At 32.5% G+C, this 72,089-nt stretch overlaps 1 protein-coding gene across 2 annotated transcripts; it reads right to left on the bottom strand.

Moving 5' to 3' along the window:
• Window positions 1–13,163: 13,163 nt before the first annotated feature.
• On the bottom strand, window positions 13,164–51,042 carry LOC134706462 (calcitonin gene-related peptide type 1 receptor-like). Of its 2 annotated transcripts, none has more exons than XM_063565425.1 (14): window positions 50,820–51,042; window positions 37,412–37,486; window positions 26,099–26,181; window positions 24,255–24,696; window positions 22,606–22,697; window positions 22,295–22,386; window positions 21,271–21,424; window positions 20,705–20,855; window positions 20,457–20,517; window positions 19,670–19,736; window positions 17,211–17,293; window positions 15,691–15,826; window positions 14,781–14,822; window positions 13,164–13,554 (listed from the first exon to the last, which is right to left on the bottom strand). In XM_063565425.1, the coding sequence occupies exons 3-14, from the start codon at window positions 26,150–26,152 to the stop codon at window positions 13,273–13,275; spliced, it is 1,656 nt and encodes a 551-aa protein (XP_063421495.1). In that variant the 5' UTR covers window positions 26,153–26,181; window positions 37,412–37,486; window positions 50,820–51,042; the 3' UTR covers window positions 13,164–13,272. The 2 variants fall into 2 exon arrangements, with proteins under 2 accessions (XP_063421495.1, XP_063421494.1); XM_063565424.1 differs by lacking the exon at window positions 50,820–51,042 and adding an exon at window positions 49,183–49,392.
• Between the last annotated feature and the right edge of the window lie 21,047 nt (window positions 51,043–72,089).

Consider the following 72,089-nt stretch of genomic DNA (forward strand, 5'->3'; position numbering starts at 1 on the left):
TAAGTCAAGGATGTGCTTCTGAAACCTAGTATCATGTTTTTATTCTCTTTGGCGATGTCAATCTTTTGCAGTTTTGGTTATAATTCTCTTAAGCGATTTCGATCTTTGGCAGTTTCAGTTGCTAGTGTCTTAGTAATGAATATTCGTGCAATTTGTGCTTGTAACTTCTATAGGCTTGTTGGGTTGTTATATCGTTAGGCAAGTTCGATCTTGAGCGGATTTGTTTGTAACTTCCTTCGGCAATGTCACTCTTATGATTTTGACACTTCGATGCTCTTCAACTTTATACTGGTATGACTTTTAACTTTTTGATTCTGAGCCTCACTGATGAGTCTAAAATGAAGAGTAAATGCGCGTCTGACGTATCAATAGTACGCCTTGTACATTTGATAACTATTTACACTACTGGGTCTATGCGACTGCTAGTGGACGTTTCGTCCTCGAGGGTACCAACATCCCAGTAGTGAGCACTTTGGTGTTGACATGAATATCATTATATGGTCATTTTTTACTATTGACTGTTTGTAAAAGTATGAAATATTCGAAATACTAAGAATGGAGTTAATACTCGTAGACATAGATTATTGTAGCCGTAGTTGGCACAACAATTGGGACTTTTGAGTCCTCAATGCTCGTCATACTTGTTTGGCTTTTTAACTCTTTTGGTCTGAGATTCATTTATGAGTCTTATGTAGACAAAACGAGCGTCTAGCGTTTTGAATTATAAGCCTAGTACATTTGATAACTATTTTGTCATTTTAGGTTGTATCTCCCTTAAGCGATGTCCAGCTTGGTCAGTTCGGCAACCCCCGTAGACGATGATGAAGGGAAGATCAAATGAATATAAAATAATACGATCTATACACATGAAGGTAACAAAGTATAAATAGATAGTTCCATAAGAAACAGAGCGAATAGCTTAAACTCAAAACAACAACAATAATATCATTCTACGCGAATACAAGAGGATTGCCACTTCATACATTTTTACATTAAAACAAATATTTGTTGAAAACTTTTTAAATAAGTTTTGTAAGAATATGGAAGTTTAATTAAAGCTTTACTTTTTTGCAGTTTTAATGGATTACTTTCGTATTAATTTTTCTACAAAACTTTGAAATTTTTTGTTGAGTTTAAGCAATGTCAAGGGATCTTATTGGAAACAAAAGATTAACGAGACAGTTAACTTGAAATAAAAAATAAAAAAAATGAAATGCATCCATAGAAATCGTCTTTTCATTAATATATCTGTCACTTGTTCAGAAAAGACACGAACAGAATCATTTAAACTGCTAAGAGTTTTGTCAATAAGCATGCAAAAAATAAAAAAAAAGATTTTGAAATCAAAACTTTGCATGCACGGGGATATTCTCACTAAATCAATCTTAAGTATTTCAAAGTATGATAAATATGTTCAATTTAAATAAGAAAACAAAACAGATGATTTATACCCGGACTTCCGTACTTTAGGAGGGATAATAAATTGTCTTACAGTAAACAACATATAGCTTTGGTCGTCCGATTTGTCATCTTCTTTTACAAAGCCGTAATGTATAAAACAAAATGTTCAAAACATCAATTTGATTCTTAACTATAGATGACTTCTGGTGTTTAGTTTTTTAGAAATGTAGTAAGTTTTACATGTTTCATTCGGAGAAAGCTTCATTTTTTTTATTTAACATTTTTCTCACAATTTATGAGATTTCGACGTTGCAGGAAGAAAAAAAGAAAAAAAAGAACTGCAAGTTGGCTTGGAGAATAATGTTGCACGTATTTCGATATATTCTAGATTTGGTACAGATATTTTATGCATTCTTCCAGTATCGTGTGATTAAAAAATCGCTAAAGTTTCCAGTGTTTGAGATGGATATTATTTGCAGTTTCAGAAAGTGTTTTCGCGTAATAGTTTTCTTTTCTGTTGTAGGATTTCAGTCTAATTTTATTTGATCCCATATATCCGTTCAATTGAAATATCTATAAAATAACAACTAAATAAAACTTTTATATTGTAACAATAGGAACATTTGGTACGATCGCCATTGAGATTTCCACCAGAGTTCAAATAAAGGGTTAATGCCAGCTAAACCTATGATTTGTCAGAATAAATAAAGAGATAACATACGTCGAGATTGAACACTTTGTTTTTTCAACATTTTTCGAATGCTAGTTAAAATAAACAAGGATAATTATTTTCGGCTTAGTGTAAAGCCTCGTCCTGAAGAAAATTTCCACTAAACAAATCTCTAAAAAGAACGGCCTATGTTTACAGTACATTTGTATGCATTTTTTTTAAAAGGTCATAATAATTAACAATAGACGTTAAAACAGTCATATTTAAAAGCTGTACGAGTCGAAAATATTAACCAATAATACTTTTGACAGCAACTGTAACCTAAACAGTTGCAGTTTAACCGGTAATTAAAACAGACAACATATTTGTTTAATTTAGGACAAACATCGTGATTTACATAAAACAAGTTATTATAAATTATTGTAGATATATGTCTGGAGCTACGACGACAATGATTATAAATAACTAAATTATGGAACAGCAAGAAGACAGTTTGTTCCCAGAGGACATAGTCAGACGTGCAAAGCTATTACAAAAAGTAATAATTTAATTTAGCTGTTAGGAAGTACTTTTTTTAAGAGAATTTCCGAACTCTATAAATAAAAATTGTATACACATTGGTGATATCTCGCTGCTTTTTAAACTGGTGTCATTTCATATCATGTTAGAAAAATACATTCAAATTTCTCACGTACTAAATGTTGATATAACTAACATAAAAATAACAGAAGCTCTAGGAAATAATCCAAATCAGCATATGAAAACATTTATTTAACTTTTTAAACTTGCTACCTGGAGAGTTAATCTAAAAGAGATGCGGAAGATACCAAAGAGATAATGACACTCATCGGTCGAAAACCAACTGATATTGCCACGGCACAACAAGAAAAAGAAACAGTTACTAATTATTCAACATGGACGAAACAATAAATTTGTTTAGTTCACATTTCTATTAACCGAATTGAAAAGGTAGCCAGAGAGTATGTTGATATGAACAGCTGACTATACAGTATGGACTTTGCCCATTGTTGAAGGCCGTAAGGTGACCTATAGTTGTTAATGTGTTTGTCATTTTGGTCTCTTGTGGACAGTTGTCTCATTGGCAATCATACCACATCTTCTGTTTAATACTCTATTTCGCTTTTTAGAGATAAATAATGATTTTTCTATAATAACATGGTGTATTGTTGTGTATTGTGCAAAACCAATATGAATGTTTGGTTCTCAATGCTCCTCAAATTCGTACTTTTGTAGATGAAAAACGCGTGTGGCCCAAAAAAAAATCAAAATTTCAAACCTGGTTTCTATGATGAAATAATTTGTATAATATAATAGGGGGGTTTGGAAGAGGTGAAACGCTTTTGACATAAGACTGTGAGAACCTAAGAAATTCCCTTCTCTCCAATGACAAACAGTCCTACCACTTTCTGATTTCTTTTATCGGACAATAACTGGTGGAATTATATAATGGTTTACAACATAAAAATTAAAATACAATGTAAAGATTACTCCTTAAATTGACCTCTACTGGTCAGCTATAACCTTAATATATGCATAGATACATATGTTCGTGTAAACAAAATATTTAGAAATTTCAGCAAGATTTCAAATGATCATATTTTGCTGGTTTCCTAATTAGCATCATGCCATAGTCATTTCATTGTTCTTCCTGATACAGAAGTTTTCTATCCGAATTATCTCTCCATAAGCCACTTCATCCTCCTCTATAATGGTAATAAATTTAGTAAGGTAATTAAAAAGATTTTTTTTTTCATAAATTACATGGGATTAAATAGTTAATACTGCACATTATCTCAATATAAAAAAAAAAGATGTCGTATGATTGTCAATGAGACAATGAATAAAAACATTTTTCAAATAGGACTATATGTGACCCGCCATAACGTAGTTACTTTCAACGATACGTCAAAATCTGTATGGAGACATACAAGTTTATTTTCTAAGATAAAATTTAAGTGTGAATTAAAACTAACTAAAGATTGGAGAGACTGCAACTACTTTTTTTTTAATTTAATGATTTTTTTAACTACCACACATATGACGTCTTCATAGGCTTTTTGACTCGTTTAAAAAAATTATATCACTAACATGTATCTAAGTATGGAGGGCATTCAAACAAGTCGAATATAGTAATCAAATTGCACAGCGAAGAAGGGCATACAAACCATATTTTGTTTTTCTTACAAATGTTTACTGTATAAAACTAACAGTAAAATACAACTTCTCTCTGTAAACTGTTTTACAGATAAAAAGTGGACCTATTAGAAATTAATTATTTATATTGAAAAATATTCGAACATTTAATAAATTTAGAAGTTGCCATTTTAAAACGGATTAATATCTACATATATACTAACAATAATTGACTACCTATAAATGCAAGCTACAAATGTCATTTGAATATTTAATATAAAATCGTTGATCTGAAAAAAAGATCAAGCACCGGCTTATAGATCAACTGGTATATACACACAATTGGGAAATGATTGTTTATTATCATCATAGTATTGCTATTTAATAAATGTTAAAACGAAAATATGACGCACACTATACTAAATTAATAACGTATTATTACGATATAAAGAGAGCAACGATATAACTAGATGAAACAGTAATATGTGGTGTTAGTTCTTTATTATTCTGTGTTAAAAATTAAAGCCAAATAGTATCATGACCAACTTCCAACGGAGCTGGTTTATGGTATTCGTGCTCACGGTAATTTAGCACCAAATTTATCAAATTTTGGAAATCTTTATAAATAATTGTCTTAAAATATTTCAATAGGTTTCATAATTTATATGGTAAATAAACACACTGCAGTTATTCATTATAGATAAATAAAAAAATATATTGTACCCTTACATCTAATTACAGCGCTACTAATTTGACTTCCTTCACCTGCCTTGGGTACATTAACCTCACGAAAAGAAGTTCGTTCAACGTGGTCTATAGAACAATATTCAAATGTAAAACTCAATGTTCATATTAAAACTCTACACGAATGATAATTTTCGAATAAACTTTATCTTTTTGATATGATGTATCTCATGTATAAACTTTTTATAGTTTATAACATTCAGAATTCATTTTGAATATCACACTTTTTATTCAAATCTGTATATTTTTGAAATGTGTGGTTATTTTTATTCTATGACTTGCAGTTATACTTGGACGACTACTTACTTTTAGTTGTGTTTTGATTGACATTTTTCCCTCGAAGAACATGATATAATTTATTGGTTGAAAATTGGGCTTTGACTAGCTGTGAAAATCATTCATTAAATGTAAATACTCTCTGACCGACAAGTGTGTTTTTCGTTATTTGTTTTTGTGCTTACATTTTTTATAATCATTTTGTCTTAAACCAATAGTCTGTAATACAATAGATTGCGTTGGCTACTATTTGTTTTTCGTGCATTGTTGTAGTATGCCCATGGTCGTTGGTTTTCACCATTGATTGTTTTCAGTTTTCATCTTCCCGGGATCTTATAAAGCTTGATATACATCATGAATGACCTCAGATCATACCATATCTCAATTTATATAATGGTTCAGTAGGGTTTGTACCGACATGTTCTTAAAATTTGCTAAAATAAAAGAACAGTTTTACGCTAACAATAACTAATTTAAAATATTAAAAAATACATTTGTTTAACGTTTAAACTTGCTTTTGTTGTTACCCTTGTGTCTTTCAAACAGGGAGCGAAAGATACCAGAAAGACAGTTTAACAATCTTTAAAAGAATACAAAATGAATTATAAATAACTTTACTAGACTAAGTGCTTCTTGTATGACACACCACTGACACCAGTGTACTTTTATAATTTTGTGGAATTGAGGGCATGACCTGTAAAAAGAACAGATAATTCATCAAATCCCATTATATATGCAATATATTTGTACGTTTATGACTGTTGGGAAAACGTTTTCATTGTAACACATTTCTGTCAATAATTTAAGCTGAAGTCCATATACATTGTTCCTGCAGAAATGAAATACAATTTAACAACATGGTATCAATCATTTTTTTCGGAAAGTTCTTTCGGAGGAAAAGCAAATGAAATCCAATTACTCCGTTTAGTAGATTCTGCTTATGAACAAATCTTATGATAAATGAAATATTCTCTTTTGGGATTATAGTTAGCATGTCCTCCATTACAAGACAAACGTGCTTTGGAAATTAATGATTCGTAAACACATGTTTTACTATGGTACCTTGGTATTCAAACATAGTTTATATAGTCTCCATCTTCGGACAATGTGGTCTCTAGTGGATAGTAGTTTTATCTGCAATCATATCACATCTCCTATACATATATATATATATATATATATATATATAAAGAAGTATGCTTTAAGTTGAGATATTGTTCTTGTTACATTATTGCTCTAAACATTTTTATTAAATGAATTGTTTGAATCCCAACCATTTTCTACATAAGAAAATGCCTGTACCAAGTAAGGAATATGAAAGTTGTTGTCTATTCGTTTTAAATGTTTGATCTTTTGATTTTGACATTTGATGAGGGAGTTTCCGTTTTGAATATTCCTCTTAGTTGTGATTTTACTTGTGAATATGCAGCGCCATTGTATGCTTGTGTGTTCATTAGTAAAAATAGTAAAGGGATATTAGGTATCAAATTCATGTTAAACAACACTATATGAACAAAAAAGAAATAGACAGAAAAGGCACGTGCATTTGTATAATGACGATTTTTCTAGGCCTGATTGATTTCATGAAGTAGATTAATGTTTCAAACAATAAATCAAAATCGTGTTATTTTTTGTCTAGATACTAGATAATGCTTCTAAATGAATTATCATTGATATGGTCATATTTATAATGTATCTGTTTACAAAACTTTTGTTTTTTTTAAAAACTAAGGCTTTTATACCTCAGGAATAGATAACCTTAGCTGTTTTTGACCCAACTTTTATGAATTTTGGTTCTAAATGCATTTCAATTTCGTACTTTATTTGTCTTTTTTACCTTTTTTTGATTCGAGCGTCACTGATAAGTTTTTTGTATGCGAAATGCACGTCTGTTGTTAATATTAAATTTTATACTGGTATATTTGATGAGTGTTTTTATTGCTTTATTTAGTTAATTTTTTAATTACATTATCATCTGAAAATCTTTTACAGCGGTTAAGTGAATATTCTACCCTGACGTTTGCGTGAACTAAACTTGCATGCTAAGTATGACCGATAACACAAATGATAATAAACATGTATCGCCTCACACTAAGTTTTGTTTAAAGATAGTTTAGGCTTTCAACTGTTTTAAAAGTATCGTTATCTTGAAATGTTTCATAGTAAAACAATGCATATGGCAACATTTCGAACAGACATATATCACGCCTATATTCCGGTTGTTATGAAAGGATAAGTACAAAAACCTATTGATATGCTTTCTCAAACTCCCCGGCAGTTCCAGCTCCGATCCGCATACTACTATACACTAATCACTGCTTTCGGTTTAATTCGTAGTCCGATCTTTCAGCTGTTTAAAGAAAGAAACCTCACACTTTTAACGGTCATCCTAATATACGTCACCCGTAATGGTTGTCTGTGAGCTCAGAAGCCTTCTAGATTTGTAATATAACTAGGCTTCCTGTCAGCATAAACTCGCAAGGTTTGTGAAAACACGCAATGTTTGGTTTGTGAAAACACGCAATGTTTGGTTTGTAAGGAAATGTTGCACACCAAAACATTCACATGTTTGTTGGAGAATAATAACAAAATGTAGTTTCTCTGTGTGTTTTTTTGTTCTGTTCCTAATTCAAGACATTAAAAAGCCATTGAAACAGAGAATTATTTCAAGATCATGAGCGTTGCATTTTTTAAATTTCAGTTTTCGTTCATAAAGTGAATTAAATCAACAAAATGCAATTCATTTTAGACGAACTAAATTGACGTACTTTCTTAAAAGGTTAGATAATTAGATAATAACGTAGACGAACAAAATTGGATTAAAAATGAAACGACAATCAGTTAACTACATTACCGAATTGTTAGATATTTCTTAAGCAATCTTGTTATTATCAATTTAAACGTGTACACACATATGGTATATAAAAAAGTATAAGAATTACTACTCTGTGATTGCTGAAAATACACCACAAATAAATCGTAAAGCAGGCATAGGCATATAAACAAAAACCAAAAAAAATTCTTCACAATGATTCCCCATGCCCCGTCAAACTAAAATTAGAGGAATTAAACAATAACTTACAAAACTGGTCAAATAAATGTTGATTTATAAGGTTTAGCTAGGTTTAAACAATGTTTAACCAACCATTTTTCTTCGGAAGATCCTGTATCAAGTCGGGAATATGACAGATAATTCGTAGATCGATAAAGTTGAATATTGGTTTTGTCAGTTTTTATGGACTTCTCTTTTTTGAATTTATCTTTAAAAGCGGTATTTTTGTATTTAAGTGCACCTAGATATTGAAACATTTTTTTTTGACAAACCGATAGGTTATTACCAATCATAGATATACTGTAGTTTTCCATTGTTAAAGAATGAGATGACTAGGTCATACATTTCTGCAATTCGGAATAATCTTAAGCAAATTGTTTTCTGCTTTAGAAAAGAGATTAATGGTACAAAAATGGGAGAAAAATAGAAACCACAATGATCTGTTAAGCAGATGACCAGACAAACAGCACTTCGCTGTTCTAGAAGGGTCAGCATTTGATTCCATATGAGTATCATTGTCATCAATAAAGGAGATAAACCGACAAACAACACTGCGCTGTTTTAGAAGGGTCAGCATTTTAACCCATATAAGTATCATTGTCATCAATAAAATGTAAAACAATTTAAACGAGAAAACTAACGTCCTAATTTATGTAAAAATTGAACAAAAACAACAAATATGCAACACATAAACAAACAACAACCACTGAATTACTGTCTCCTGACTTGGGACAGACACATGCATACAGAATGTGGCGGGTTTAAACATATCTTTTTAAGTTACATTGTATATCTTTTTGTATGCGATCGATAAATTTAATTTTTCTAATAATAATGTTGAGAAGTTTGAAATGAAAACAACGTTTTATGTGATAAATTCAAGAATGGATATCATACACAATCATTGAATATAAAACTTCACTTCTACTTTAGAAATAACACACAAGAAATATATGAAAGACAAATCCTCGATTGTTTGATTATGGACTTACCGAATTGATTTTCCTCTAAGTTCAGTATTTTTGTGATTTTACTTTTTGTTAATGCACACAGACTTGCGCACGTATCATCAACCGACACAGATTTCTAGAGTGTTTTGATCGATTGTATCGTTTTTTAGCTGTATGCCTTAAAATGGTAGGAATTTAAGAATCAGGCACTTTAAATAATACTTATTTTCCAAGGCATTTTAAAAATGACTGAGATTATTTAATCGAATGAAAAAAAAACACAACCACAATTGAAATCTTTTAACAAAAGAGCAGTTTTGTTTATTATAATTACTAATTGTTAAAGCTTGCCCAAATTAAGAGTTATTCCAAATTCACACAAGCACATAACTCGACAAATATTAGTTATGTCTGAAAATGTTTGGATGCTAGAACTGTTACACAATATTTGTCCTATATTCTTCGAATATATTCATTGGTGTAAAATCTGTTTTAGGCAATTTGACCACATTTGGAGAAACCTGGATCATGATTAATTTATATGCTCCCAGAATTGAATTGTATGAATTTTAATTATGTATGCATTATAATAAAAATTACCTGTTGATTTTTACACAATCACATTTTTTTCTATAAATAAAAAGAACTGAACGCTACTAACTTTTTCCATCGTATATTTCAAAACAAAAACTAGTTAAACATTGGACATTTCAGACTGCATATAACACATCATACTATGATATGCATTGAAAAAATTAGGAACATGTTTTACTGAAAGATTGATTTTCCCCCTTTTCTGAACTATTTTGACAGCCTGACGGTCTACAATTAGCTGGTTGTGATAAGTCTTTAACTTAATCCAAAATAACTTGATTGATGGTTTTAATATTTTTCTTCTATAAAGGCAAATTATACCATGTATACAGAAGTACAATTGAACTTTTACAATTACCGTAAAGAATATTACTATGCCTTTAATTATCAGATTTTTATAAGAATTCACAACAAGACATATACTGACAAATCTAGACAAATTAGTGAAAAAAACTACATGGAAAAAAGACGATGTGGTATAATTGCCAATGATACAACTCTCCACAAGAGACCAAATGATACAGATATTAACAACTATAGGTCACCGTAAGGTCTTCAACAAAGAGCAAAGCTATCACCCATTCATGCTAAATTCACATGCTAAGTGAAATCAAATCTTAAAAAGAATTATGATGTGTCGTATATTTATGTAGATGTATGGTTTGAGGTGGAACTTACACTATATGGAGATAACTCTGTTCAATCAGTTAAACGTTTTTTTTTAAATACTTGTGTTGTTAAGGGAACATTGAGCTTCTCAATGATCAAAATTAGTGTTTATCAAACTGCTACATAACCATGATTGTAATTTTTCTGATAAAATGGTTGGTTCGAATGTTTTGAATTTCTTATATTTTTCTCAAAGGGTCAAAGTAAATAATTTCATGAAAATTGAACGAACCAAATTAAATATTAAAGGTATTGGGTACCACCTATAATGTATTTAAACAAAGTTGAGTAGTCAACCGAGAACCAGCTTATCTTTGAATTAAACTCAAAATTGTTTATAAAACTTATAAAAAAAACATCTTTAATGATGTCGTCAATGTTTTGTCTATTAAATGACGTTGTTTTTTTCTATATAATGTTTTGTTCATATAATATAGAGTTATTGCAAAAATGTAGCATATCCCTTTTTTTATTTTCTTAGGATTTTTGTCATGGTCACCAATGTACAATATACACATCAACTGTTGCATTACTTTATGATTCTTACGTTACACCAAAACCTACGTACAACTCTTTTCTTACCTCGGGCTTTGCTCGTTTCATTTTATTTCCTTTCCACAGATGTTGCAAAATACAGCCATAACATATTGTTATAGCTGTCATTGGAATAAAAAACGTTGTCATGACAACTGCTAATGTAGTAGTCTTAATCCATTCTGGCCCGGGCCACTTGGGGACACAGTCTAAAATGCCCTCATTTCCTGGACGCTCGACTACTGTTGGAAACAGGAAAAATGGTAGTGATATGCTGATTGACACTAAAAATTTAAGCAAAAGGAAACTATTGTTATAAGAAGAACTGCGATAATGTACACAAAGATATGTACTCTTTTCAATTTTCTTGACCAAAGTATCCTTGCAACGGAAAGTCACCAATTTTAAAAATAGCAAAATCATAAACTCAAACACATCAAACGTATACATAACAGTTGTCATATATCTGACTTGGTACATACATTTTTACATGTAGAAAATGGTGGATTAAAGTTGGGTTTATTTCTAGCTAAACCTTTCACTTGTATGACAGTAAATTAGAATCAATGAATAAATGTATATTTTTTAAATTATTAATTTTTTGTTATGTCCAACCTTCCTGATTCCATTAAATAGGTCGTTATAATTGTTTATCTATTCAAAGAATGTATCTCATCTGCAATCATATCACATATTTTTTTCGAGTAGAACTTTATATTGCACGAGCTTAAGAGTGCAATATATGTTCTATGAGGGACAATATTCCCAAATATTCATGCAATTACCCTTTAATTGTATAGCAATATAATACTTGAAAGTAAAAATTGGTTTAAACTAAGAGTTTGTCGTTGATGACGTCATGAAATTTCCAATTTTTGTGCAAAGGCTTCTATAATTACCATCACATGCACAACTGACAGGTCGTACTAAGGAGATGGCCGCCATATTAACTTTTAAATCCATAAATGTTCTATAAATCCAACAGAAATCAAAATAAAATAGCACCTACCTCCAAAAGTTCATTTAAATGAGGTATTATCCGAATTTGAAGCGTATACGTAATGAAATAATCTTTCCCTTTATTTTTCTAATTTGTATGACGTCGTGGTTGTCATGACGTAAATTCGCCAAATAGTTCATGAAATTTCGCGGAATTTTATCTTAATCTTATTTTTATATATTTTTCGATGCATTAGTGCATTTATTTTATTTATTTTTTGTTATAAATGCATTTGAGTAGAGACAACTGTTATACATTTGTTTTTTAATCTCAATTTGCTGAATCCCAGTATCCTCCAAGAATGTGTATCGCGCATGAAAAGATTTCGAAAGTAGTTTCGGAAACATGGTTTATCGAAGTGTAAACCAAGAGAAAATGTCGAATAGACCAATACAATTCAAGTATTCATAGATATGCAAATCATATAAGAATTATATTGCTATACAATAATAATCATTATAGTATGTGAAGCCAACTTCGAACACGTTATGTTGGTTTTTTTTTTTTTTACAAATTTTGTATGTTGATTCAGACAACAATGTGAGATTACAATAATGTAGCATGAAAACACCTTCCTTCCCAACTCAAGTTAGTAACTGCTACTATACGTAACTGTCTTAAAACTATTTACCACAGTCTTACTCCATTATACCCGTACGCATATTTCTTTTCACAGTAGATACAAAAATGAAAGTCTCATTATAAGTCTTGTTCGTGTTATTATTGTAATCCTGGATTCAAATAGACCATTTTCATATTACCGACTATTTACACCAGAGTTTACAATTTTGCGACTGGTTACCTACTCTGTTGTAGGACTTTCTAGTACTCGGTCATGTATGAGCAACATAAAAAAGTAAAATCAAGCATAATCGGTACATTTTTGGGGGAAATTTTTCTGTTTTCTGTATTATTTACGTTTCCAAATAATCTGAAAATAAAAACTTTTCCTTGAAATTGATCTATTATATGTATGAATTTTACTTCTTTTAATTGTTTTAAATTGACCTAGTACAATATGAACAGAAAGCGTTACCTGTCGAATTATAAAGTCCGCTATCGGTAATATGCACATAGTCTAAATAAATTTTAAAAATTAGATTATGTCATTAAAAATATTTAATAAAACATTTATTGTGTGTACAAATTCCTTATTATGTTAAATACTCTTGACAAACAACAATCATAAAAGGCACTAAATTTACAGTAAAAAAAGACATGAATCATTCTAAGTATCATTGTTACTAAGAAGGACTCTGTTACATGAATTGTCTAAACTGTCATCCTTGAAATTTTCAGAAGGAATTTGTTCATTGGCTTCCCGACTTAAATGATCTACACCATTTTCCTCCACTTTATCACATAATGATCTATGAACACATTGAAAGTCACCCTCTGCCCTCGAAGTCAGAGTCATATTAACTGACGTAGAGTTAAATTTACTTCTCGAATGTGAAATACCACGATCCCTTATTCGTCGGCGCCAAGTCCGGCGTAGGTGTGAAAATACCTGCAATCAAGATATCAAGAATAGAAAAATGTTTGAAAACAAGATAACATACTTCTATGAATGTATCCTTATGATATAAATACGAAACCAGTTTTTGTTAAATGGTACTTTCGAAACGACAAAAATGCTATAATGTTTGAGAAAAGAAACAAGAAATGTTTTCTTCTGAAAAGAAATACAAATGAATATTCTCGGTATACACTATAGCATGATATGTATTTTTGATAATAAAAACATATTTTTTTCAACTACAATATGCTTGATTCATAACGTTTGACGTCTGCTGCTATTACAAGAATGTTCAAATTAACATCCATATGAATTCAGTGTGAAAGTAAAAGCAAATATTAATTGGAAGACATTGAAAACAAAGCAATTTTATGAGTTAGTCATTCTTATAAATCTGCATGGTAACATACCTCTATTAACGATGTATGTAATAGTTTTGAATAAATTTTTGTTATTAATAGGAAACAACAATGAGAAAATAACAGTTTATTGATCATTTTTATATTTGGTCAATACATAATAAGAATCATGCATACTGGCTTTTCAATGCAATAAATTCTCAAATAACAAAAAGTTGTCACAATATGACAAAAGAAACCATTAACGATGTTTCATGTAGGTTTACGACATGGCTAATCAAGTCTTTCAATATCTCGGACAACATAGCAAGTTGCTGTTTAAATCAAAAGAAATAATTGCAGAGCAAAGGATAGATAGACCATTAACAATGCATTTATTTCAATGTTCGTCTTTAAATTTGTGATCGTTTAGGTTTTTTAGTTTTTTTGTTACACTTTAGTGTTACAATTGTTTTGTTGTTTTCCTCAGTTTTAATTTGTAACCAGGGTTTGTTTTCTCTCAATCGATTTATAACTTTCGAACAGTGGTATACTACTGTTGCCTTTATTTACATTTTATGAATCATTTGATTTGTCTTCAAGGTTTTACAGAATAAATAATACTTAAACTGATTGATATGAAAGGAAAAAGAGAGTATATCAAGGAAGAAATAAAGACAGTAACCTGTCCATTTTTGCTGTAGTCGCGTGGTGCAGAACACTGTTACGTATACTTATGATCAGCTGTTGCTTTATTCTATTTGTCTGTATATCATATTTTTTCACACATTATATTAAAAGAACACCGTATTTTTTTTTGTTTCAACGTGTTATCTTGTTATTATTGTTTTATTTAAAAAAAATATATTGTTTACTTACTTCATTGTTTAGGAAACAGAAAATCAATGCAACAAGAAATCCCTTTAAAAAGAAAAGATTCTCCATAATAATATAAAATGTACATTTTTGTCACAAAGTGTCATACATGTTTAGTTTTAACTCCAGCGGACGTCGTCCCAGTAGTACTATTAGCTGATATGTTTTGTTGTACGCGAAAATCAACAGACATTGTAAGTTGAATTATGCAAGGGCTTGACAAAATATAAACATTTAATAGTAAATCAATATTCAAACGTTCAAGAATTACGCCAAATATTTATGGGAAATTTGGATATAACTATTCATGAAGACTAAAACAACACATATAATAAGAATTACAGGTCTCTGTGCGGTAATGTATAGTATTTGTTAATTTGGTAATAAACTGTGATTAATATCGAATGTTCTAAAAATATATTAATACTTCTTGATAAAATAACCTTCTTTCAAAAGTGCTTAACATGTTTATATTTGGACATTTCATATGAGTATTAGATCAACTTGAATTTTTCAAACTAAAAAATTATAATTTGAGTCTTTAAAGGCTATGACAATACCGTATGAAGTACAGCAGATGCTTATAGAAGTTCGTTTTTGTTCTCACCCAAATGATGATTTTTTTATCGTACATGCTTTAACAAAAGAACGAATATCTATACATAACATTAGGGACGTCATAAAAAAATCAATGAAGGATAAAAAACTTAATCAAATAGTTTAGTGGTGGGGTCAAAATTGCTGCAAGTTTTGTTTAAATGACCTCGATTTTATATATATCCTTATTGGTCAATAAATTTTTCCCAAATTAAGTTAAGGGGGTAGGGGGGGGGTCAGTGAAAAAACTATATGAAATAGTTTTTTTTATCCTACATTGAACTTTTGATGTCGTCCCTAATATAAATCTTCTTACCTGTAGATTGTTAATGACGATAGAAAATCGTTCGTACTGTAAACCACCTGGTTCAGTGATTGGCACTCTATATATAGTCACGACCAACTGTATACCAAACAAAGGTATTAACACAAACATTGCCTTTAAAGCTTTTCTGAAAATAAAGTAAGAATCGTACTCTATATAAAGTAACGACCAATTGTATACCTAACAATGGTATTACCACAAAAATTGCCTTTAAAACTTTTCTAAAAGCAAAAATAGAATTTACTACACATAAAGTCAAGACCATCTGTATTCCAAACTAAGGTTTTGATAAAAAAAAAAAACATCGCCTCTAACGATTTCATGTAAGTACAGTAAGAATTAGACTATATATATAAAAGTCATGATCAACTGTATTCGAAACAAAGATATTAATTAACTCAATCATCGCATTTAAAGCTTTTCTAAAAATAAAAGAAGAATGTACTCTTTATAAAGTCACAACAAATTATGACCAAACAAAGTTATTAACCAAACATCGCATTTAAAGATTGTATAAAAAAAACGAATTTTCATTTTATAATGTAATGACCAGCAGTATTCAAAAGAAATATTTTAACACTAACATATCGTTTAAAGCTTTCCTAAAAGTATAAGTCAGATAAATAACGAAGTATGCTTGAAAATTATTTCGTAATAAAGAGGATTACTAAATGAGAAACTATAATAAGATTAACGGTACCAATTTTCTCGCACCAGATGCGCATTTCGACAATACAGTCTCTTCAGTGATGCTCGTGGTCAAAATATTTGAAATCCAAAGCTTAAAGAAAAGATGAAGAGCTATAATCCAAAAGGTCCAAAAGTATAGCCAAATCCGTGAAAGGAATCAGAGCTTTGCATGATGTGTACCTGTATGTTTGCGCATTGTTTTATCTTAATTATTCTACAGATTATATTTAGAAAAGAGAGATTAAAATTCAGGGGGTATGACAAGTTTTCCAATGAGACAACTATCCATTAGAGTTCCAATGAAGTGGATGCAAGCATGTTTAGATTGTCGTAAGGCACCCACACATCGTATACTGCAAGTAACCAATTAACATATTCAATCTTCAGCAACCTTTACACAATATCTGTTTCGATACCAATATTTACAGTAAATATTTCAAAATATAGAAAAGTTAAACCAACCAATGAGCTGGGAACATATACTAGATTAATGAATTATTAATTCGTTAATGAGTCATATATAAATATACTGAAAGTCTAGATTTGGAGCTTTGACATCACACAAATAACGAAAATAGTTTTGAAACATCATAACTTTCAATGATATTCAGTTTGACTGAACTATTCTAAATTTATAAATTATATAGGCACGTGTTTAATGGCTCATAAATAATGTTTGTTTTAATTATTCCTCTTAATAGCATAAGGATGATAACTTCAAAAATATGTATAATCGATGAAAAGTTTTAGATTAATTACTGTATAGTGTTTAAGTACATTCTCATTTGCACAGCAGTTTATACTCATAAATAGCTACCCACCTGAAATTACTGGGTTCATTGGGGTGGGACTGCATCTGTGTGAGCAGTATCCGAAGAATGTTACAAAGAAATATTAGATTCACCTGTTCGAAATATAAGAACATTATGATTATTAAAAGATACTCTTCAAAAATCGATCAATAAACATTCATGTTAACGAAGAATCTTTTAACTTTCTCTGTACTTTGTATTTAAATAAGTTAAAATTAAATTAAATGAAACCGTGATGACAATTATAGTAACATGTATATATTTAGGGGCCAGCTGAAGGACACCTCCAGGTGCGGGAATTTCTCGTTACATTGAAGACCTGTTGGTGACCTTCCACTGTTGTTTTTTCTATGGTCGGGTTGTTGTCTCTTTGATACATTTCCCATTTCCATTCTCAATTTTATATATGTAATTTTTAAAGTAATTTTTCATTGTGAATGTTGTCTTACTATGTTGAGTTTTACATGTGACGTCACATTTTTTTTAATTACGTTGACCCCTGGACTGATTCGGGTGTGTCTATTCTGTGTTAAACTTAGCATTATGTATTCGGGTTTAGTTTTTTGTAATTAGTTAATACTTCAGTTTCATTATGTATATCTCTTTCATATTCATTTGTTAAAATTTACTGTTTGCAATAGCATGATTTTTTCTATACAATAAGGATGTTCTTATCCCGGGCATAAAAACAATGCCGTATTTGGCAAAACCTTTTCAACTTTTGATCTTCAGTGCTGTACAACTTTGTACCTTTTTCACTTTCGATCTTTTATATCTGGGCGTTATGTATTCGGGTTTAGTTTTCTGTAATTAGTTAATACTTCAGTTTCTTTATGTATATCTCTTTCATATTCATTTGATTAAATTGACTGTTTGCAATAGCATGAATTGTTCTATATAATAAGAATGTTCTTATCCCGGGCATAAAAACAATGCCGTATTTGGCGAAACCGTTTCAACCTTTGATCTTCAGTGCTGTACAACTTTGTACTTTTTTTCACTTTCGATCTTTTATATCTGGGCGTCACTGGTGAGTCTTGTGTGGACAAGGCGCGTTTTGGGCGTATTGAACTTTAAACCTGATGCTTTTTGTTATCTATTAATCATGTTTTTCTTTGTCTAATATGTTCTCCTATTTATTTGTATTGTAGTCCTGTAATATTATGTTTTCATTTCAATGTTATATTTAATTTTGCCATTAAAGTGCGAGGTTTCGCATGCCACAAAACCAGGTTCAACCCACCACTTTTATTCCCCTTTAAAAGTGTCCTGTACCAAGTCAGGAAGATGGCCATTGTTATATTATTGTTCGTTTCTGTGTGTGTTGCATTTTAACGTTGAGTCGTTTGTGTTTTCTCTTATTTTTAAGATATTGAGATAAGACGTGGCACGGTGCTTGTCTATCCCAAATTCATGTATTTGGTTTTCATGTTATATTTGTTATTATCGTGGTGTTTTGTCTGATGCTTGGTCCGTTTCTGAGTGTGTTTCGTTTCGGTGTTGTGTCGTTGTTCTCCTCTTATATTTAATGCGTTTTTAGTTTGTTACCCTGATTTTGTTTTTTGTCCATGGATTTAGGAGTTTTGAACAGCAGTATACTACTGTTGCCTTTATTTACAAAGTTCTCATGTAAAAGGCACTGATATGCCATAATGAGCTGGTCGACCATTGTGGAGTATCTGTGTCATAATTGACCACGAATTTTCTCAGATTGCCGTCACACAATTTACGTTCCCTTCTCTTCTCATCAATTTGATCGTCATCTAAATTTCATTTAAGCTCAGTAGCGTAACGGGTGCACTAGTGGAGAAAGAACTGCACACCTTTCTATGTTGCTCAATCTACAGTTTTCTTTGTAGTGTTTTGTGCTCGTGTTTGTCTTTTCGTCTCCGTTCATATTGTTTTATCAGAGGTATGCCATTTGTCCGTCCTTTTCGATCTCTTGTCACTTAGTTACACTTTTTTCGATTTTCAAATTCTATGCTTGCAAAATTAGATCGGGCTGATATCAAGTATGACATTTTGACTTTACGAAAGCCATTAGCTGGACCGACATAATGACATACTTGTGTTTGCATGATAGTTATCAAAGGTACCCGGATTATATTTTAATACGCTCAGATCAAAATAGTTATAAAGCCAAAAAAATACAAAGTTGAAGAGCACTGCAGACCCAAAATTTCAAAAAGTTGTGCCAAATACGGCTACGGTTAACTATTCCTGGGATAAAAAAAAAGTAATAAATATGATCCGCTGATGTACTTATTTCGTCTGCATGACGTGTGTTTTTGACGTTTTAAACATTTATGTGGTATGTCACTTGTTCATGAATATAGGATAACGTCTTTAATCCGGATGAAAACTGTAGTGTTTGATACACTCACAGGCACAATTTACCAATGGGGCCTAACCATATATTTATTATAGAACTTCAAAATTGTATAGCAAAAATTAAAATCGATACTTACAACTAAAAATATAAGATTTGGTACATCAAATATCCATTCAAAATGTCCGTAGCTAGTTGACCAACAACTGAAATAAAACACAAACAAACCAATTTAAATGTTTAAGTTGTTTTTTGCATTACAAAAACTACATACATTTCAACATCAGCACAAAATAATGCTGACATATCTTTTTACAAGTTAGAACGAAGACCAACTGTACTTTTTAGCAATTAAACAAAGTTTTGCTTCAAAAAATTAAACAAAGCTTCTGGTCACTATTGCAACATTTAGCAGTTTCGAACATCAATTGCCAATACCTCGATACTTTGAATAAATGACAATGATCAGGCATTGAGATATTTTGATACAATGACGGGAGAATGTTTCATTTTTGATACATTCCAGAAAAAAAAAACTATAGTTGATGCTTTTCAAAACGTAAACGTATTTATAAGTAACGTTTATGACTTTGTTTAGTTTTCTAACTTTTTTATCAGACCGTCACTGATGAGTCTTATGTAGACGAAACGTGCGTCTGGTGAATCAAATTATAAGCCTGGTACCTTTGATAACTATTCTAAGTCATTCAGTTTGCCTGTGTATCACGAAATAGTTAAGGTACAATAATATCAAAACAGTAAACGTATTGAATGCAATAGATGTATCATATATATGGCAAATCAAGCCACTATTTTTACAGAAAACCCAAAGACTTTATCACAGAATATTTAAATGTTCTTATGATTAGTAATGAAACACCGATATTGTACACAATCCCTAATTAACATTTATAGATTTTTTTTACCTTTCATTAGCAAGCACGGCACGTAAAATTGCGTAAATGAGTGTCGTTGTAAAAGGAACAGCTGAAATTGACAATATGTAAAAAGATTAACATTTAAAATAATCTAAACATTGATCATACTAGTAGCATACAAATGATATATTGTTACTATGCATTGCTTCCTACTTGTTTTTCAATAATATACAAATTACACGAATTAACATGTGCTCGATTATTTTGATACGATCTAAGAAATAAAATGTACTTACTCCAACCTGCTATATAAAAAGGTATAAGTGAACGAGGAGGAGAAAAAGCGTCGCTCATTAGTCGATGTAAAAACAACCCTTCACAAAACATCCAGGTAAAACTGGCACATTTAAAGTAGATTTTCACAAATGAAAGAATCTTACAGCCTGCCTGAAAAAAAAATCGATAGATCTTGTATTTTTCATTTTAAAAAAGTGAATTATCCATCAAAACAATTAAAAACAAATGAAAACAGAAACGGGTGTCTTTTGTGTTTATTCTTGACCTAATTCTTTATTGGTAATTTAATAATTTTATTGAAAAAGCAGCTGCGTATATTTTTTTTTTTTATTTTGAGCCATAGCTTTGTCAGTTTATTTTCGATTTATGAGTTTGACTGTTTCTCTGGTATCTTTCGCCGCTCTTTGCATACGTATATTTGAGCAAAACAGACATATATTGGATAATATAAAGGATTATTCAAATAATATCTTGAAATGACTTTTAAGGAATAAAAGAAATCAATGAAATGATTTACTACTAACAATCAGCATGTTGTAAAAAACATCAATGAACCAAACTTTACCCCATTCCCCGCCAGTACTGTACTGCTTGTATCAATATTGGTCATTCTCTCGTACGTCACTAACATATCCCAGCATGCAACAGCAATCTCTTTAAGCAGTAATGACAGGAATAAATTAATATGCAATCGTATTCTGTGCTGCTTTCGTAGACCTCTGCAAAAGATTGAAGCAGAATAAATATTTAATTTTGAATCATATTTATCAAAACGATAAGTATGAATTTCGATTCTTATTTTCGTTTGGTTGCTATCATTGGGATTTATCTACATATATCCATTGATGGGACTGGCAATTAATACAATAACTCAAACTTCATAAAATACTCTTAGACTTGTCATAATAAATAACATCAAGTTTACAAAATATAGCTTTAACAGAAACAATGTTCTAAGATATAATCAAAAGATTATTACCAAGATTCGATGTACATCGTACAGCTCTATTCTTTGGTCAGGCAATAATAAATTAAGGTTAATATGGTATTGGAGACAAAATAATTGCTTTCTCCATTTCATCAGATTTTTTCATTACAGTGTTAGAATTTTGTAATGAGGTAATTTATCCCTATTACAGTATTCAAATGAATAAAACATTAAGAAAATCTAAGTAAAACTTCCATACTAGGAATCAATTTAAAAGCATATCATTCGTTTTGCCATTTAGACTTTTACGCATTAAGAAATCGTGATAAATACTGTAACAGTTTCAATAGTATTTGCAGTTTGTTATCAAATAAAACAATTGTATATGATTTGTTACAGTCCAAGTAGAAGGAATCATTTAATCATGGACCAAAATTATACTTCGTCAATTGTTTGTGAGAAAATACATTTTTTAAAACTATTTTGAAACCAAAGAACTATTCCATAAAGATGAATTTCAATTCGCCAGGCCAATGAAGCGTTTTAATTGACTATAATTAGAGATTTTATCTCAATTGATGCAAACAAAACACTATACTACGTTTGTAAAATGATATGTTAAAGACCAACAAACGACAACAGTTATTTATAAAAGACTTACTGATATCGTATAAAAATGAAAATAGCGGGAAACAGGACGAGTATACTACATATACTACAGCCAAGTCCAATAAATATTGACGTTTTCAAATCCTAGAAAAGAGAATACAGAATTAAAATGTAATATGAACAAAGCAATTATACCACATCTTCTTATTTATCTATATATATATATTATCTAAATGCAATATTATTTGATACATTATCAAAATGATAATAGGCTGAAACAAGTATATAAATTTGTTCTGCAGGTATTTACATTTTACAATTTTAGTAAACTGATATAATCCTAAATAAATAAACTAATCTTACATCAACTGTTAAACATGGCTGATAATTTGTCCATTCTCTACCATCACGTCTTTCCCAACTAGCATTATGATGGCAAGTTTTCACTGCCTGTCCTGAAAAAATGATATTGTATTCACAGCATTTAAATGAAACCATATTTTATTATTTAACAAAAACATAAACAGAACTGAGGTTAGGGTGAATTCAGTGCCGTTATCAATTCGTTTGTCAGTGTAACATATTTTGTTTTGTGCATTATGTGTTTGTGTTAAACGGCCTTCTTAGTTCCAATTCTATTTTTGGATATAATAATCGGAAATATGTACACTTTCCCCTTAATCTTACTGTCTTGTATTTTGTAAAGATCATAGACACGACTTGATACTATAAAATGTTAGGCAATGACGTCATGTATCAGTGCTGGAAGTCCATCCGCGTCAATTTATCAATGAAATCAACATGATGTGACCTCATCAGCTCGAATATCAGGTCGCCCTAGAGGTTTTTGCTTCATTTGCTTGTTGATTAAACAATAATAACAAACAAAAAATTCACTATGCTATTTATATCATATACTTTATGTTGTATATCTTATATATTGCAGCAGTTGTGTCACCTGAAGGAGAAGATGCACGTATTGGTGGATTTTCATGTTGTGTATATCGGAAACAATGTATTTATCCGAACGAGTCGAAGATAGTAAAAATCACGGAATTGGTAGTGCAAGTATATTTGAAATATTTTGCATATGTCAAAAATAAAACAATTCAACAACTCACAAAAAAATAAATAGACATGTATATCAATATAAACGGTCAAAAATAGACAAACATTTACAGAATATGTCAGCCCTAAAACGACCCATCTAAAACACATTATTATCGCATTTATTTATTTGCCTCATGTTTTTACCCTTATGAGCTAGATCTGTGTCAGCAATTAGGTCCGGGTCAGAACAGGATAAATTTTCTATTTTCATGGCAATGAAAAATGATCAATATATGTGTCTACTATGCAGACATAACACTTATTTTCATGAAATGTGTCAAATAATTTCGTAAATATGACTTTGTCAAAGAATTCGTATGACGTAATGCCTTGGTTATCTATCTCCCTGTTTTACAAATGATTAAACTGACCATTTTAGAAGACTATTTTAGAAGACATTCTCATTATTAGTGCCAATTTTGTTTATTAGCTAAACCTACAACAGTAATTCTATCTGTGTTCAAATCTAGTAAATCTATGTTAAATATACGAAAATTGAGGGAACAGTATGAACTCAATGTTAGTTATCATAAAAAAATCAAGATATAATACAGACCTTTTAGTTTCGGTAATTTATTATAACAAGTTCACCCTTTTGCGATAAAAACAGTATCTTTGCTGAATATGGTCTTGAAGAAACGATGATTGTCCGTTTGAAGGGGACGATAAATGGGTGACCCGTGTTAAGAGAGAGACATATCTTTTGCACGTAAAAGATACCCTCGTAGATTTCGAAAAAGAACAGATTAATGCCACATCAAGACAACACTCGCACCCGCAAAGTGATAAAGGCATTAATTAAACTTGCAAATCTTGTTTCCCAATCTACTATAAACAAATATGTTTAAACTAAAGAAAAGCACGTGTTTATATATCACTTCTCTTGTTAAGTAAACGCTTACGTATTGGTAGTGAGTATTGCAAATAAAGTGGACATGACAGATACACTCGCTTGTTTGGTTCTGTGTCGTCCCAACATCCCCATCCATCCCATGTCCGACCACATGTTTCATTTAAATCCCCAGCAGGTGTAGATAACTGTCTTCTACAACAATCATTGGCAGCAACACAACAAGATTTCCATCGATGACATTCATCATTGTCAACAGTTGAACACACTTCATTTATAATTGTCTGATTATTGACATCTGGTGAAATAAGAAGCTTCTTTGAGGGGTTATATAAAAAGGGAACCCGATCTGAAGCATACAACTGTCGTTGAGGTTTGATGCTAAACAAATGTTCATAGCACCATGCACAAGAGAAAAGTTCAAACACATCTGGATTGTTGTATCCCAGTCTTGAATGACATTTTCTTTCAAGCGTAGAATAAACAACAGTAACCTGCAAAGTGCAAATATGTTGGCATAAATGATAATACGTATACATTATATCAATTCTATGGTGAATAACACGAACACGAAATCATCCATTGTCTTCTTGTTATGCGTAATATTTCGGTGTTTAAATACTTAGTTTATCACTAAAAAAGTACAAATAAGAGAAATAATCTAAATTAAATGCCAAAAATGTATATGTCAGATATATTGTCATTACGTCGCAACTACAATCCTTTTCCATTTAGAATGTGACCTACCGAATTAGACTATATACTGAACTTGTTATAACATAAGCAACACGACGGGTGCCATACGTGGAGCAGGCTCTGCTTTCCCTTCTGGAGCACCAGAAATCACCCCTAATTTTTTTTAATGGGGTACCTGTTGCGTATTCTTTAGTTTTCTATGTCGTGTGTACTATTGTTTGTGTGTTTGTCTTTTTTCATTTTTAGCCATGGCGTTGTCGGTTTGTTTTCGATTTGTGAGTTTGACCGTCTCTTCGGTATCTTTTGTCCCTCTTCCTTTCAAATCTTCTAAAAGATTATTATCAAATATAAATGAAATTAGTTTTACTCACAAACCATATAGATATTAAGTTTGAGTGACTTGAAGTAAAGCATTATCGTATTTTTCTTTCTTTATCAAAGAAATTACATACAGTGCCTATATCGATTGTTTGATTGGTTAATTGAATTATTGCCTGAAGAAGGTTTAACACGCGCAGGTGCTTTGAAGTATTTAGTTATAAGTATTTCATGAATTCCCAGGAAATCTCGATACAAAAGTAACATCATAATTGATCACTTTAATCTATAAGATTGCTTTCCCTAATAAGCTGAATAAATATCTACAAGCAAAGACAGAACGCTTTGTCTCTAAAATTCTCTACAAGTTTTTAATTTATCAAATACGGTCTATATCTAGATCAGAATCAATACATGGTAAAGAGATACTGCTAACAAGTAACAATAGTAGCGTTGATAATAGCACAAATATATTACTTTAATCTCAATGCTTTTTTTTCTTAAAACGATAGATGTGCTTGTTCATATCTTTCAAATTTCAAAATAATTAGGACTCTTTACTTCATCAAGAAGTAGTTATTACAAATTTCTATAAACACTTAAAACCTTATTAACGTTATGCTTAATGTTGCCTTTCAAATAATGTCAGCTCCGATAAAAATAGATTAAAAAAAACAAGGAAAATTAACTGTCCGCAACAATAGACATGGCCTTATCGTATTTGTCATGTTGAACAAGTAAGAATGACACACTTTCATCATACTGAAATCTGATTTCCAAATCTGTGTAACCCCGAATTTGGAGTCAGGTACATGAATTTTATTTCCCCCTGAAGTTGAACAATATACCTATTTGTCTCTTAACTTTGAATTGAATCATTACCTGCGAAAAGTACCAGCACAGAAAAAATCTGTTTACTATTCTGTTTTTAATCATGATCTGCTGTCCATTAACATTGTCAGCGTCTATAAAATAAAATAGTTACATGTACGTCCAGAAATTCGTATGTGTTGCTATGTATCTATGAAGATGTATGTTAGTCTTGTTACCTATAGTCAATACCTTTGTCTAAATTTATATCATTTGAAACTGGTATTTTATTGAACATCTCTTTCAATTAGATGTCAAAAAAGAAGATATGGAATGTTTGCCAACTCTCCACACGAGACCAAAATGACACAGAACCAACCTAAGTAATGTATCACCAAACTATAATGAACTAAACCAGAAGTATACCAATGCGGCGGTTCCCCGGATATTAATCTCTCATAGAACGGGTGATATGTGTATATATTACTGCACCCCTAATTTTGTTTTATTTATTGTTTATGCTCAGTTTTTCCTCTGCTTCCTCTTCCGATACTTTAAAAAAACGAACTTGTCCGCAGCGTTTCTCCAAAACCGCTTGTCAGATTGACTTAGGATTTCATAAAATGGTAGACTAATATGTCTAGGTGAGCAATCAATCTTTCGTTTGTGCATTGTTTTTTTTAAGGGTATTTGGGGGGGGGGGGGGGTAAAAAGGAGGGAGGGGTTTACTATAGAACCGTATAGGATTTTATTTTCAACTATTTTCAAATGATTATATGATTATAACTTAAAAACTGCAAGTGATAGATACATGCAGTCTTCAGAAACGATTATAGGACAATAAACAAATCACATAAAATATAGGGGGAGTCCCTGGGGGTAATCCCCAACCCCTTCAATTTGAGAATATGCTTTTATCTTGTAAACGTGCCAGATCCCCACCCCTAAACCATATATATTTTTAAATGGGACCATAAAACAAATCAAATGAAATTAAAGGGAGGTACCCAGGGGTCATCCCCACCCCGTTCAATTTGAGAATGTGATATTATCTTGTAAACGGTCCAGATCCCCACCCCTAAACCACATATATTCTTGTAGGGGACAATAAAACAAATGAAATAAAATAAAAGGGAAGTCCCTAGGGGGTCACCCCACCCCCTCCTGTTTGAAAACTTGTAAACGGCCAACATGCCCACCCCTAAACCATATATATTCTTGTAGGGTACAATAAAACAAATGAAATGAAATAAAAGGGAAGTCCATAGGGGGTCACCCTATCCCCTCTTGTTTGAAAACTTGTAAACGGTCAACATCCCCACCCCTAAACCATATATATTCTAGTAGGGGACAATAAAACAAATGAAATGAAATAAAAGGGAAGTCCCTAGGGGGTCACCCCACCCCTTCTTGTTTGAAAACTTTTAAACGATCAACATCCCCACCTCTAAACCATATATATTCTTGTATAGGACAATAAAGCTAATCAAACGAAATTAAAGGGAAGTTCCTAGGGGTCGGCCCACCCCGTTCAATTTGAGAAAGTGCTATTATCTTGGAAAGCCATATAAATTCTTGTATTGGACAAAAAATCAAATCAAATGAACATGGGACCATATGAATGGGAAGTTATTGGAGCTTTGTTTGGGAGACTTCGTAACAGAATCCTGTTACAATTACTTCTTGTTTTGAATATTTTTTGCTTTTTTTCATTTTGACACTAACATCTGGTTTATCGTTGTGCTTGTAAAAACGCGTTTTCATTTTAGTCGTCGCATTCTGTCAAGGTTTAAAAATGAATTCACATGTGCAATCTGTTAAAACAAAATACCTATCTATCGGTTGTAAAATTCACTGAATGAGTAGCACGGCAAGTATCAGAAGATCAGAACGAGTCGATTACTCCATGAAGAACTGAGTTTAATTTCTTGATGTTTCCTTTTTACCGTTATCCGTGTTTCGTATCTTTTTTAATAGAATTGATTGTTCATTTCTCTACGAACTGTTTTTTCCAATTGCTCACTTAATATCTTCAATTTTATTTAGAATTGTGGGTTTAGTAAAAGGGTTTTATTTTTTTTAGGAAAATGCAATTGAAAGTTACAATGGACTTGATCATTAGTTATAATACTTTATCTAATTTAGGTTAAATATGAATTATTTGTGTTGAGTAAAATAAAAGCCACAGAAGTATACCGCTGTTCAAAAGTCATAAATCGATTGAATGAAAACAAATCTGGTTTACAAACTGAATCCGAGGGAATCAAATCAACTGAAAGAAGAAAATAACGGAACAACAAAAACAATAAGGTGCAACAAAGATTAACGCACAAAGACATAGAAATTGATTTTTTTTATATATACACCAACTGCCATATTCTTGACTTGTTATGGGACACTTAAAAATAAATAGTGGGTTGAACCAGGTTTAATTCGTTTTACTATGATTCCAATGTGACTTTCGATATCACATTATTTTATAGTCCTATAATTGTCTGATTATTTTAAGATGACATGAATGAGTTACATTGTCAAGAATCTGTTATGTGAATTCGTTAAGAATGAAAAAAAAACAAAATAGTGTTTTCATGCAAACGTATTTTTACAGAATATACCTCTTATAGTATGCTCCTTGTCAAATAAAATATTAATGCATTACAATAGAAAATAAAACAAATTTTTGTAAGATTTGGTTTGACATTTTGGCTTTTAAGAATTAGTCAGTTATATGAACGTTTTGACACTTTGGTATTTAGCTGTATTTTGTTTTCAAATGACTTTAGATCAGTCTCCAAGTAACGTCTAGGAACAATAACTATTTTAAATTGTGCTGTTAAGGTAACTTGTGTGACTTTAAGTAATTGTGGATAATTGGATTCAAGTGTAAATACGTTTTATAATTGGTAGTTAAGCCCGTTAAACAACAAACACGTAATGCAAAATAAAATGGAGTTGAACAAAATAAAAATCTTGGACTCTAGACTACAAAGCAAAACCAGAAACGAATGCTCGCACACCTCAAAATGATATAAATATTAAAAATAAGTTTGTGTCTCAGCATCAATTTCTTTTTGGAACCCACACCACCACAAAGGGTATATTGACTTATGTAATGGACAGACTGTTGATGCAAAATTACAAGTTTCTAAGAAACTGTTTTTAAGATGTACTTATTTGTTTTATTTTATCACATAATGACTTGATACTTCGGAAAGACCCCAGAGCGTGTTGGGAATCCCATTTCAGATTATTTTTCCTTCAAAACGAAAACAAAAGTTTAAAAAACATTAAACCTTTTAAACAGTCATCAGGATTCTAGTTCACTTAATCGAGTAGGTGGCATATACATTCTTATAGTATACTTACAAGGATAAATTAATCCCATGGCATAAAGTTCTACCTTTAAACTCATCCTTTTTCTCACGCTATACTGAATAAACAAAATGCGTATCCCATAAAACCTTTATATGTACATAGAAGACGACAAACAGTTTCACCAGGCAAGAAATCTAGTGCTTTCACCGTATGTTTGAAGAAAGATCATTTTGATAAACGTTTCAGCTACTTGTATTAAAGCTAAATGCACTACTGTTAAAATAATTTACAGTCAATAAAATTGCATTCTGCATTTCAAAACTAAACTTATTTCGAAAAACGCTTCGCAATAGAAATAATCAAATTCATGACAGATTTCATCGACAACGATAAAGCTAAATGGTACAAAAACACTTTTATTAAGAGGACCATTACTAATAAGTGATCAACAAAAAACACACAAACCATCATTGCTAGAATGAAAATCGACGGAAAAACAAAACACTACACAGAATACCTAAGAATGACAAATATGAGCAAGCCAGAAGCCGATGTGGTATATGGTGCCTCAGAAGGATAAGGAGATTCAACAAAACCGGTATCACTAATCGTGTTGCTTGTGGCAAGTATTACGTATGCACAATTGATATACTTTTAAGAGATTCCTTTTTTGTAGTTGTAAATGGAATTTCAAATTGCCATAACAAATTAAGTTATTGACGTTTGTGGCGATATTTTGTTCGAACTAGAAGGAAGTAAGATATCTTTTGATACATACTTGTATTAAGATCTTCAACATCACATGTTTGAAATAATACCGAACGAAAATAGAGATGACTTTAAAAGTCGAGTGAATGAAAATAGTACGCCTAATGAATTTTGATATTTGTTAGTGTAAAAGCAAATACTAAAATTCAAAGTCTATGCAACGTTATAAAACATAGATTTACAACAAATTTAGAGAAACTCAAGCGTTATCAATCGATAATAGAATATACCTCTAAGATATGTAAGACAGGTTATATTCGCACGGAAGAAATTTCATCAAGTTTCAAAATTATCTTACATATTTTACCATAAAAATCTAGTAAATTTTCTTTGTTTAGCAATACGATATATCCTTTAGCATACTGTAGTAATAAAACGTGTAGGTTTTTTTATTCTATATTATTCACTTTATCTCACCAGAACTAATATCAATCGTCTTAAGATGTCCAGATAAATGTCAAATCTAAACAGAGATACCACACCATGACAAAATATGAACAAAGAAATGCTAAATATATACTTCACAGCTGACGTTAATACACACGACGTTAATTACGCTATATGCTAACATTGCCTATGTGAAATTTTAAAATTGTGTGTATGTACATTGAACGACAAATATATGTGACGTATAAAATTTTCTGACGCCAGACACGCAAATCAATGAATGCGTTTGTAGATAGATATTTTTGTATTCTGTTAAATTATTTCTTACACGATGATGACTGATGTACCCATATTTTGACTCTTTTATTTATTTGTGTCTGTTTAGTTAACGCATCATTGTAAATACAACGGAATTTGATGAGATTGTCAGCAAAGTGAGAGGGTTAGCGCTTTAAAACCAAGTTTAAACCACCATTTTCTACATTTGAAAATGCCTGTACCAAGTCAGGAATATGACAGTTTTTATCCATTCGTTTTTTTATGCCTTCTGTTATTTGATTTTGCCATGTGATTATGGATTTTCTGAATTGATTTTCCTCTAATTTCAGTATTTTTGTGATTTTACTTTTTACATTACGAATGAAGATAAATATCCCTTAATGAATGTTTGTAGATAGCTTTCAATGACTTAAGAAGCAAACTATAATATATCTTAAACACCAGATATTATTCACCCTTTTCTACCTTACTACGAAAATGCCTGTACCAAGTCAGAAATATGACAGTTGTTTCTATCCTTTCTATGTGTTTAAGCTTTTGATTTTGCCTTTTGATTAAGGATTTTCCATTTTGAATTCTCCTCGAAGTTCAATATTTTTGTGATTTCACGTTTTACCTTATTCTTTTAAAGATAAAGCATAATGAATTCAAATTATATATAATGATCGCATGGTGAAATATTTTCTACCTGTCTGTTATTGTTTATATCAACGTCAAATTAAGGAGTTCAAGTTCCCGGTAGGGACAATGGTGTTAATGTCTAATGTAAGTGAAATCTGAGAAGTGTCTGGTCTAAACTTTGTAGGAGTTTGAAGATTAAAATCGATTAGACATGTCAGTTTAGCTGTCAATTTACCGCGGAATCCACTGTGGTAGATTCAGTATTTCTTGAGCACTGCGTAGTAAATACGGGGTATGTTTATGTTCAGAATGTTTATTAACTATTTTCATTTGCGCTGAACAATACATACTAAATATTACTTAACAGTACAGAATTAACTATGATCACAGAAAAATTATAACCTGAACCAAATACTACATCTTGAGACATTTCTAATTATAATGCATGTTAAAAACAAAAAGGTACAAATAAATATGTATAACGGAATTTGATGAGACTGTTATTAAAGTGAGAGGGTTAGCGCTATAGAACCAGGTTTAAACCACCAGTTTCTACATTTGATAATGCCTGTACCAAGTCAGGAATATGACAGTTCTTGTCCATTCGTTTTTGATGCGTTTTGTTATATGATTTTGCCATGTGATTATTGACTTTCCTAATTGATTTTCCTCTGAGTTCAGTATTTTTGTGATTTTACTTTTTATATAATATTTTTGTCAAATATATAGAAACGGGGGCTGAGGATTATGAAGAAAATATGTCACTTAAGAGAAGATTTTAAATAAAATACGAGAATATGTACATGTCTCTTCCTCAAACTTTCACATCAATTAATAAATAAACAATTTGTCATAGTTCTTGTTTTCTAGGATCATTATAAAAATACTTATGAGTGTTAACAGGATTTTTCACATATAAACCACAGGACAATGTTGACTGCAATTGACCTTAATTCTGATATTTTTACTTAAAATAATTAATGTATTTTTGTTTAGTTCACACATCGAAAGTTGTAATCCATTCGTTTGATTTGTTTGAACTATTGATATTGCCATTTCATTAAGGACTTTCCGTTTTGAATTTTCCTCGGAGTTAGTTGCTTTTGTTATCTTCCTTTTACATAATAAACAGAGACCAGTGCTCGTCTTTAACTCTACACTACTGTTTAAATACTTCTAAATATCGGTTAATTTTGACTAGTTTAATGACGACTACTTGACAACATCCCACAATCTCTTTTGTTGTCATATTGAAATTAATGAAAAGTATGATATTTTTTTACCCAAGTGTTATAGTAGTATTTCACATACGACTGTTATAACATATTCACAAAAGCCATTTTTGGATCTGAAAGGTCTTGCTTGTCAATATGTCAAGAACATCAAAAATGAAAAAGACTGATTATTTTAAAACCCGCGGACAAAGTAACCAAATCTGATATTGTTGTTTGAAAGAAGAACTGTGCTTTTATACATTAAATAATTCATTTTTGTACTTTCATTAATATTTATCTACCTTGGACGAAAATATCGTTGAAAAACATATTTTTAAACGATTAATCATAAGTTATAATTCACTGTCTAAGTATTCAAACTATGCATATGATTCCTTAATTACATTGAATACAAGATTCCATTAATTTCTTCTTTAAACACGTTTCTAATTTCTGTTACCAATTTTCTTACAACCGTTAAGAGAATTGTTATCATTTTTGTAACAAAGGTTATGAACTAATCTAATAGTGTTTAAATAGCTTCATGTAATTAACAAGATACTATAAAACTACAGTATCAAAAACGCTATTTTGGTTTAACCTTCATAATAGACGTTGAAAACAAAACAATTGAAAGTCAGGGATGTTTAAATATTAAGAAGCTGTATGGTCAAACAGGATGGATAAGGCAACAGATTTCGCGGGAAGAGTTAATCAATGAAAGATTAATTCGAATTCATCCAACTGATCAAAATCTATAAAAACAGATTTGAGAAATGTAACGACGTTTAAAGATTCGACGTTAATGTTAATGTCTTTTTAGTTGATTGTAAATATTCAAATATTGAATGTAGAGTTATAAGTTGCTCGACATCCACGTGTTTTAAGTAAATTTCTAATTAATAAATGCGTTTTTGTCATGGTTTTGTCCTTATGAGTTTGAATGTCCCATTGCTCTTTTACTGTTTATTCAAAAGAGTTCATTAAAGAACCCGGATATTATGTATCGGGATATTTTAAAGCATATTTATTAATCACATATATATATTTGATCGATTGTCAATCAACTCCTTCCTGGATTGACTTTTTGGAGACTTTATTTATAAAATTGTTGATATAAATTCATTGAGCCTTGTACTTTTGTACATTATCAACTGTCTTTCTCAGAATAAAGTGTTTTGTTTGCTTTTTTCTGATTTTTCAATATGTGCATATCCTCAAATTATATATAGTATTAGATTATTCTGTCTATAATTAACTTAGTTATAATGCTGCTACACATGTAACACATGCAATCAATCAATTAATACAAGCAAATTCATGGTTTCGAAGTCTTGTTTGTGCTTTATTTTTGTCCAAGACTAGAGGAGAGAAGGGGACAATCAAATATCATAAGTCTATTAAGATAAACAGACAATCACATAGTAAAAACAAAATAGTTAAAAAAAAAACTCAAAAACAAATCACGTGAAGAGACAAACAACAACAAAAACACTGCACAGAAAACACTTGAAAAGAAAAATATAAGTCAACAAAAATACTGCACAGAAAACTAGAATCAAGCAACAAAAGTCAAGTGATTAACTCAGGTTCTACGGGAATGTTGTTCCTGTATCGCTTTTTTAAGTAACATTAACAAAAGGATATACCCTCCAAGAATAAACCACAATTAACCTGTTTATGCATACAAAATCTGTCTAGAATTCAATACAGGTTATAATATTGTTATTTCTGGTTGATAAACAGCTCACATGAGTAAGAAAAGCGTTTCTTTCTTAAAAGCATCTATCAATGTCAATAACGATATTAACCGTGTAATAAAAGAAAGAAAATTGACAGTTGGTACGGGTCTAGTTGTTGCTTTTCATTCTCTAACAGACTGTATAAATGTGTTCAAATCATTAAACGTTTATATTAAAATGTTATCCATTCCTTTGATGTGTTTGAGCTTTTAATTTTGCCATTTGATTAGAGACTTTCCTTTTTATCCACTGATTTCAGTATTTTTGTGATTTTACTTCTTTATTCATGTATAAAAAAAAATTCATGACCCTCATAAATACGCCTCAATTTCTGTCATGTAAATATTAATTTTCCTTGCATCTTTTCTTTTGTCTATGTGTCAGTGTCGTACTGTTAGACTATTAAGTGGAGGGATACGCAGTTTAATTACATGTAATTATTTATAATGTTAACCTATGTGGTCATATTTAAAATGTACCATAAATAAAGGTAACAGTAGTATACTGCTGTTCAAAAGTCTTAAATCGATTAAGAGAAAATAAGTATGGGTAACAAACTAAGACCAAGGGAAACACATCAACTATAAGAGGAAAACAACGAAGCAACTGAAACAGTGAAATGCAACAAAAACCCACGACAATGTAACACACACATAAACATTGCACACAACATTAAATGAACGATATAAAGTGGGTTGTTAAGGTGTTTTGTTCGATCTGTTGTCAATCTTCGATTATTTTAGATATTAGAACTGTGGTCAATCTGAACAGACTGATTCAATCTGAACAGACTGATTCAATCATTTTCAGACGGCTCGGTATGTAATGATTGGATAATTAAAATAACAGTTTTGTGCACAACAAGGCGTTAAACTAAATGATTGCTCATAATATAAAATAATGATTAATTACAAGGTAACAGTAGCCGTTGATGGACTGAAACCTTTTTCGGTTTCTGCGTTATATCTCTTGAATAATATTCCAATCATTTATGAAAATGGAAAATGATCCTAGGACTGAAAAATGATCCGGTAAATATTTGGGTTAAATGTCACTTAACATTAATTGTCAGTAGAATTTGCAGTCTTCATCATTAAAACCCTTAATTGTTATTTCCTGGCTCAGAATTGATGTTTCTGCAACTACTAATCCATTTGGATTGGAACTCGGCTTAAGCACCCACGATACATCCGGACAGTTTGGTAGATATCATTTTCACTGTAAATATATTAATTTGAAAACGTAACAGAGGTCGGTCAATTTAATACCATGTCTGCAATGAAGTTTATCTTATCTGGTTTTATCTTTGAGGTTTTGAGGTATCAAAACATGGATCACTTTCATACAATGCATTGATTTGTTTGTCAACATTATTGAATTCTGATATTGTTCTTGTCCTGTTAAGGTTTAACTTATCTAGAATATTAAATTGACCATATCTCACACGGACCTTATTATGGGTTCGTCCGGAAAAGTTAACTTTAACACTTGACGATGGCTTGCGACAAATAAACATCATATATTAAAACGGAAAGTTGAGCATTGAAAAATCTTCAAATAAACGACGCGATATTAGTTTTGATTGAATATTTTCGTTGTGTTTGCTTCAAATTTATCTTTTATTTATTTAAACATTTCTACAGATTTATCATATGTAGCAATTTTAATTATTTGAACCATTTTTGGTGTACTAAAATCACTATGACAAGAATTTAAATAACGTAATTGTAGGTTTTTACAATAAAATACAGCTCTCCTTCCTTACATATTGTATAATTCAAAACAAAGTATGGTAAACCTAAATGTATCTGATTCAACGGTGCAGTACACTCTGTGGATAAATAAATAGTATCCAAAGAGTTTGTAACATATAAATGTAAAATGGGGATGGTTATATGATGAACATTTCCTGTTGGTGAACATTTTTAGTCTGTGTGTTTTGCAATTGCAATGTTTTAGCCTTGATCGGTACAGGAATAATTGTGTTACATGTACACTGACTTGAAGTAAATCTGGCAAAGATCGCATCATTCAAAATTTAATGAAATTGTTTGAGATGTGACATCCCATACGTCCCCAAGGTGTTAACTGATACATTAAAAATCATTTGCTACATTTAATTGCAATTCGAAATCTCATTATCATCAGCAAATACAATATGAAACTAGGACCATTTTATCTAAAAATGTCAGTACCAAGTCAGGGATATGGCAGTACCAAGTCAGGGATATGTCAGTACCAAGTCAGGGATATGTTAGTACCAAGTCAGGGATATGGCAGTACCAAGTCAGGGATATGGCAGTACCAAGTCAGGGATATGTTAGTACCAAGTCAGGGATATGGCAGTACCAAGTCAGGAATATGGCAGTACCAAGTCAGGGATATGGCAGTACCAAGTCAGGGATATGGCAGTACCAAGTCAGGGATATGTCAGTACCAAGTCAGGGATATGTCAGTACCAAGTCAGGGATATGGCAGTACCAAGTCAGGGATATGGCAGTACCAAGTCAGGGATATGGCAGTACCAAGTCAGGGATATGGCAGTACCAAGTTAGGGATATGTCAGTACCAAGTCAGGGATATGGCAGTTGTTTTTCTCTTGTCCTGTTGATTCCTAGCGCTTGATTTGACTTTCGCGTTATGAATTTGCTTTGGAGTGCAGTGTATTTAATTTATTATGCTTTTCTATATGAAGTTTCGTTCGCCGGTTTTAAATCTAAAGTGTAGAAAAAATTCAACCAATTCTCATGAAAAGAGATGAATCAAGATTTGCTAAATCGGTGTACAAAGATTGATACTCTAAAAATGTGTTTTTAAATATTGCTGTCAGTTCCATCATGAAAATTTATTCAATAAAGGTTCTATGAGTAATAAAATAGGAGAGCTGAAATGATGTAAACTACAAAGTTAATAAATAACTACTTATCTACTATATGAATAAAAGATTGTCAAGTAATCTCAATTAATAAATATAGATTAAGAAACAACACTAAACAAAATAAAACTACATTCATACGTTTAAAAATCATAATTTTTATCAACAAAAAGGTTACTCTTACCGTATCTGGCTCCGTATCACTTCATACTCAGTCACACATAAAATGCAACTAGTGTTACTCCATCAAGAATTTTAACTGGAAAATATAAAGAAAAACATGACAAGCAATCACTTTATTGATATGTAGAACCAATTGATAAAATGCTTATCTCTTCACCTCCTCCTGATTTTAATAGGAAAAGCATGACTTGAAATGCCATTCTTATCTTAAAGCGATAAAATACTAATAGCTATACCACTGTAATTCTCATATCGTTTATCAATATTAAGTACCCTTTTCTGTTCACTTTTCTTTCAAAGTAGATTTTTTTAAACATTTAATTTTTATCGGGGGAATAAACTATTATGATTACGAAAACCTTGGTATTTGTCATTTCTAAAACAAAACACAAAAAAAAGACTTCCTACTAACATCTGTATATAGTAATACAATGAATTTTTACCGCAGTTATTTTTTTTATTTTTTAAAGGATGGAGTTGAGAGCTTACAAATAGTGAAGGCTCACGTTTTTTTTTTATAATTGCATCTATTGTATTGTCGTTCCTTGACTCAACAGTTTTAACAAGGACCACTTCTGACAAGTTGATGACATTTATCCAATCAGCCTTGTTAGTAAGCAAATTCGGTCAAGATATAATGAGCATATATGAAGTCAGTAAGGACATTGGATATAATTATGTCTCTCAATCCACTACTACTTCGGAGGTTCTCCTTAAAGAAAAAAAAACCTACTGAACTTGAAGTTATTCAATATGATAATTGACGACTGTTAATTGTGTTAATAAATTCGTGTTCATGCCACGTGCACTGATCATATATAATGTTGATGAAAATAGTAGACATAACAGAAACGTGCGAATTACAAACAACACATTATCGTACAATGATGAAACACAAAATTTTAAAAATGAAACACAACACTGTGCCTATTTACGTTAATAAGATTATGACGGAAGCACTTTTAAATTTTGCCGGGAAAAAAATCATTTCTTCATTTTAAATAGGTACGAATTATTTTACATCATATTCAAAATCTTTCAATGATAAAGATTGCTCGAGCTTTAACCTTTTTAGTGCAAAGCTCTGTGTTTAAATGGAAAAATCGTCTTAAAGTAATCCACATTACTGTTCAATAAAAAAAAAATGGTAGCATATGCTATAAATGTATCATTGCTTTATGATACCATTTGATATATTTTGTTAATGCTACAGTGAGGAGTAAATGAATCCGTATGCTGGAGTTTGTTTTAAACACTTTTTAAATCAAATAACTTAATTTAGTCATTTTAAATTTCAATAGAATCATGGAGTACTGGAGATTTTATGCATTTTACTTTGTTTTATTAAATGGAAACTAGAGTTGATCAAAATTGAAAATAGTATACAAATAATAAATTACTTAAGGAAGCTGGCTTGTCATGTTTTGAATTTGTTGTCAGATTTTCGGAATCCTCTGGTTTTATCCATTTGAATGCATTGAAAAATTTTGCCCGGTGACCCGTTTTTCTTTTTGTAAATCTTTAACGTGTATAATGATAAGCCATCTGTAAAAGTCTTATACAATTTTAATTATTTTTAAATAGTTTTTTGAGAACTTAAACTTGTCAATGATAAAGCTATGAAAAGTCAAGAGAGAATATTTTCCCGTCAAAATTTCAATGGCTAACATCTCGAAAATAAGCACGGTGACCTATATATTTTTTGTGGTCTATCAATATGAACTAGTATATTTATGCATTTTTTTAAATATTCTACGATTACAACCATATAAGGATCACATAAATTGGTTTTGTGTTTCAAATTATAAACAACTTCCAGTCTCACTTAAATCACTGGTTTCCATCTGTTTTAGCTGTCTACCTTAAAGATGTCTAAGAAAATTATATCTAATAGTCCCTAAGGAACAATCTTTGACCCAGAAGAGTCAATATTAAATCTCACTGCGTCTGGAAGCAATTAGTCTTTCAGGAGAATTAGTATTTATTCCATGGGAACATTAACCAGATGACTGCAAAAATTAGGTTAAGCTTGTCAAATATTTATGAATGGACACCTATGTGAATTAAATTGGTAAACGTAACTTATTATATATAAGTTATATTCAAAAGAGCCTCGATTTCAACGTAACTTGTGTAGGTAAGTTTTAAAGTTACTTGTTTACCCACAAACGAACAACAATTGAAAAAAATACAAAAACGGAAATAAACAAAGTAAAAACAATAAAAGAAGTTTTTTGGGGTTGTGTCAATGATACAGCAATTCTACCACAACTAGCCGAGTTTTTTTTTTATAATTATGAATAAAAAGATGTTTTATTTTAAAACACAGAGCTCTGCTTTGAACGTCAATGTTTTCAAATAATCAAGAACATTAAGATAACTGAAATATGACATTATACAGCTAATGAGGTTTCTGACTAAAGACAGGTACTTAATTTAGATCTCACCCTTTTTAATCTTGATAAGCAGACCAACAAACGGTACATAAAAGACCATACAATAATTATCAGTACTTGGTTAAAAATCTTACTGTAAAATAACGTTTTAATTGATAACAAAAATCAAGCTTAACGTACTACACTCAAACCAAAGTGGTACTTTACATGCAGTAGACTTCAAGCTGCAATACAGAAACACCATACATCTTAGAAAATAACCAACTAGAAACAAATACACATGGTGATAATTTATTTCACAGCTACTGTTGAATCCTTATTGAATCTCTTCCTTTATATTTGGTTAAACTAAAAACTGTAATATGATTTTTTTATAAGCTGTACAATGTATTTATTTTAGTGTACTTATTAAAATGATTTATTTTCACAGCCATCACAATACATGTTTATTGGAGATAAGTAAACTGGCACGAAGTTGAGAAACATATTAAATGCTGTCAGCATATATAACTGACATTATTTTTTTATTAAATTATATCAGTAGTCTGGTCAGGTTTATTGACAATAGATATTTAATAAAGTAAACATACCTACAATAAACAATACAGTTTCTCTACTGAATATTTAACTTATGAAAGTAAATTAATCAGAAAAATTGTCGCCGTGGTTGTCATTGAAATCCCGATAAAACGTTGTCTAATCACAACTCAACGTATATATACTATAGGAAACAAAAGTCACAAGGGACAATTTTGTTTTTGCAAATTCACAAAAGGAATTCATATAAATCGAGCAGAATGCTAGCATTTAATCGGTACTGCTTAGATATTTCGATAGCAGTTTAATGGGTACTTTTTATATATATATTTCGCCGTTTCGACAACACGTCACAAGAGACTAAACGACAAAGAAGGTTTTAACATTGTTTAAAGTCGATTGAAACAATTAAACAATGAAGCAAAATGAAGCAATGGAACAATAGAACAATAGAACAATAAAACAATGAAGCAATGGAACAATAGACCAATGAAACTGTGTTACGTCTTACAAGATCTCGTGAGATAAAATATAGGTTTTTTCAAATCAATTTAGATTAATACGGAAGCCGATAAGGGCCTTTCGAGGACTCTGGTATCTTTCCTCCCTCTTTTATAGCTGACTATACGGGGGCTTTTCTAATTATTGGGGGCATTATGATGACGTATAGTTGTTAATATCTGTGTCATTGTGTCATCTCTTGGCAATCATAATACATATTCTTTATTATATAGCGATGTCGTTATAACGACATAGCGATGTCGTTATAACAACATAGTGATGTCGTTATTACGACATGATATGTCGAAATTACGACGTAGTGATGTCGTTATAACGACATGATATGTCGAAATTACGACATAGCGATGTCGTAATAACGACATGTTATGTCGAAATTACGACATAATTATTTTTTTTGAATGGCCCTTATCGGCTTCCGTATAATCATGATTGGCAAGAGACTAAATGACACAGAAATTAACAACTATAGGTCATCACTATGCCCCCAATAATTAGAAAAGCCCCCGCATAGTCACCTATAAAAGAGGGAGGAAAGATACATTGTACCAGAGGGAGAGTCCCGAAATGCTGTGTGGCAGACAGTGTTATTATTTAATTATTAGCTCCCTTGGTAAATTTCCAAATTTCATATTTAATGTATTTTATTGTTAAATAATTTACATGAAGCTTATGAAGTATATATTTGTTAAATGCATAGTTTTTGGCTATTTGAATTCATGGTTAAAGATTTCTATTTATATTGTAAAGTTTGATATTTGCATCGTCGCAAAATCCTAGGTTACCTTCTTTGAATACCTTCAGTGAGAAACTTATATATGTTATAGATTCCATACCTTTTCAATAAGAATATGAATTAGAAAAAACAATGAAACTAGATCAATCATGTAAACATCAGGATTGATACAAAAAGTGCTGTACAGCCAGATAAGGGTGTATTGAACTTCTAATAGTTGGAAGAATATTCAGTGGATTGTTATGGGGACTGATTTTGCAAGTCAAGCATCCCATTTCCTTTTAAATAAGCGCAAACTACATGGCATCTTGTAATAAGGGTGAATTGAAGTATTGAATGCTCTATTTCTACTTTCTTACTTGGGCACGATGTTCCTACAACACGTTACACTTAAAGTGCGGTGTCGAAGAGGGATTTTGACTTCGATTATTTTTTGCAAGATTATTCGGTTTTTTATATTGGTGGTTGATTCTGGTTCTGTTCGTTTTGTGATGTCATTTTATCAAAAATTACCTCGAGTTTTGGAAAGCGATTAAATAAGGTTTACCCTTTAAGTTATTTCAACTAAAAATGCAGTACTGTCGCAAGTAATGTAGGAAGGAATAATGGGACGGAAGTACATGTATACGGTTTTCCATAAAAAAAAATTAGCATAGGATGTTTAACTTTCAAGGTGCATATCATCCACTGTGCTATCATCTGTCATTGTAAATTTTCTACATCTTAATTCAACCCCAATACAAATAAATCTGACACTCTGCAAGTGAATTGAACATTTTTACCCTTGGTTAAATTTGAATAAAATTGTATTTTCCCTGGCACATATGCTGTCAAAATACACCCTTCAATTACTGGAACCTTGGCTTGAGAATTATTTCCCAAGTCAGCTTCAGATATATACATTTTAAAATATAATAATCTACTTCTGGATCGTCCGCGAAAACGGCAAATATAATCCCGGGTTCTATTAATTCGATGAAACGGTTTTTGTCGCTGTTTTGGATTCGTCTTTCAATTACCTCCATTTCATGCACAAATTTATATTGACGAAAAGTTCCGGCTTCGCTAGTACAGGAAATACTTTCATTACGACATTTATAACATGAATAGCAGGACAAATCGCGAAGTAAAACATTCCGTGAACTGGTATTAACTCACATGAGGCAAATATTTGTACTTTTGTTAGATATTATAATAATCGTCTTACTCTTTTAATTCAATTTCTGCTATATCTACTTTCAGTCGTTGCGTTAACGAAAAACGTCGGACATTTTTCTTATTCCAGCTTAATATGCAGTCACCGAGTCAAATGATATTTGGTAAAATAACGGCTTTAACGCCACAAAGAATCGACACATGTCGTTGTTCCTGCCAAGAATCAAGAAGATCAGAGAATAAGAAATAGGATCACTATACATAAGAGTTAAAACAGTTTTTCATAAATGTAACGTTGAACATCTATTTTTTTTTTCACATAGCTTTCTTATTTTAATCCTCAAATATACTAGATATTACTTAGGATATGATCAGGAGCTGTAAAAACATAATTCAAAACATATATTGAATTTGTTTTAATATTGGTTCGTGTTTTCTAACATTTCACTGGGCATTTCTATATCTATATATTATTTAAGGAAACTTTCCTAAATGAGGATAAATTTTGCAATAATTCTCCGAGTTTCTGGAGTATGAAAGTATCTTCAGAGGACATTAGCCAAATAAATTGTGATTTAATATCTAAACCACTAAAATTTTTAAACCGTTGTTTTATTTCATTTAAAAAGTTGAAACGAATATTTGAAAGTTTGTGGCACTGAAGAAGAAAATGTATTTCATCCTCAACCTCAGTACCACACAATTTACAGATACGTTCTGACACTATCAGATTTTTGTACCTTCCCTTCTCAATCTCTAAATCGTGAGCACTGATACGGAATTTTGTTAAATGATGTCTATATCTAAAATTTTCCTGTAAAAGGTAATTTTCTAAGCAAAATCTGCTTTTAAAAAGCATATATTTCACATCTCATTCTTTCTACTTGTCAAAATGTATATCATTAATTTTTATCATTAATAAATGTATATCATGTATGTTTTGATAAATATTTTTCATGATATTGAAATTTACTGATCACGGAGGAAATCAATAAAATATATAAATTTCTTACTGAAGGTATCCAAAGATTTTGCAACGATGCAAACATCAAACTTTACAATATAAATCTTTAACCAGTGAATTCAAATAGCAAACGCTCTGCAATTAACAAATATATACCCCATAAGCTTCATGTAAATTATTTAACAATAAAATACATTAAATATGAAATTTGGAGTTTTACCAAGGGAGCTAATAATTGAATAATAACACTATCTGCCACACAGAATTTCGGGGACTCTCCCTCTGGTATCTTTCCTCCCTCTTTTATAGGTGACTATGCGGGGGCTTTTCTAATTATTAGGGGCATTATGATGACCCATAGTTGTTAATTTCTGTGTCATTTAGTCTCTTGCCAATCATAATACATATTCTTTTATAAATATCGATGTCGTTATTACGACATAAAATATTTTTTTGAATGGCCCTAATCGGCTTCCGTAGATTAACCTCAAAACAAAATAATCGTTTTGTTGAAGTTTTTTTTGCAATAAAATGACCACAACAGCCAAGAAGAAATCTTGATGGCTACTAGTAGCTTTAGAGTCCGTAATATTCTTCGATTTATATTCAATTGTATTTGTATCGTATATATTTTTAAATGAACAAGATTCTTTTATATTATCAATTATGAAAGATGCCGAAGAAATTATAATTGTTAGATACGATGCAACATACATACGTCTTTAATTTTTTTTTTTTTTGAATATAATTATCCTTCCAACAAAGGAAGACGTTTAGTGAAAGTAGTACACCCCCCCCCCCCCCCCCCCCCCCCCCGGTTCTTGCTCTCATGTAACCTCACTTTATAACAAGACAATCTTATATCACCTCTTTGTGACCTAGACGTTTGACCTTAGAGTCGAGCTACATTTGTAGTTGATGGGGTGGTTGTAGGTGGTGGGGGACCACGTACCTTGTGTGCGTGCCTTAGCTCTTTCATATAATTAATTATCAAATGTTTTTGAAATTATTGACATGTCAAAACATGTTAACACTGCAACGTGGATTTTTCCTACATAGGGAAGTGCTCCCCTCTCTTTAATGTAAATTGATAAACATAACATAAACTGTTAAGGATCCCAACTACACGAATGAAACAATTAAAACGAAATTGAATAATCTGAAAGAATTTCCAGGATCAACACCAATGCTTATCTTTAGTAATAGAAAGTCTGATTGGCGTTAAAAATCCATACTAAAACATCAAGATTGCGCCTATAACTGTTACAGAATTTGGACTCAAACCGTAAATTTCAACGGTTTTAATTTGTTAAATGACAAACGAGTTTGTTTTCCGCTATCATTACAAAGCTATCAATCGTTTCACGTGTGATAATGAATTCAATATGAAGATTTCCAAAGATTAGGCTATAATTGTATAGAATTCTAACGACGAGGGACATTTGCATACAGATTTATCTTTGTTTTTGAAAGTGCAGCCTTTTCACGACGACTTTTAAATAAATGACATTACAACATGCGAACATAATTGTATGTTTAGAATGTAAAGAATGTCACACTATTTAACACATGTTTCATTTAAAATGGTTAATTTATTATTTCTGTTTTACCAAATTGTGAAGATGGACTGTAAAAACCAAAATCATTTATATACTGCAACCTACCTTCTTTATATACTGCAACCTACCTTCAACAATGAGCAATTAAAACCATATCACATAACAAGCTATAAAAGGCCATGTAATTACTGAAAGAAACATATTAAAAAAGAGTAAACTAACGATCTGATTTACTTCAAAACAATTAAAACGAGAAAAAAAATGATGCAAAAGTAGCAAAAGACAGCCACATATATCTAACTAGGAACAGACACAATCAGAATGTGGGGGTTGAACATGTTTTCTAGTACCAAACCCTCTCTTAACCTTTGACAGTGGTGCAACAGCACAAAAACAAACTTTATAAACACATTAATTGATTGATAAGTGACTTTATCGCAGAGAGTAAACAAATATGGGAGAAATCCGTTTGCGCCAAAAATGCGTCTTTTTGCGCCACAATTTTTTTCCTCCAATTCTACGTTTGCGCCACCTGTTTTAAAATTACATGCGACATTTGCGCCAAAAATAAAACATACGATTGTGCCAATTAGAAAAAAAATGACTTCCCTCCACCTTTATTCTGACTTAGAACCTGCAGTTTACACGGCAAATGTTTCCTTTTCTGAAACATATCTTCTTCTTACTGCTACTGCTTGAGTATACTTCCAAAATTATTGTATGTAGTAGCTTGTAACTTCACTTTATTGTCCAAAAAACACAAAAATAGAAGGATGAAATACATAAAACAATTCAATGTCATTCTTGTGGAATGCTTCTGCTCCAATACTGATACGTCTTGCGGTAGATAGTTTCAGCTCATACGTATGGTGTCATCAACATATGTGACTATAACATAATCAGTAAATGATTCTATGGTCTTCTCTTTTTTTGGTATATCTTGTATTGAATATTCAGCAAAGCAATAAGTTTTCTTCTCCCTCTGTACATGGACTGTCTAATGCACTTTAAGTCATTTCTCTCGGTAGATGCTCATCTACATGGTGAAATATCGCCGAACAAATGATACTTTTTAAGCCAAAAATATGAATACATATATATTTATGATAGATATGTACATGATGTGTACAGGTAAATTAATTGGCGCAAACGACCTCCGAATATTGGCGCAATTGATACATTTGGAAAACGAAAATTTGGCGCAAATGATACCCCTGCAAAACCGTAATTTGCGCAAAAGGATTGCTGCCACCAATATAATGGGAAAAACATGATATACAGCAACAAAAGGCAACTACTTAATTACAGGATCCGTATTAGGGACATGCACAAACAGAATGAGGAGGGGTCGGACATGTTTGTGGGTCTCAAATCGTCCCCTCTATTGGGACAGTGATGCAACAGCATCATACATTTGTACGACTATACAAATTAGTTGAAAAGGCGCAAACTAATCAAATTGATACAATCACAAAAGTAATTTAAAAAAAACCCACAGAAAAACAACAAAAAGTACAAATATGGGTGCCTTGTAGTGCTCACAAACTAAGAGCTGCATTTTTCAGTTCACATTATGTGAACATTAGGCCGCACTACTTTGAAACAAAAATCAAGCCTTCTCATTAGAATATTCAAAGCAAAACTCAATAAGACATATAATTGGTGCTGTTATAGATCAAAGTCCCAAGACCGTGCTATCGTAGAACTACAACATATGTTACCATGAAATCCCCAATACCAATCATTATCATTAACTTTTATGCTGTTTAGAAAGCCAAGTTGAATCGTGACAGAAAGAGCTCAATAAAATGATTAAAAAGAACTTATATATTGCATGAGTCGTTCTAATATAATTTGACACAATTTACATGGGACTTTGAACTCAACATCGTATTCAACATACAAGTAAACTGTGGCATTGCGGTTCCGTGACTGATTTGAATTTGTATGTCACAGCAGCTGGGCGGGTTAGTGCGTGCAGCAAATGTATGGGGTTTTCTCCTTGTTGAAGGCCTTATGGTTGCCTTTAATTGCTCTAGATCTGTATACAGCATTTCACTTTTGGTTCATTTATTGTGTACATTATTTCATATGTGACCGTTTATATAAACACACTTCACTATGTGTGCTCTTACGCTGGACAAAAAAATCATCGAAGTAGGAGGAAGTTAACCAAAGTAATGACGGCAAATAACCTAGAAATAAATTTGTTTCCAAATTTTTTTCAGAATTAATAACTATTAGGAAGGATGCAACCATCAGTGTGAAGTATATTACCCTTAGACCAGATAGTCATATAGACAGATTTGACCGGGAAGACGGAGAAAGGTCTTCTCATTTAGTATTATATATAGATAACTTATTAAATTACCTTGGTCTATACAAATGTACCACATTCATACACAGACATACACTAATTTCGGAAAAAATCTATAAGATAGTTTTGACTTAGAACAGATTTCATGTTTTCCTATCAAGATGTACAATGTATACATTATGGTTTATCTTTTAATTACCAAAACCAACCCTCTTTATAAAATACATAGTTTAATGTTGAACAGAGGAAAATACTTATTGCAATTGACAATTTTGTCATCGGTAACTGAGGATAAATAGGAAGACCCATGATTCAAATTTTCAACGATAAATACCACTTCTTGTTATTGTTTAATTTTTTTAACAGAAACAATGATTCTAAAAGAATTGTAATCGGCTATTTTTGTAGATTCTGTTAATTCTATTAACATCGATTTAGACACGGCGCGAATAAGATCTATTAAAAATACTTCTCTGTTGTTGAACATGATATATTTATTAAACTCTAGATAGCTTTTTTTTTTTTTTTTTTTTTTTTTTTTGCAGTTTCAACAACTTATGATCAATACTACACAACTTTAATCTTAATATTTATAAAAGAAGATTGTCATCACAAATGTTAACTATTAATAAACAATCAAAATTCAATAGTAGAAAAGAGACGGAAGAAATCAAGGAGACTTTCAAATCTCATATGTGGAAAAAAAGTGACAACGACAATGAAAAATAACGACAAACAGTCCATTAAATACAAAGTAGAAAACAAAAGATTGAGTAGCACAAACCCCACCATAAACTATGGGTAAACTCGCTACAGAAGGGTAAGCAAGTCCTGCTCCACATTTGGCGTTCGTCGCGTGGCTGATGCAAGTATAAAGCCGGTCTTCTTCGGTGTTGTTAGAATAAAAACACGAAAACGGGATTTTGGTAACGACAATAAAACATATTCGTGAAACAGTTGAAATCCTGCTGTTTATACAGAATAATAAAAAAAAAGAAATCTCATGAAACTTTCCTGATAATGCCTTCATTTTGTTTTCAATTAAGCTCAGATATCAACGTTTCCCACCAATTTATCATTAGCGGAACAATGACTAGGTAGGGAATGTGTTTTAACAGTTTTGTTTCACCGTTTGTGTGTTGACGTTTCAAATTATCGTAAAAAATAGGTTAGTTTCCTTTGGTTTTCGGAGACAAAATATATTCTTTGATGCCAACGCATGCATCAACATATTTTGACTTTATTTTGTTTATTACATATAAAATATATTATAATATTCAGTTTGTCGAGCACAGCACTCTTATTTATTTATTTTTTTAATTTGGATTTAAATGTCGACACTAAATTAGAAAGGCACGTAAAAAATCTTGTCACATGATGATGAATCAATTTGAAAAACTGTTCATCTTGGAATACTGAAACTAGCATTGGGACTAAGTTGGACCATTATCGCTCTTGCTTTATTCGAAATATATTTTTAAAACAATTTGTTATATAAAAATTCTATATTTTTAGATTAAATCTAACCGAATCAAGAACTAATATTTTTCTATCCTATTTTTTTTTAATAATTAAAAGTAAAAATTTACCTTAACTCTGTGCACAGTTCACTCAGTTCGTACAATGTGGATATCCAATAAATAAATGAAGCAACAGAAACAGAAATCACAGTGTCAAATATATCAATCACTTTATAACATGTTCATAAAACTATAAAATCATCAAAAGAAACATTTCGAGTCAGCGATTAAGCTTTGTATAGGCGTGTTTATAACTGTCTTTCATCGATAGAGAAGCTTTCATAGATATCAATACTATCATGACTATAGCGTACATAAGGTAGGTCCCATTGATTTATACAGAACAGATTTTAGTTTGAACATAAAGCAATCAGGAGCAAGTAAGATATGATAATTCGTGTATATATTGAAAGATCTGTTATTTTTTTTTATACTTTCTTATCCTTCACTTTCTATCGCACGATTACACGATTCATACTATCTATTAAAATAATTAAAATATTTCCCCTGTTTTTACAATTTCGGGAATTCTTATGACAATAAAAGTTAAATGATTATTTTGTATCGCAATACAACCTGTAAAATAAACATGAAATCCTTTCCTGACAAGCTGCTTTCTGTTGAACTGGCAGTATTTTAAAAACATTTTGCTTTCCTGACAAGCTACTTGCTGTTGAACTTGCAGTATCAGAAACGGTTACACCAAATAAACTGCAAGAGCGAGGACTGTAAATTCCACAGGATCGAAGAACAATTAATTCATAAAAGTTAACAAAACAAAACTTAAAATATAGGTAGTCATTCAGAATGTGTGGATTTCATATCGTAAGATACTATAGTACTTTATAAAAACTCATATGACCATGCTGACGGCGACGTCAATCGATGCCATTATAATTGGTGTATGCTGTCTTAAAGTATGACAGAGAGTACTCATACAAACCATTGAAGAACTTTCCCAAAGATACTTACATTCACTTAATTTGAACGTTGGTGGATAGTTTGTCTCATTTACAATCATATTTCATTTCCTAATGTTTATATAGGTGTTAGAATGTGTCGTTTTAAACCATTTTGACAATATTCACCACGCATGACCATCAAATGATTTATATTTGTTTTTAGACTGAAGAAATATTGCAAAACTTCTGTTATTTAACCTTTACTTTACTTACAGAAACATCGTCAGAAGTTAAGCCATCAGATAAACAAGTGTTAGGTTAACATTCTGGGTATCGAACTTCCATCGAATGTTTCCTAATTGATCCCAGTGCATGTAGTTTAAGACAAGGTTAGATTACAGTGCAGTCCCATTAGTGGAAACGACGTTTGTTTTTCAAATATAATTGTTTGTTTTCCTTCTAAAGATAATACAGTGTCGCCTAAAACATTAACATTTTCTAGACAACATATAGTTATACTGTGTGATAAAATCATTATTTTAAAGATACAATGCACTGATATTATTTTTAAATGCTTACTCTTTTAAACTTAAAGATCAACTACAAGCAGCTCAATCACACATATTATAACAGTGTTCAAACAATTGTTGATCAATACTACATTTGACTGTCCCTTTGGTATCTTTCGTCCCTCTTTTAGCATCCGAATTCTACTCATATGACAATACGTAAGTGTATATATACTTAAATGTTCATAAAACTTTACGATAACATTCATTCAAAAATAACCAAACTGTACTTTACCTTCAGCCTTGTCAAACAAGTATTCAGTTCTGATTTTAGGTAAATCCAAATATATTGTCATCAACCTCATTCATGAACGACATTAATTATTGATGTTTTGAAAGACAATAATTGTAAAATACTTGACAGGAAATGCCTCCTTCAGTTAGTTAAACTTATATCACTTGTTAAATTATTATGGTTTCGACGTCATTTTTATATGCTATTATTGACTTGATTTGGGAACAGCGAACAACCAGGAACGGTAGGTGTCAAATTGATTGAACACATTTTGTGGATTTTACGTCGCCTTTCTCTAACAGCGAGTTCCGCTATAAACTGACCTGTTCGTTTGCCATCTGTCAACTTAAGATTTTTAAAATGTTCTTAAGCGAAGTGTTACCTTGTTTGATAGGGAGATAACATTAGATCTTGTGTTGATGTTTTTAGAATAGATATAAGAAGATGAAGTATGGGTGTCAAGGAGACAACTCTCCATCCAAGTCACAATTTATAAAAGTTAACCATTATAGGTAAAGGTGCGGTCTTCAACACGGAGCCAGGGCTCACACCAAACATATAGATATAATAGGTTTCAAGATACTCAAATTTTTTTTTTTTTAAGATTTGTCTTTGTAATCAAAGACTCTTGGCTGTTTTTCCTATTTATAATGAAAAATGTTCTATTAAGTGATTCACAAGTGCAATGCATGATATAACAATGCGGTGCCATCTATGTCCCAACCATTCAGTACAGTCTGTATCCTAAACATGCATTGAATCTGAATATAACAATGCAGTACAATCCATGTCACAACCATGCAGTGCAATCGTTGTCATAAACGTTAAATAAAATTTATATACATTCAGTGAATTTATATCCGAAACTAAGCTGAGTATATTTTATGTCACAATGATGTAGTGTATTAAATGTCACAATCATGCAGTGTAATCTATGTCACAATCATGCAGTGTAATATATGTCACAATCATGCAGTGTAATCTATGTCACAATCATGCAGTGTACTAATCTATGTCACAATCATGCAGTGTAATCTATGTCACAATCACGCAGTGTAAACTTTGTCACAATCATGCAGTGTAATCTATGTCACAATCATGTAGTGTCATCTATGTCACAATCATGCAGTGTAATCTATGTTATAATCATACAATGTAATTTATGTCACAATCATGTAGTGTCATCTTTGTCACAATCATGCAGTGTAATCTATGTCACAATCATGCAGTGTAATCTATGTCACAATCATGCAATGTAATCTATGTCACAATCATGCAGTGTAATCTTTGGTCATAATCATGTAGTATCATCTATGTCACAATCACGCAGTGTAATCTATGTCACAAACATGCAGTGTAATCTATGTCACAATCATGAGTGTCATCTATGTCACAACCATGCAGTGTAATCTATCTTACAATCATGCAGTTTAATATATTTCGCAATCATGTAGAGTAATCTATGTCACAATCCTGCGGTGTATTTCTCGCTGCATTGAAGACCCTTTGGTGGCCTTCGGCTGTTGTCTGCTCTATGATCGGGTTTTTGTCTCTTTGACACATTCCCCATTTTATTTTCAATTTTAGTGTAATCTATGTCACAATCATGCCTTGTAATCTATGTCACAATCACGCAACGTAATCTATGTCACAATCACGCAGTGTAATCTATGTCACAATCATGCAATGTAATCTATGTCACAATCACGCAACGTAATCTATGTTACAATCATGCAGTTTCATCTATGTCACAATCATATCATGCAATTTAATGCGTGTCAAAATCATGCAGCGTAATATCTCTCGCAATCATACAGTGTAAACTATGTCCCAATTACGCCTTGTAATCTATGTCGCGGTGTAAATCATGTCGAAAACATACATTGTAAACTGATAGCTTTATTGATAATTTTAAATATGAGCTCAATGAAACTGAAAAATTCAGATATGAGACTTGTATCGCACTCACTATCGTTATAAAAATAACAATACACATTGCAAAATTTCTATTTTCAAAAGATCTAAGAGTTTAATGCACTTATGATGATACAAGCTGTAAAGGATTTTCACACTGATATAGCTATTTTGTACGTTATTATTAGTTCTTTATAAAACACGTAAAGATATCAAATTTTAATGCAGGTCAAAACATCAAGTCGGCATCTAAATTTGGCCTTTGTGAGAAGTTTAGCAGTTAACGAAACATGTGTGTTGAAGTGTTGAACTGTCGTTGTAAATATTAACATTATAATTAAGATCTTAATTAATCATCCACGTTGTACATAATATATATTTTATATAAATCTAATGACACAGAGAACAAACGTATGTAAACTAAATTTTACAGACCTGATATCGATATTTGTTCCTTTCTTCGTTCTGTTCGTCTTTCACATTCAAGTTAGAATAATGAAGATTCGGGCTTTACATCCATGAGACTCAATAACACAAAAAACATCTTAAGGTCATGCTGACGGACTTCATTTTCTATAAATAGATTATTTAATAATCCGAAACAGAAATATTTACTTTTTTTTTAATTGTTGTTCCATTTCGTTCTTGATTTGTCTTGTCAACTGTTTTGATCTGAGCGTTACTGGCGAGTCTTGAACGAAACGCTCATCTGATGCATATGATAAGCCGACATCGTTAATTATTAACTTTAATATTGGACATATGCTACTTTTTGCTTTCCATGGGTTATTATTGGTAGGCCTAGCTTTACAAAGGCTAAACGTGTAGCAGTATATATATGTTTGGGCTTGTATCATATTTTCCCTCCGGTTTATATGATCCGGTCATCCTATATTGACTCTTAAAATTCAAGAGTCTATCTAAAAACGAGGGTGCTTTTTATATGTCTTCCAAATACCGTTTCGATCCCTAACATCACTGAAGAGACATTTATTGACGAAATCCGGATCTGGTGTTCTAAAAAAATATTGAAACCTTATGTTTGTGGCATAACATCGTGGCCACAAGTAAAAAAAAAAATTCTGTTTAGTATTAAATTTATCTTAAGTAGATATAGGAAGATGTGGTGTGAGTGCCAATGAGACAACTCTCCATCCAAATAACAATTTAAAAATTAAACCATTATAGGTTAAAGTACGGCCTTCAAGTAAGATCCATTTTGTTACATCTTGTGATCAATTGTTATTTGGCAATCTCAAATGGCAGTCCGCAGGGTTAAAGAACATCAGTTGTTCGATCCGTTAGTCAAATGCGTATGTTTAACTATACTTTTTCACTAAAAATGTTGTTTGTGTTGTTTTTAGACCCTTCTACAACGAAATTTGTTTTACATGCACACGTATAAAAATTGCGGTTTTAAAAACCGCAATTTATATATATATATATATATATACAACTCGTCTAAACATCAACCCAGCAATGTTAGATCTGTAAATTTGCTTTCGCAAATTATATAATATCTAACATTGTTGGGTTGATGTTACGATATCACAGTAGCATGGGTTCGAATCCCGGCGAGGGAAGAACCAAAAATTTGCGTAAGATCTAACATTGTTGGGTTGATGTTTAGACGAGTTGTATATACATTATGTACACAGCCATGCATCACCATCATTGATGGCGATCCGATGGATAAATCTGTTGTAGAGTTGTCACTGACTCAGACGTACTTATAAATATAATTATTTTCTGTGACTGTATCTTACATTAATTTGTAGGATCCTTTACTATAGATTATTGAGCTGATCTGTAACAATAACATCTCCATGCCTTACATATCATGTACTGTAGTACGCCGCTAGATGAAAACTGACGAGGAAAGGTAACACACGACCACTGAAAACTTTATTTTTGTAGAGCCCAGGTGGTCGTGTGGTCTAGAGGGACGGCTGCAGTGCAGGCGATTTGGTGTCACGATATCACAGTAGCATGGGTTCGAATCCCGGCGAGGGAAGAACCAAAAATTTGTGTAAGCAAATTTACAGATCTAACATTGTTGGGTTGATGTTTAGACGAGTCGTATATATATATATATTCCTGGTGTAGTTTAATTAGGAAAAGTTTGCCAATCCAATTGAAGTTTCTGGTGGCGTAAATTTGCCTAACTCTCAACATCAAACCCAAGGTGGTGTCATTTTTGAAATAATATATTAATTATATTCAGATGCCAGCAAATATTAATTGTTTTAGCGTACAGATGAATAAATTGCAGCAATTCCAATCTTTGAGGTTAGGAATGTTGATGTTAAATTGTAATTATCAGACTGTTTAAAACAGTAGTATCCGTCCATTTACCATTACATAACAATCTACCATCTGCATACTCGGTTAATTTTCTACAATACAAGCAATTGTAATGGCATGTCAAAAAAACATTTGTTAATTTATTTCTAGAATGAAGAAGCAAACAAAACCTGATTGCTGATAAGAATCTGACTGACGTTAGATTGTTGTTGTTACATTAGAAATATTTATATTACATTCAGTGAGGTAGTTCCTGTTCGCTTTAGAAACGTTCTACCTTAAATATTACTAATACGATTCCTCAGTGAGAATGAAATATCATTGAAGTCATTTTTTTTCTACTAAACTGAATAAAACATCCATTACAATGCTATAGAATAATGGTTGACATGTTTTAGAACTTAATGTCTGGTATCGTTGATGACATTCTGTCTTTTTATGGCTAAATAGTATGTTTACACTACGACACTCATTGTTATCTGAATTTGAAATGGCAAATCATATTATATATTGAAATAAAGCTTCGATAGTTTTCGACACTATCAACAGAAAACTATAATTTCCAAATGTAATACAAATATCATCTTACAATCTTGCGTCAGAAAATGTAACCTTCCATAAAAAGTAAAGCGTCAGAAAATTCACATGTTATAATGTTATCAATATAAGTAAACTTAGTTAGTTAACCGAAACAAGTCTTAAATTAAGATAAGCAGAATTCAATAAAAAGTAAATCTTTTAATACTATTTCTAATAATAATAACAACAATACAAATATTATAATGTACATATACCAAACTTATCAGTATAAAGTTTTGCCTATGTTTATTATGTTTGTAATTTCTATTATTTGTATTTGTTGATAACTGGCAAAAAAAAGATGCCAGTACGTTATTGATGCAGCAACTCCAATGACACAAATAGCAAAAGTGTTATGTATAGTCGGTATGTAGTAGCTACTTATTAAATCAAAGTTGAATTTTTGACAATATTTACTTGATGGCAATTCTTACTTTGCCGAAACAGACACATTTCTGTGTCATTTTGGTCTCTTGTGGAGAGTTGTCTCATTGGCAAACATACCACATCTTCTTTTTTTATATTTAAAGACTTTATCGGGTGATGGTTGTGACAATGTTAAAGCTAGTATCGTTAAAAAAAAAAGAACACGTACATACATAACTCTTTTAGTTGATTTATGTCGATATGAAGGTTTTATAAGGATAAAATGGAATCAAACTACTCGCCTAAAAATAAGCACAATAGATATTTAACATGAATGAATAGTCATCAACTTGCATAGTAAATACTCAATGCCACTTAATGATGTCAAAAACTTTGACATGTTCTCTTAAATATCTGTTTACGGTAATGACTGACGTAGAGTTAAACGAGAGTCTGTTTATACGGTCTATTGTTAACATGACAATTAACTTTACTTCAAAAAACTTAATATCTTACATCCGGACAAACGAAGGCAGGAACAATTCAGAAAACAATTAATTAAAATGATGGTCTCTTACTATCAGGATCAGGATCTACTTAAAACATACATTCCACTTGATCGTTTGACGCTGTTTTATATAATATATATATAATATATTCCAATCGATATCTCGGACAACCAAAACAACATTTATGCACGCCTTCTTTTTTGGTCATTGAAGTATAATACCTGTATGATCCTATATAATGATTATTGAGGAAATGGAAAAAGTAATTGGACGGTTAAGTAACAAACACTTACGCTCTCCCTATATAAAAAGTAAAATCACAAAAATACTGAACTCAGAGGAAAATCAATTTGGAAAGTCCATAATCACATGGCAAAATCAAAAATTAAAACGCATCTAAAACGAATGGACAAAAACTGTCATATTCCTGACTTGGTACAGGCATTTTCAAATGTAGAAAATGGTGGATTAAACCTGGTTCTATAGCGCTAACCCTCTCACTTTAATAACAGTCTCATCAAATTCCGCTACATTTACATGATGCGTTAAATAAACAGTCACAATTAATAAAATAGTCAAAATATGGGTACATCAGTCATCATCGTATAACAATTTTAAAAGGAACAAATTAACAGGACACAAAAACATCTACTATAAACATAAACATACACTTTCACCTTGTTATATGTAAAAGTAATATTTCCGCATAATGAATTGAATAACTAGATCCAGAATTCAGTATTGTTCAAACCGTACTTCATAGTAATTTCGTCTAATACAGTTAAAGTAACTTTTTGGTATTAGTTTGAGCGTTTAGTTTGTGTATATATGGTACTAATGACATAACAAAATCAACATTTTACTTTATATAATGCAGCATGTCTAAAATATGGCAAAGAAATTCATGAACAAAAGTGTCTGATTATTGGGTTAATGTTTTTGTTAATAGGGTTCCACAGTATCATCCTTGTAGTTGCTATTTATCAAATCGGTTCACTTGTTCTCGTTCAAATTAATTGTAACTTTAAAATAATTGACATACTTAATAAACTCATGTCCCTTTATTTAAAGGGAATTTCGATACTTTCACTCTCTCTCTATCTCTCTCCACTTTATTCGACCATGTTATAATATCGTGACCATTTGTAGAGCTCACACAAGATGTGTGTGCTTGGTGCCATATAGAGGAAGAACCAAATATATTTACAATATATGTACATTGTCGGAAAATTTAAAATGTATTTGTAAAAGCTTAAGAAATGTCTCCTGTTTCGCAGCGAGTACAAATAAGTTTAATATTTTTCGACAATGTATATATATTGATTTTATCCTGAAATTTACACCCAAAACTTGAAACTTTATTTAGCTATTCAAATCAGTGTCACTAATCTGTCAAAGAAATCGACACAGCTTGAACGCGGACCGCGAAGAGGACCCAAAATTGAACTGTTTCGGAAACAGAAATATCCACTTAACCAGTTGCTCAACATGGAATCAGGGTAACAGGAGACTTTATATAGATAACGCTTACTGGTTATTTCATGAAAACTAAGAGGCAACCTTTTGATTTTGAACGGACTTGACTGAACTGTTCTATTCTACTCGTAGACTTGCCGATGGATTTGTTTTGACGATTATAATTTGCTTTATCACTTGAAAAACTTTGGGATTTGTTTAGTGAACCACAGATATCTGGGTCATTCTCAAAATATGAGGATATTCAAATTTTCAAAAATTGCTGTAACACGTTTAAGATATCTCTTTACATTTCATTAATTGTATAGAAGTTAAGCAACTCTCTCAAAATATCTGCTAAACAACACACAAAGCACAAAACAAAGTGCTTTCCATATTCTATGACATGTAATAATTTACAAAATCAAACCAAACATCAAAATTGTTCTATCAAAATGAAATTTATCTTTAAAAGAGCCAGTCGAACGAGTAACGAATTTCGCATGCGTTGCTTTTTATAAACAGTTTCGCTTTTTCAAATTCGTTGACCATAATTTATATGATTACTGATAAAGGAAAGTGCATTATATTGTGTTTTAACCCATGAACAAGTATCATTTTCTAATTTAAAGTACAAATGTGTATTATTCAGAAGTCTTGTTATGATTGATATTTAGATTAGTTTATTCCAGGCAGATCACATTCATTACAGTATTATGATGCATGTACAGATAATCGACCTAATAGTACAATCATTTACTCGGAAACGATATTTGAACGTCTTTCGTGGACTAGTCATAATAGATCACGTGTTTAATTTTTTAATTACGATTTAAATTTGATAAAAATAATTGTTTACATAAAACGATGCATGTAAAGATGTAAATTTCTTTCGTTTGACCTAGCTGTTGGTCAAATCTACACTATGCGATTTCCAAAAATATAACGCCTATCAAAGATGTCATACTTGTATAAACTTTTGTATGAGGTCGGTACGAGGTAAAGTCGACACAAAGAAGCATATGGACTGAGGAAGAAGGTCGAGGTCCATATGCTAATTTAGGTTGGTCTAACATCGTATTGACCTCAAATACAACCAAATACAATTATTGTTAAAATATTAAAAAATTAATGCAGGAAAAAATGCTGATATTGGTGCAACAGAAAAACAAATACTTCAAAGAACAAGTAAGCCAACGCGAAATACAGCAATAAACGAAGACTAATCAATTACAGGCTCCTAACTTGGATAAGAACATATAAAAATGCGGCGGGCGCCAACCCTCCTTCTACTTCGCAGTGGTTCCAACGATATAGCTTAAATGATTAATATACTTTTTTAAGCTTATCGGTGCAAAATATTGCAATTCCAGTTAAAAAAGTTAAAAGAAGTTTGTTGCAGAGTTTAATTTCGTTAAAATGTTGCCCGGACTTTAAATCACTATTTGTGTTTGGTTAATTCGATTTGTCATGTGCTTATTGTTTCTATAGTTCTGTTGTTACATTGTTGTAATATTGAATTAAGAAATATTTATGTATAAAAGAACCTAAGAAAACGGTTTATATTATCAGTAATAGAAAGGAAAATAACATTTATGAATAGGATGAGTCCAAAGTACTTTTGTGGATTAACAGAAACATACCAACAGGAAAAAATTGAAAGTTGAAGATATATTCATATAATAGATAATTTAACTCTTGCGGGGCTGTACCAATCTTCGCTAGCCAAGGGTTACGATCCACTCCCGCTCTAGTGTCTAGCGAAAATGGGCTGTACCACCATAAGAGCCAAAAAAGTCAACTTTGCCTGAGGGGTTGATATCTGAGGTTCTTAAATGATAAGTCCAAGAGGGTGTAATCAGCTCGGTAGTTAATGATTTAGTACTTAGATTATGTATAACATTCCGGTAAATTCTTAAATTTAAGCTGATAAATTTACAAATAATTAATAAACTGAGCTCCGTATCAATTACAGTATTTTTTATCATTCGCTATAACATTTATTTGGTTTGAAGGTTCCTGGTAAATGTAAAATCAGTAAATCCAGAAACTTGTTCAAACATACCAAATTTATATAGACGTGTTATTTTCTTTGAACAATTTCTTTTCTCTTGACCAAATAGACACATGTAGCACATTAGTATAGAATAATGATTCTATCAATTTACGTGTCTAACTACAATAGTCAACGTAACATGCATTTCATTTTGCTACAGAACAATGATCTTTGTCATATATTTGAAATATACTCAATACACCATTTATTACATGTGATCTTCTATCAGGATTATATATAAACAGTATTTATAGAGATCAAATTCAATTATATATTGGATAAATACTTAGAAATAGAATATCTGTAACACTCATACGAAAACAATACCCTGTCTAAATCGGTTACTAGAAACCGTAAAGTTGAAGAATGCAGCTAAATCTAGGAAATCTCAATTAATCACAGAAACATATTGAAATATTATATTACATGTAACTTGTCAGTTTCTCCGAAAAGAATCAAAACTCAATTAGTCTCAAGTTAGAGACATGGTCAGGCTTTTGTGCTATTAGATCGATCACCAAAACTATCATATATACATCATTCTCTGTAGTCTACATATGAGTAAACAGAAGTATTATATATCATTCAATGTTCCAGCACTCTCCCAATAACAGAACTTAACACAAACTAAAACGAGGACGATTGCTATAATAGGCTAACACTTTCTACTTGTTTATTAGAAATTATAGGTTAATGCAACCAAACCTCATACTAAGTTTCAAACTTTATTTTAACTTAAATTTAAGTTTACTTGCGTCTGTTTTCCTAACCAATTATAAAAAAAAAAATCATAAAAAAAATATTTGAATAATCTTTCGCCGCGATATAGCATTTTTGTGCTCATGCGGCGTATATTAAACAGCAAGCAATCAATCAATCAATCATAAAAGGAAACAAACGTTTCTAAACAATTTTGAATCACAATATATAAAAAAGAAGATGTGGTATGATTACCAATTGGACAACTATCCACAAAAGACCAAAATGACACAAACATTAACAATTATAGGTCACCGTACGGCCTTCAACAATGAGCAAAGCCCATGCCGCATATAGTCAGCTATAAAAGGCCCCGATAAGACAATGTAAAACAATTCAAACGAGAAAAACTAACGGCCTTATTTATGTAAAAAAATGAACGAAAAACAAATATGTAACACATAAACAAACGACAACCACTGAATTACAGGCTTCTGACTTGGGACAGGCACATACATAAATAATGTGGCGGGATTAAACATGTTAGCGGGATCCCAACCCTCCCACTAACCTGGGACAGTGGTATAACAGTACAGCATAAGAACGAACAATAAAAATCAGTTGAAAAAGGCTTAACTCATCAGATAGACAAAAAAATACAAGAGGACGTGGGCCGGATACTTATACATCCCGACACAAAAATACACAATGAACAGATCTGAGAGTACTCGCAGTAATCGGACAGCTAGTTCAAAGCCATTAATAAATAATAAAAAAAATCATGCCTCTTCACACTAGGACATTTTTATCGATTTAAACTAGACCGGTTTACTTTAGATCGGTTTAAGGGCTAATGTGAACGCATTGAATCGATCTTCAATCGGTCTAAACTAAAACACCAAAAGAGGTAGTTTTGTTTGAATCGATCTAAAGTAAACCGATCTTACTTTAGATGTGAACGCAGAGATCGGTTTAAACTAGTACGATTGAATTGAAAATAACGTATGCGCATGTAAAGCGGCCAGCCTATCGCTGAACGGGTCGTTGTCGACCTGGGTACTCCATCAACGTACCCTGGGTACTTTTACTTTCAATGATGGTACCCTGGGTACCGTGTTTTGTCATACACGTACCCTCGTTTGAAATAAAATGCGTCATGGTACCGCGGAGTATTAAACGTACCCTACTCTCGTCTTAAAACCACGTGATTGCTATCGGAACATCTCCGGATGTTGCTGATGTTGTTGATGATGCAAAATGGCGCGGAAAATTAAACAAGAAAATCTTAAGGAGTATTTGGATTCTATTGAAACTTTCAACTTGGCCAATATTATCCGGAAAGGAAGAGAAGTTAAAACAAAATATGTGAAAGCTGAAAAGGGAGAAAATGGATTTTTGACAGACACAATTATATTCAAGAGTGAAGACATTGATAAACCAAAACAGAGAATTTGGGTTGCTCGGGAGAACCTCCTCTGCAATGGGACAGACAACTGTCTCCGGAATTGTGGAGGTTTTGGTGAATGTGTTGAAGGTAGGAAGTATGTAATGCTTAGCTATAATGCTACAGAAACGTTTGATAAATTATGGGGAAATGGGGGGGGGGGGGGGGGGGGGGGGGGGGGCTGATCTTCTGCGTTCTGTTCTATGCGTAACGTCCGGTTGGAAGTTGGATTTTCAAAACACCCACCTTACCTCTTTCAAAAAAGGAGAACACTGATGCGTTCTTAAATCATGTTCGTTCTCATCTGATTCTGTTTCTGAATCATTGTAACCCCGAATCAAATCCATCGTCCATTTGTTGTTTACAAGTGTAGAATATAATTAAAAATCAACCCACGGGCTAACCACCAACATCAGACTATTCGGAACTCCTAAGAAATCTCGCGATAAATTTCAAGACTCAAATCGGTACGAAGCTGGGTACGATTATCGACGGAAACGTACCCTATTGGTACCATTCATCCAAAACACGGTACCCAGGGTACCATCATTGAAAGTAAAAGTACCCAGGGTACGTTGATGGAGTACCCAGGTCGACAACGACCCGTTCAGCAAAACGATCTCAGAGGTTCGTTGTTTCATCGATATTTCTCTTTTAAAAGACCTTTAACACAAACTGTAAACATCATGTTGTCTTCGCCATAGCATAGATTTGCGAAATCTGCCAGTGTGTTTTCTTTTCTTATGTTGATATTTTGTCTTTGCAGGAACCGCAGTATTTCCGGCGTCGTGTTGTAACTTCGTTGCTACAGTTATTTTTTTCAAAGTTTAAGAAAACTGCAATAACACCAGTATCAAAATGTTAACTTGTGATTCAAGAGAAACAATAACTTTATCCAATTTTTCCCCCAAGTGTGTGTATCAGTGTATCAACACATGAATTTAATAAATCAGTTCTATTTATACATGAACATTACAGTTTTACGGGCAAAAATGTTAGATCGATTGCGTTTTTAATTGTAGTGTGAACGCAGTGGTTCAGATTAGACCGATAGAGATCGATATGATAAAAGATAATGTGAACGCTAACTGGTTTTATTTAGATCGATTCAAATTAGATCGAGCTATAAATTGATTGAGACAAGACACATTCCGGGTTAGAAACTAAAACCGACGGAAAAAATCAACTAACGAAACAACAGAAACACTGAAGTGAAGAAAAGACAAAAGACAGGCAAAAGACGAGACCAAATAGTAATCTTCTCTCATACCGTGTGCTACATATGTAATCTTCTCTCATACCGTGTGTTACATTGGTAATCTTCTCTCATACCGTGTGCTACATATGCAATCTTCTCTCATACCGTGTGTTACATAGGTAATCTTCTCTCATACCGTGTGCTACATAGGTAATCTTCTCTCATACCGTGTGCTACATAGGTAATCTTCTCTCATACCGTGTGTAATGCGGGGTTCACACATTGCCGATTATTGCTCCCGTTTGAGATCAGACAGCAATACGACACGAAAAGTGTAAAAGTCGGATTAGTATCCTCAATTACATCTGGAATATCCTATCATTGTCTGAACGCAGTCGTTTTAGTTCGTAACAGATTCTTACAGGTCGGGAAGGATCCGAATAGTTCGGCAAAGCACCCCGACAGTTAGGTGCGTCCCGTAACATTCGGGACAACTTAGCCGATTTTGTCTACTCGGATTACAATCGTGGCTATGTCGTGACAGTTTCTGCTGTATCGGATCGAATTCCGAACAATGTCTTGTGTATTCTGGACGGTGTCTTGTGGAACGGGAATGATCTGGAGTAATTTTTCATAGTTGTTTTTCTGCCGATTGAGTCCAGATTGCATCCAGATCTTGTCGATTGCGAACCGTTTTTTGCCGAAACCGTTCCGAAATAGTCCCGTTATTAATACGAAATTAATCATTGATACCCACGTCAGAGTCCCGACAATTACAGAATACAATACGACCGAGACCAGACAAAGCCGTTTGCAATGCGAAAGAGCGGACCGTGATAGGACTCCGTTCCGACAGTACCTGATCATCCCGAATATGCCTACAATTTTCTAACGGATATCTTCCGTCAGCGTCGGTTCACTATCTGGTCACTGTCTGATCGCTGTCGGATTACGTTCGGTAGAGTCGGGACGAAGTCCTGACATACTCGGTTAAATTTTACCTGGCGAAAAGTACAAATCGGGTTAGAAGCGGATTCAGAACGGGATTATCGGGACTAATTCGCTTAGAAACGGTTGAATATCCTCGCTTCCTGAACACTATCTGATTGTTGTCGTGATGAAATTGTTTTTTTTTACAAATTTTGATTTAAGTTTGAATTTCCATCCACGATTCACAGGATCTTGATCAGACTTTTGATAAATTTTAATCGGGAATGGTCCTGTTGAGGACGGTAGTAAAAATCGTGAATGTGTGACCCAGCTTAACATAGGTAATCTTCTCTCATACCGTGTGTAACATAGGTAATCTTCTCTCATACCGTGTGTTACATAGGTAATCTTCTCTCATACCGTGTGCTACATAGGTGATCTTCTCTCATACCGTGTGCTACATAGGTAATCTTCTCTCATTCCGTGTGCTACATAGGTAATCTTCTCTCATACCGTGTGCTACATAGGTAATCTTCTCTCATACCGTGTGTTACATAGGTAATCTTCTCTCATACCGTGTGCTACATAGGTAATCTTCTCTCATACCGTGTGCTACATAGGTAATCTTCTCTCATACCGTGTGCTACATAGGTAATCTTCTCTCATGCCGTGTGTTACATAGGTAATCTTCTCTCATACCGTGTGCTACATAGGTAATCTTCTCTCATACCGTGTGCTACATAGGTAATCTTCACTCATACCGTGTGCTACATAGGTAATCTTCTCTCATACCGTGTGCTACATAGGTAATCTTCTCTCATACCGTGTGTTACATAGGTAATCTTCTCTCATATCGTGTGCTACATAGGTAATCTTCGCTCATACCGTGTGTTACATAGGTAATCCTTGCTCATACCGTGTGCTACATAGGCAATCTTCTCTCATACCGTGTGCTACATAGGTAATCTTCGCTCATACCGTGTGTTACATAGGTAATCTTCTCTCATACCGTGTGTTACATAGGTAATCTTCTCTCATACCGTGTGCTACATAGGTAATCTTCTCTCATACCGTGTGCTACATAGGTAATCTTCGCTCATACCGTGTGTTACATAGGTAATCTTCTCTCATACCGTGTGTTACATAGGTAATCTTCTCTCATACCGTGTGCTACATAGGTAATCTTCTCTCAAACCGTGTGCTACATAGGTAATCTTCTCTCATACCGTGTGTTACATAGGTCGCTCATACCATGTGCTACATATGTAATCTTCTCTCATACCGTGTGCTACATAGGTCGCTCATACCGTGTGCTACATAGGTCGCTCATACCGTGTGCTACATAGGTCGCTCATACCGTGTGCTTCATAGGTCGCTCATACCGTGTGCTACATAGGTAATCTTCTCTCATACCGTGTGTCACATAGGTAATCTTCTCTCATACCGTGTGCTACATAGGTAATCTTCTCTCATACCGTGTGCTACATAGGTAATCTTCTCTCATACCGTGTGCTACATAGGTAATCTTCTCTCATACCGTGTGTTACATAGATAATCTTCTCTCATACCGTGTGCTACATAGGTAATCTTCTCTCATACCGTGTGTTACATAGGTAATATTCTCTCAAACCGTGTGCTACATAGGTAATCTTCTCTCATACCATGTGCTACATAGGTAATCTTCTCTCATACCGTGTGCTACATAATTATCTTCGCTCATACCGTGTGCTACATAGGATCTTCTCTCATACCGTGTGCTACATAGGATCTTGGCTCATACCGTGTGCTACATAGGTAATCTTCTCTCATACCGTGTGCTACATAGGTAATCTTCGCTCATACCATGTGCTACATAGGATCTTCTCTGATGCCGTGTGCTACATAGGATCTTCTCTCATACCGTGTGCTACATAGGATCTTCGCTCATACCGTGTGCTACATAGGTAATCTTCTCTCATACCGTGTGCTACATAGGTAATCTTCTCTCATACCGTGTGCTACATAGGTAATTTTCTCTCATACCGTGTGCTACATAGGTAATCTTCTCTCATACCGTGTGCTACATAGGTAATCTTCTCTCATACCGTGTGCTACTTAGGATCTTCTCTCATACCGTGTGCTACATAGAATCTTCGCTCATACCGTGTGCTACCTAGGTTATCTTCTCTCATACCGTGTGCTACATAGGTAATCTTCGCTCATACCGTGTGCTACATAGGATCTTCTCTCATGCCGTGTGCTACATAGGATCTTCTCTCATACCGTGTGCTACATAGGATCTTCGCTCATACCGTGTGCTACATAGGTAATCTTCTCCCATACCGTGTGCTACATAGGTAATCTTCTCTCATACCGTGTGCTACATAGGTAATCTTCTCTCATACCGTGTGCTACATAGGTAATCTTCTCTCATACCATGTGCTACATAGGTAATCTTCTCTCATACCGTGTGCTACATAGGTTATCTTCTCTCATACCGTGTGCTACATAGGTAATCTTCGCTCATACCGTGTGCTACATAGGATCTTCTCTCATACCGTGTGCTACATAGGATCTTCGCTCATACCGTATGGTACATAGGTAATTTTCTCTCATACCGTGTGCTACATAGGTAATCTTCGCTCATACCGTGTGCTACATAGGATATTCTCTCATGCCGTGTGCTACATAGGATCTTCTCTCATATCGTGTGCTACATAGGATCTTCGCTCAAACCGTGTGCTACATAGGTAATCTTCTCTCATACCGTGTGCTACATAGGTAATCTTCTCTCATACCGTGTGCTACATAGGTAATCTTCTCTCATACCGTGTGCTACATAGGTAATCTTCTCTCATACCGTGTGCTACATAGGTAATCTTCTCTCATACCGTGTGCTACATAGGTAATCTTCTCTCATACCGTGTGCTACATAGGTAATCTTCTCTCATACCGTGTGCTACATAGGTAATCTTCTTTCATACCGTGTGTTACATAGGTAATCTTCTCTCATACCGTGTGTCACATAGGTAATCTTCTCTCATACCGTGTGCTACATAGGTTATCTTCTCTCATACCGCGTGCTACATAATTATCTTCGCTCATACCGTGTGCTACATAGGATCTTCTCTCATACCGTGTGCTACATAGGATCTTCGCTCATACCGTGTGCTACATAGGTAATCTTCTCTCAAACCGTGTGCTACATAGGTAATCTTCGCTCATACCGTGTGCTACATAGGATCTTCGCTGATGCCGTGTGCTACATAGGATCTTCTCTCATACCGTGTGCTACATAGGATCTTCTCTCATACCGTGTGCTACATAGGATCTTCGCTCATACCGTGTGCTACATAGGTAATCTTCTCTCATACCGTGTGTTACATAGGTAATCTTCTCTCATACCGTGTGCTACATAGGTAATCTTCTCTCATACCGTGTGCTACATAGGTAATTTTCTCTCATACCGTGTGCTACATAGGTAATCTTCTCTCATACCGTGTGCTACATAGGTAATCTTCTCTCATACCGTGTGTTACATAGGATCTTCTCTCATACCGTGTGCTACATAGAATCTTCGCTCATACCGTGTGCTACCTAGGTAATCTTCTCTCATACTGTGTGCTACATAGGTAATCTTCGCTCATACCGTGTGCTACATAGGATCTTCTCTCATGCCGTGTGCTACATAGGATCTTCTCTCATACCGTGTGCTACATAGGATCTTCCCTCATACTGTGTGCTACATAGGTAATCTTCTCTCATACCGTGTGCTACATAGGTAATCTTCTCTCATACCGTGTGCTACATAGGTAATCTTCTCTCATACCGTGTGCTACATAGGTAATCTTCTCTCATACCGTGTGCTACATAGGTAATCTTCTATCATACCGTGTGCTACATAGGTAATCGTCTCTCATACCGTGTGCTATATAGGTAATCTTCTCTCATACCGTGTGCTACATAGGTTATCTTCTCTCATACCGTGTGCTACATAGGTAATCTTCGCTCATACTGTGTGCTACATAGGTAATCTTCGCTCATACCGTGTGCTACATAGGATCTTCGCTCATACCGTGTGCTACATAGGTAATCTTCGCTCATACCGTGTGCTACATAGGATCGTCGCTCATACCGTGTGCTACATAGGATCTTCTCTCATGCCGTGTGCTACATAGGATCTTCTCTCATATCGTGTGCTACATAGGATCTTCGGTCATACCGTGTGCTACATAGGTAATCTTCTCTCATACCGTGTGCTACATAGGTAATCTTCTCTCATACCGTGTGCTACATAGGTAATCTTCTCTCATACCGTGTGCTACATAGGTAATCTTCTCTCATACCGTGTGCTACATAGGTTATCTTCTCTCATACCGTGTGCTACATAGGTAATCTTCTCTCATACCGTGTGCTACATAGGTAATCTTCTCTCATACCGTGTGCTACATAGGTAATCTTCTCTCATACCGTGTGCTACATAGGTAATCTTCTCTCATACCGTGTGCTACATAGGTAATCTTCTCTCATACCGTGTGCTACATAGGTAATCTTCTCTCATACCGTGTGCTACATAGGTTATCTTCTCTCATACCGTGTGCTACATAGGTAATCTTCTCTCATACCGTGTGCTACATAGGTAATCTTCTCTCATACCGTGTTCTACATAGGTAATCTTCGCTCATACCGTGTGCTACATAGGTAATTGAAATGGAGAATTTGTCGAAGGGATAACAACCCGACCAAAGAGTAGATGTATACCAAAATAACGTGGTCTGATGATTAGCACAAGGCACCGGTCTTTGATTGGAACAATATCACTATAATTCATTTTTTGATATATTCTAGACAACTTATGTCATAATGTACTATTTAAGAGCAATTCTCTGTAAGCATCAAAGTGACAGGGAAAAATACTTCTACGGACTACGATTAACAAAGGCGAGAATGTCAAATAGTGAGGGAAGATCAAATTGTAATGATGATAAGAAACCAACATTTATGTTCATTGGCAAAGCAGATAATATTAATCTAGCTACAATTTCTATAATCTTGTCCGTATTGGACATTTAGTTTATAAGAAAGCAATAACGGACCGTCTTTATCAAACTATCATGGACATTACTATTCCTTATCTATAGAGTCAATTCGAAGTTCAACGTAACATTAATAGACAGATATCCATTCTCTATTCAAATACCATAATTTCTTTAAGAGAACACAGGATGAAAAAAAAAAACAATATTGAGAATCGGAGAACAACCTGAGATTATTTGAGTGTATGGAATACGTGTGAAGTTGTTTCAGTTATTATACTCCACCAAAACACTTTCTGATATGATTGAATGTCCCTCATTATCTAAACTTGGACTGAAAGTTTAGTGGAGCATTAATTGTCGGATAAGATTCATACTTTGTTTACATGCATAAAGTCGGATATCATGTCTGGATTTATTATATCGGAATTCAATCCAGTTTTCTTTTCAATGTGTAATTATTATTCGTGATTAAATCCCACATACGTATTAAAGGAATATGCTTGCATGTCTTTTTCTCGACGTGTAGACTACACGAGACTCATTATTAGAATAAACAAAATCTCAAATACAAAGCGGAAGAGCATTGAACAGGTTGTAACATTTAAATGCATAAAGGTTAAAAATACTCTTTTTGTCCAAAACGAAGAGATTGGTTAGACAGCTAATTTCATATCACGTTATAGTGTATGTTCATTGTCACTTTCGACAAACTTTGTCCTCAGAATTTGTTAGCATGAAATGTGCCAACTTACAAACACGTTTTTGAAGATTACTGTTTTCATCGAAACGCTTTTATGTGTGTATGGCTGTTCATAAAAACATACACATGTGAAGTAGTCCTTAGTTGATGTTATTAACACGGACTCCAAGAAAAACAGCTGTTGCAAGAACTTTACCAGGTTCATATACTCATATCAGAAGTTCGAACAAAGTTGTGCTTAATTTGGAACAAAATTTAAATTTCTGAATCGTTTGCACAAAACGTTATTGTGGAAAGTATTGGTGTATTGATACGCACTTATTTTTAAAAATTGACTCTCATACATAAAGTTATTTAAAAGCTTTAACGTGTGTTAAAATCTCTTATTTTGCCTTAAAATTGGAAACATAGGATCATATGTATCATAGGAAACATCTTTAATAAGTTTCAAGTTGATCGGACTTCAACTTCATCAAAAATTACCTCGACCAAAATCTTTAACCGGAACTTTAACCTGAAACGGAACAAACGGACGAACAGACGGACGGACGCACAGACCAGAAAACATAATAGATATAGGAAGATGTGGTGTGAGTGCCAATGAGACAACTCTCCATCCAAATAACAATTTAAAAATTAAACCATTATAGGTTAAAGTACGGCCTTCAACACGGAGCCTTGGCTCACACCGAACAACAAGCTATAAAGGAATGCCCATAAATTGGGGGAAAAACAAGTACGAAAAAAAACATTATAACTACACGTGTCTTATAATTCTTAACATGTATCAGTTGTTTATTTATCTATTTTTACAAGAGCAATAGCTGTTTACATAAAATTTGTCAAATTTCACAGGAGGAAACTGCAATGCATCTGGATCTACTATTAACAGGAAGTGAAGACGCTGCTGAATCCGGCAGTCTGTGCAAATACCAGACGACCTACAATGTACACAATTATTTGTTTATAAAAAACAAATTAAAAACCTGTAAATGAAGAAATATCCGTTGAAGGCCTTAAAATCTCTTACAGTCGTCGATATTTTATTAATGAATAAAAGGAAACGTAAGGTCAAAAGACGGCAGCCTTTCAAATCAAAACAAATTAGAAAGGCAATTCACAGTCAACATATTAACATTGTCTTAAAAAAGACTTTGAATTTGCAATTAGTCAATTTAATCGCTGAACGTGAGTGGTTAGCATAATTTGCCAGGTGTTAAAATGTATACAGAGATGCATGATTTTTGATAAGTTGTTAGAGTCTTTGAACTAGCTGTCAGTACAAATGTAGCTGTGAGTACTCTGAGATCTGTACTTAGTGTCTTTTTGTTGTTGGGATGTACAAGTACCCTGCCACATCCACTCTATGTTTTTTGTAAGATGTATTCTATGTATACCTATCTGATGAGTTAAGCCTTTTCAAAACCGATTTTTATAGTTTGTTCTTTCGTGGAACTGTTCTTTCGTGGAACTGTAATACCACTGTCCTATGTAAGGGTAGGGTTAAACACCCGAACACATGTTTAACCCCGCCACATTATGCATGTGCCTATTCAAAGTCCGGAGTCTGTAATTAAATATTTGTCGTTTGTTGCTGTGTTACATGTTTGTTTTTCATTTATTATTTTGTGCCGTTAGTTTTCTTGTTTCAATTGTTTTATATTTGTGATTTCGGGGCCTTTATGGCTTACTATGTTCTGTGGGCTTTGCCTATATATAGCTATTTCTAAAAGCCGTATGATGACCTATATTTGTCAATTTCTGTGTCATTAAGCCTGCTTTGATCGATTTTGTTTTGAGAGCAACTGGTGCATCGTCTGTCATCATATACAAGGAAGTTATCAGAAAAGCACACACTTAGTCAAATGTTATATTCTTACTAGATCGTGTGTCATTAAGACACAGGGGCTTGTACAGGGGTTCGTATGGATAGTAAACCCGGCAATTGTAACAAGCCCCTGTGATTAAGATTAAAAAAATTCTGGTGGATAGTCTTTCTTTCATGTATGCATTGTCATATTTACTGTATAAATGTATAACTTACACACACTGTCCTACTGGTATAAACTGTTGATACGGTGGGATTCCACCAATAAAA

This window comes from Mytilus trossulus, chromosome 2 (assembly GCF_036588685.1).
Source record: "Mytilus trossulus isolate FHL-02 chromosome 2, PNRI_Mtr1.1.1.hap1, whole genome shotgun sequence".
In the NCBI taxonomy this organism is placed as follows: Eukaryota; Metazoa; Mollusca; class Bivalvia; order Mytilida; family Mytilidae; genus Mytilus; species Mytilus trossulus.

What these genes read in the sequence shown, in the direction of transcription:
- LOC134706462 (XM_063565425.1), bottom strand. Translation starts at nt 26,152, where the DNA reads ATGATTAAAAACAGAATAGTAAACAGATTTTTTCTGTGCTGGTACTTT. An exon ending in GCCGTGCTTGCTAATGAAAG is followed by an intron (nt 19,737 to 20,456) that starts GTAAAAAAAATC and finishes GTTTTATTTCAG; the next exon opens with TTGTTGGTCAACTAGCTACG. An exon ending in CAAATCTTATATTTTTAGTT is followed by an intron (nt 17,294 to 19,669) that starts GTAAGTATCGAT and finishes TATTTCGAACAG; the next exon opens with GTGAATCTAATATTTCTTTG.